We start from the raw sequence: 72,089 nt of genomic DNA, 5'->3' as shown, positions 1-72,089 counted from the left end.
TTGCTACCCCATTCTCCTTTACTAACCCATTATTACTACCTCACCATTACAACCCCATTTTACAACAATTTTTATGAAAAATCAACCTTGTTTTGTTTAGAATAAGCTTCAATAACAATGTTTTCACATCTTAAACATCATTACAAACATCTATTTTACGGATTTAAGGTATAAAATCAAAACCCCTTTTTATGCTCTTCTTTTGGTATTTTTTGGTTTTTCTTTGAATGCACACACTACACACACCAAGTATTAAACTTTTTACTTCCAAAACGTTTAGAATCATATACTACAACTTTTGTCAAAGTTTCGTGTAATGTCGTTAACAAAATCTTGAATTATAAGGATTTTTGTATACTTTTCATAAACTTTGTTCAAATGGGTTTTCGAGTTTAAGTCCGTTTTTCAAGTTTCTGACTTTAGGATTGTTTTCCCTTCATATTAGGGAGTCTAAAAAGTACAATCTGATGTTAAAAACACCTTTCAGATCGAAATAAACGATTAGGGTTTTCCAGAATGAATTTTGGGGAAGAACAACCCAGTTTACGACCCCGCCATTTGCGACCTCGTATTTCAAATGTAACCTCGTATTAATTTAAGAACAGCCCAGTTTACGACCCAGATTTACTAGCCTCTCAAATTTAGCCTCTCAAATCTACCCTATTAATTTCAGTTTTGTCTTTTAGTGAAATAAGACCCTAAATTTAATTTAAGACCTTAAGATCACTTTAAGGCCTCGAATTTCAATCGAGACCTCAGACTTCGATTACTACCCCGATTTAGTCAACTTTAGTCAACCTTGGTCAACTTATTCAATTTTGGTCAACTTAGTCAACTTTGGTCAACTTAGTCAAACTCGTAATTCGGTCAACGTTAGTCAAACTTGTAAATTTTGGTCAAATTCAAACCCGGGCGCTTTTGGACAACTTAATTAACACTTGGTGGCACGTTATGAGCACACTTTCCTATAATGAATACATACTTAATTGTGATAACTTGTAACAGATTGATTGCTTACCGATTTCTTGCTTTCTGATATCTTGCTTAGCTTAAACTTGTTGCTAGCTGTCAGGTGAGTCTTCGTAGCCCCTTTTTACTTACGATTTGGGGTGAAAGTAATACAAAATGTGTTTTCATTTATGTCGTACTTGTTTTAATTTCTATTCTATGGCTTTTAGACTACCGTATGATATTGGTACATTCTAGCCAGGTATATGACCGTAAGCGACTTTATATTGTTATTCACTTCAGCTAGGTCTATGACCGTAAGTGGCTTCATATTGAGATTCATTTAGCCAGGTCAAAAACCGTAAGAGGCTTCATACTTGTATTCATTCTAGCCATGTCGACTGTAAGGGCACGCTTATATCTACCTTCACACTATATGCATCATGAGTAGGTCTGAAGCCACATTCATACTACGTTAATTGAGTGTTCATATTTAACGGCATAAACTTACTTATTCAAATGATAGACATTTTCAAGTAAACGAATTGCGATTTCAAATGAAGTTTCAAGTATACAAACATGATTTCAAACCTACGAACTCACCAACCTTTGTGTTGACTTTTTTAAGTATTCCTTTCAGGTATTCAAGCTAATCGTGGCTAGGAATGGTAGCATGGGACTCGTAGCAGACTGCAGGCTTAGGATTTGGAGTTTTGCATGCTTTTCTTTTATGTGCTAGTTGGCATTAGGCCTAACCATTTCCCCTGCGTGGGAACTTATCTTACATTTTATTTGAGTGCTACGAAATTTATGTTTGTGAACTATGTTTTGCTCATTGCACTCATTTAGCTATTCCTATGTAACATCCATGTGCGTGTGTGCTTTATCTTGCACCCCGAGTTTTCCGCCCTAGTCGGGGTGTGACAGATTGGTATCAAAGCCAAGTTATAGTGAATTAGGTGGATTTACCTAGACTATAACTTAGGAACCGCACGTAGCATGCATGATAGGAATTATGTGTGCATTCAATCTTTGCGAATCTTATCTATATCTGCGATATTCATACTATTACATTCAATCATGCGCAGACCTTAGAACCATGCTACCTTGCCACGTGTATTCATGCTATTGGTATTCAAACTATGAGATGGGTTAAATTTAAGTTATAATAATAAGATAGCGAGATGATGTGTTGTTATCAAGGAAGTATGGCAATATATCATCACAGAAAAGCCTGATCAACTTTTCGAGTGTGGTATATGTGTCTATGGACTTGATAGCAACATGGATCGTGCCTAAGATGGTTAGAGTGTGGTAGGTAAACTGGTATGCTTAATGGGTGTTGGTTGGGTGGAGGGTTAGCCTTTGGTACACCTTGTATACATACCTTTGCCAATACCTAGAAAGCATATCAGAACTGAGTTCCGACCTTGCATTAGATGTACTGGGGGTGTGGAGGGTTAGCCGCTGGTACACCCTGTATACATACACCACTAGTACAACGGATGTAGGTGTTAGATTCGGACCGCACTTTAGCTGTCGAAAGTTAATTGGATTTAAAATGAGATTTAAGTTGAAATGGTTATGTTACCTATCTTGTAAGCTATCTTTCATGTATTTGATTCATTATGTGTATTATTCATGCTTGACAGTTAATTGAAAGTTTCTATAAAGTAACTTGAGTGTGCTAGAGAGTATGTAAGTGAGATAACCGGACAACATGAATCGCAATCGGACAATCGACCGTTTCTCCTTTCTAACGTCACTATCGTCTTTTCCTATATAGAAAAATGGTGCGAACAAGAACAAACCCAAATATCGAGGTTCAAGCTGATCAAGGTGGTCGTGGTAACCCTGGAGGTGGTCGAGGTAACCCAAGAGGCGGTCGTGGAGGCCAACAAGGAAGAGGTCGTGGTGGCCGTGGTGGTGGTATGGGTCATGTTGAAAATCCTGATTTGCCACTATCTTTGCTGAATAGTTGGCAGCTTTAATGCCAACCATTGTGGAACAAGTGACTTCTGCAATGGGTGTCGTCCCAAATCAGAATCAAGGAGGAGCACCTGAAGTTGTAGTTGAACCAAAGCAAGTGAATCAAGAACAAGAAGGCTTCGACCCCGAAGAAGAGTTTGTTGGGGATGACGTGTATGTGGGCCCTGGCCCAGGAGATTTCCTAGAAATGATGAGTATGCAGTGGGACGAAGAGGTTGTACTTACACTGAATTCAAGAAGTGTGGTCCACTAGATTTCAATGGAAAAGGAGGGGCAAGTGTATTTATGAAGTGGTTGGAGAAGTTAAAAGCAGTAATGGACATAAGAGAATGTCCATCACATCAGAAGGTGAGATATACTGGAGGTTCGTTCTCCGATGATGCATTGTCTTGGTGGAACACTTTGCTAGGATCCCGTGGGAGAATTGCTACTTTGGAGACACCATGGGATCAGTTTAAGGAGATGATGAAGAACCGTTTTTGCCCACTGAATGAGATGCATAAGATTGAACAAAAGTTTTGGCACCATACAATGGTGGGTTCTGGACATGCAAAGTATACTAGCAAGTTTCAAGAGTTAACTAGATTGGTACCTCACTTGGTGAGTTCTGAGTCGAAGTTGATTGAGAGATACATTTATGGTCTCATTCCTCAGATTCGTAACACTATGATAGGCATTCCTCCTTACTCAATTGAAGAAGCTATTCAAAGGACCAGTGCTATGACTGATGACTTGGTTAGAGCTGGAACACTGACTAAGTATAGAGAAAATAAGAGAGACTTGGGTGAAGCAAGTAAGAAGAGGACTTCAGGGCCGAAAAGAGGATCAGGGCTGGCAAGGTGTTTGCAGCAGTTGAGCCAGGGCAGAGGGCGTATATAGGGCAGCTTCCTCTTTGTGCTACATGTAACTATCACTATTATGCAAACGTACTGTTAGTGCATGATTCTCGGTGAAAGGAGCATTCTAGATATGTGTTGTATATTTGTGTATAATTTCAAGTCATGTAATTATCTTGTAATTATCGTTTGTCTTAATATTATTACCCTGGCATATTTTGTGTAAGCCAATTGGGCTCCAACTTATGTTTATATGATTGTTTACTATTTGTACTTTGCAGGTTTTAGACATTACATGTAAAGAGTCATTAAGTTAATATTTTTACTACGTATTTACAGCAGTTGAGATATTAACTTAATGTACTTCCAAAGGGAAGTTAAGACATTTGTGTTGCTACTTATTTACAGCAGTTTGAACATTAGTCTTATATACACACTTTCAATAGGTAATATTGTTGACACTGTTTCTGCATATTCACAGCAGTTGAAGTGTGTCAAAGGCTAATGCTAGTTCTGTGTATCTTTACAGCAGTTAAAGCATTAGTTGAGTTAATGTAAGTTTTGCGTCTTGACAACAGTAAAGACATTAACTCAGAGTACAATGTTGGTTCTGCGTCTTGACAGCAGTAAAGACATTTACTCACCATATCCTACGTGTTATTTGAGGGTTCTTAGGAACAAGCAAAAAGTCTTGCTTGGTCAAAGTAAGAACACTAAAATATTCATTTGAGAGTTTCTAAGAAACAAGCCAAAATATGCGTGTTCTCAAGAACTCTCAAATGGTTTGAGAATTTCTATGGAAACAAGCAAAAGTATGATGTGCCCACAAAAACACGCAAATAGGCCAAAACCCTAATGGGCTTGGGCTCAGAAACACGCATGGGCCTGCGTGTTTAAGAACACGCAAAGTGCCATTTGCGTGTTCCTAAGTCCTTGCCTATAACTAGAGGGTGTGTGTATGCGTGTTCCAACAAGAGTGTAGAGAGAGAAACGAGCAAATCCTAGAGAGAGAAAACTAAGAACACGCACGGTTGATCTCGTGGGTAATACTCGTCTCCTGCACGAACCGCAAACACACATCCGGCCCCCAAACGGCTCGTAGATTGCAAGTTGCCACGTGTTTGGTAAGGTGCATCCGGAGAGCCGTTCCCGGAGTGTTTATCATCATGTAAAAGATATATATATATAGTGATATATATATCATCTAAAGGTAGATATATAAACCGTGGGTTATCTTGAGGAATTTCTGCACCTCGACATATCCTTAAGTCGATCTCTGGTTTGATAGTAGTGCAAGATCAGAGGGACTGACAACTGGTATCCAGAGTCACAGGATTTTGAAAATTAACAACGGTTTTGTGGTATCCCTTTATTTACGTGAGTTAGGTGAAAATTAATCTTTGGGCACGATTTTGAAAGAAAGGTTCAAACTTGTTGCCAAATATTGATTAATCTCTATGCTAGTAACATTTCCTCATAATCTCGTGTTTCCTTGAGCAATATCGGGCTCGGGAGCTAAGAAATTATGGGAAAGTGGTGTTTGCGTGTTCTTGATAAGTGTACTATGCGTGTTCTTGAACACTAGTACCTTCGTGTGCGTTTCGTTATTACCAAGGTTTTTGTGTGTTCTTGTAATTTGCTTGTTCTTGAAATTTTGAGAGTTCTTGAGATTTTGTGTGTTTCTTGAACGGTGCGCGTTTCTCCTAGTTTGCGTGTTCTCAGATTTTGCGCGTTCCTGGACCATTTGCGTATTCCTACATTCTTGCATGTTTCATTTGCGTGTTCTTGTTTTGTGTGTTTATAAGTTGAACCACATACACAATGGCTACAAATTATCTTAACCAATTAATACTAATTGACCATGAGACTGGTAAGGGTAATTCACCACCCAAGCTAATGATCATAGACCAATACTTTTCTTGGATCGGTCGATTTGAATCCTTTATGCAATTCACCGATATTAGGATGTGGACTTGTATGACTAAAGGATATAAAGCCCCAACATATGAGGACAGTGGTGTTACCAAAGTATATGCTTATCAAGATATGACTGAATCCGATAAGAAACTATATGAGGCTGAGAAAAAGGCACTTTCATGTTGAAAAATGTCATTGCCACAAGATATATTACATTTGTTTAACGGATTTAATACTTCTAAAGAACTTTGGTTAGCACTAAAAACTAATTGTGAAGGGGATGAAACACTTAAAAAGAATAGAAAAGACCTTCTAAAAACTAAATGTATTTAATGGGTTAAGAAGTGAAAACTTAGATCAACTAATCACACGATATTATCATCTGCTAGCTGAGTTGCAAGCATTTGAGATTACGTATTCAGAGGAAGAGAACGTCGAGAAATTTTTGATCTCTTTGCCAGAAAAGTGGAATCACTATATTACCACTTTGCAAGAGAAAGCAGATTTCGACAGCATGTCTTTAACTCAAATAGTTACTAAGTTCAGGGGACAAGAAATGAAACAAAAGAGGAGGGAAGCAAGATATAATAATGCTCAGATTCCTGAGCTTTATTACGGTAGGCCTTCAATCAATGTAAGTACAAGTTCTCCTGATGAAAGCACCAAGGCTTTCATGAGTGAAGATGTCGACTTACAAAAGATCTCTGTTGATTCTAAGGGGAACATATGCCTTGTTTCAAGTCAGAACGATAGTTTAGGCAATCGTGGATATTCTACTTCCAGTGCTCGTTCCACCATGCCTATAAGTGTCAAAAATGTGGAAAGTCAATTATCAGTTCTTATGTCATTTGTGACATCATATGAACAGTTTATCCAAGGAAAGGTTCAAGACCCTAGTCTTATAGATGAAGACTATGAGCAAATTGATCCTTTGGACTTAGAAGAGATGGATCTGCAATGGCAAATGGCTATGCTCACTCTTCGGGCTAAACGGATCTTATCAAAGACAGGGCATAAGGTCGTGGGTTCCAAGCTTGGCTTTGATAAGTCAAAGATAAAGTGTTACAACTGTGAAGGCTTTGGACACTTCGCTAGGGAATGCCAGTGTTAGGTCCAGGTTTACTGGACTCGCTCTAGACGTGATTACTGGAGCCCTATGAAGATTTGTCCAGAAATTATGTGAAGACCAGCGAACAACTTACTTGTACAGGAATCTGAATTCCACCAGATTTGTTCACTGGACTTCACTCCAGTCAAGATCTTTCCACTAAAGAACATTCTCACTGAAGTCGAAGACTGAAGTCTGAAGAAAGAAGTCTGACAAATGGCGGAGCTCACTGGAAGACTTATCAGATCTCCTGACTGGAGTCCTTGTCAGTGTTCTAGACCTTACAAGTCTGAACACTGATTACGAGGAATTGACTTTATGCCTTTACATGCCTTTACCCGAACAATCCATTTGTCCTTTGTTAAAAGCCTTACACGCATGTAAAGGTGGTTGGTTAATTAGAAGACAAGTCACTATCATGTGACTTTATTCTTGTACTTTAATCAATGCATTTAAGGAATTAAAGTAATTTCCTTAAATGCATGTAACCATATTTGTATGGCAAAAAGAATATTATATTTATTCTTTTTGCCTATAAATACCAAGTCACTTCCCTCGTCCAAATTACACTTTTGCAATTTGATGCTTTTGCTCAAATACTCTCGATCTAAACAGTTATAATTCACAACTTTAAGTATTTCGATCAAGGAGTTTATTTAACAAATTTAGATCACTTGTAATTCATAGGTTGTTTAGATACTTACTTTGTAATATCTTGTTCCGCAACAACCTTTTATTTTATTTAACATCAATAAATAAAATACACTTGAAAATTACATTGTGTCTCACCATTCACTTTACTTGCTTATCTTTATATTGCTTAAGTACGTATTACTTTTTATATATTCTTGCATTTATATTTATTGTAATACTAGTCCAATCTAGTGCTTACCTGACGTTTCAAACTAGTCCTATCTAGTGATTACTTGACTTGTTGTATTCTACACTTGTGGGTTAAACCATCGAGTGAGGGACTTCACAATTGGTATAAGAGCAGAAGGCTAACATACTTGCCTAGATCTGCATTTTCTCGATTGCCAACCCAGAAAATACACAAGGAAACCCTTTAAATACTGGACCTCCTCCCATTAATGAAACTGAACAGACTAATGACCATGTTAACAATAATCTCCCACCACCACCTCATATTCCCGCTTCTCCACACGTGCATGTGCACTACTCGAACACTCCTGTTCCCAAATTCAGTGGGAATGGTGATGAATTTGGCACGTGGAAAGCCAGGATGATTTTACATGTCACTGGTATTGAGAAGAATATGACAAAAATTTTAAATGAAGGACCCTATATTCCTAGAAGTCCTCTCAATCCACTTCTTGATCCAACTTGAGCAAGATCTGGTAGGGAAAAGAGAGAGGAACATTGGTCTGAAGAGGAAAAGAGATTGGTCAATATTGACACAACTTTAAAAGTCATGATCCTCGGGGCCGTTCCAGAAGCTCTTATTCCCACATTAGTACTTTATCCCAGTGCCAAAAGCATATGGGATGAACTAGTGAACCAGTTTGAAGGTGGTGATGACACTATTGTTACCAGGAAAGTGTCTTTAAATAAGAAGTACGAGTCATTTTTTGCTCTGCCCAATGAATCATTGACTGGTACTTACACCAGAATTATCAGTATTATAAACCAGTTGAGAGGGCTTGGGGTAGAAAAAGACAAGGACATACTTCTTGAAAAATTTTGTGATATTCTTCCATCTAAATGGTCTCATATGATCGTGGTCTTGAGACAAGGTAAAACCTTGCACTCCCATACTCTGTCAACATTGTATGGAGCCTTCAGATTCACTGAAGAGAATCAAGCCCGGAGAATTGAGGCAGAAAAAGATGTTATTAATCATGCTTCCAGTAGTTCCCCTGTGGTTAGTCATACTGAACCACCCTGTGCGGCATTAATATCTTCTGAGAATGTATTTTCTATGAAGAAGATGATGTCTGAATTAATGGATTCTGGAGCCACGAATAATATCTCTCCAGATTGTGATGAAACTGAAAGTGATGATCTGATGGCTATGATGGCTAAAACGTTTAACCGTTTCAAAGCCAGAGCTAACAGACCCACTGGATACAATGCACCCAGTTCTTCCACTGACAAGACCAATCTGACATGCTTTAAGTGTGGCAGAAAAGGTCATTTCATGAAAGAGTGCAAATCCAATTAGTTTGTCTCTTAATCTGGTCTATCAACTTCTTATAACAAGCCTGATGATAGCTACAAATCAAAATACAAAAAGCTAATAATAAATGCATGGTTGCTGAAGAAGAATGGGTTCCCTCTGATGACTCATCAATTGATGATGAAGAGGAAAGAGATTGTTGTTATATGGCTCTGGCTGATGAAGAGCATCTGGTGAAAGAAGATGTCACATCTGGAAGATGGGTGGACATTGTCATTAAAAAGGTTATTGACTATGACAAGGAAACTGATCCTAAGTTAAAATTGGACATTGCTGAAGCTTTAAACTCTGATTTGTTGGAAACTGTTCATTCAGATATGTCAAACACTTTTGAAACAGATTTTTCTGAAATGGCAAATTTACAATCAAAGTTAAAAGAATTGCAAGATACTGAACTCGCTTTTAAAGCACAAGTTTTAGTTACTGAACAACTGGTTCAAGAAAAAGAAGAACTGGAAAATATTTTAACAAAAGAAAAACATGTTATCCAGTCATGGCTTGTGATCAAGAAACCATATGCTGCTGCACGTAACCAGTACCCCTCCCAAAAACGTGCATATTTGGGGGGTGATGTCAATGCTGTTGCATTAATACCTGTTGTTGACCGATTGCCTGAAGTGTTAAAACCTAGCACTATTTATGATGAACCAACAACACCCAAAACTTGTATTATTCCTCCTGTTCAATTGTCTGAGGTTAAGACTGGAGCTCCCCTGATGAATGCTCCAGTCAAGAAGGTTAAGCAAAATAAACCTTTGCCTCAATCATCTTCTAACGAACCCCAGGTTCAGAAAAAGAAGAATGTTGTTCCTCCACCTAAGCCAAAAGTACAGTCATCTGGAAAGGCTATGGTGTCATCTGAAGAAACTATTTTGTTAAGGCTGGAGAGTCAATTTAAACTACTAGCTCATCAAGTTCAAAGTTGCAATGCAAGAATCAACAATTTTGAGGGTACTTCATCTGGCCCTAAACAAAATACAAAACCTTTTTCCAAGAAAGAAAAATCGAGCACACCTGTTGATAAGAAAAAGAAAAAGGTTTCAAAACTGTAAGTTCCAGTGGTGTTTACTGAGAAACCCACTATTTTTGAAAGTGAAATCAACCAGATACCAGCTGGGATCCATCCTTGTGGATCCAGAGAATCCATCAGTCGATGGGTTCGCAAACCTTTAAACTAATAATCTGGTGGATGTGCAGGTGGATCGAAAGAAATATATTTGGTATCTTGACAGCGCCGCTGGCAGGACAATGACCGGATGTAAGACCCTGCTAGAGGAGTTCGTAGTTTCAGACGGACCCTCTATTACTTTTGGAAATGATGGTTCTGGAAAGACTGAGGGATATGGTGTTCTGAATAATGGTCAAGTCAAATTCAGACGGGTGGCTTATGTAAATGGTTTGAAATATAACCTCATATGTGTGAGCCAGTTGTGTGATGATGGTTACCAGGTGTTATTTAACATCTCTCAAGGCATCGTATTTAATAAGGATTGGAAGGTAGTACTGATTGCTCCCGGAAAAGGAAATGTGTACGTGATGGATATGGAAAGCTCTCCTTCAAAGAAGTGTTTCTATACCAAGGATGATGAAGACACAAACTAGCTATGGCATAAAAGGTTATCCCATTTAAATTTCAAAAAAATTAACAAGTTGTCCAGAAAACAACTTGCAGATGGGATACCTTCTGTCTCCTTCAAAAAGGAAAGGCCATGTCCAGGATGTGAGATGAGTAAGCAGAAACGCACCAGTTTCAAGACAAAACAGAATTTTAGCATATCTGAACCTCTTTATATGCTTCATATGGACCTTTTTGGTCCAGTGAATGTTCAGACTTATGCTGGTAAGAAATATACCCTGGTAGTTGTTGATGAATACACCAGATATTATTGGGTAATATTTCTTAGATCAAAGAATGAAACTGCTGCTGAAGTCATCGCTTTTATGAAGCAAGTTGAACTCAAATATAAGCGAAAGGTGTGTCAGTTAAGAAGTGATAATGGAACAGAATTCTAGAATGCAACTCTGGAGAAATTCTGCACTGACACTGGCATCTCCCAGAATTTCTCATCAACACACACTCTAGAGTAGAATGGAGTTGTAGAAAGAAAGAACAGAACGCTGATAGAAGCTGCCAGGAGTATGCTTGCTGAATCTGGTCTTCCTAAAATGTATTGGGCTGAAGCAATCGCAACTGCTTGCCACACACAGAATCGCTCAGTATATATGAAGAGACACAAGAAGACATCCTATGAAATATTAAGAAATAGAAAACCAAATATTGGTTGTTTTCACGTTTTTGGATGTCCTGTATACATCCTGAAGGACTCCAGTCAGTTAGGCAAATTTGATGCCAAAGCTGATGAAGGATATTTCTTAGGATATTCAGCCATTCGCAAAGCCTTCAGAGTCTGCAACAAAAGACTGGAAAAGGTCCAGTAGTCAATTCATGTCACATTTGATGAGTCAAATGAAGCAATCAATAAAAAGACAATCCTTAATTCTCCACTAGAAAATCCAATTATCTTTGGTAAATATGATCCTATCAACTACAATAAAGATTCATTTGAAGATGTTTCCAGTCATACTGACTTGGAACCAGTGCAAATCGAAAAACCTCCCAATAATACTTCATTTTATCCTTCAATAAGTTTCAAACTACCCTCTGTACTTATTATTGGATCAGATGTTCGTACTACACCACCAGTATCAGATCAAATTGATTTTGAGCCAATAATTCAAGAAATGCCTTTAAATGAAGAATTTCATGTTGCAAATCGTGATCTTACAGATTCTGATGAAGATGCTGAAGTTGTCTAGCAAGATCTCATTCCGGAAAATCAATTGAATTCTTGCACTGATATTGTTGTCAGAAACAATCCTGGTCAATACTCTAAGTGGACAAAAGCTCACACAATCAACCAGATTATCGGTGACTCCAGTAGAGGGGTTCAGACCAGAAGTGCCTCTAGTGAACAATGTTTATATGTCAGCTTCTTATCACTGATTGAATCGAAGAAGATTGACGAGGCAATGGGAGATCCAAGCTGGGTGATTGTTATGCAAGAAGAGCTTCACCAGTTCGAATGAAACAAAGTTTGGAATCTGGTTCCTCCTCCAGTTGGCAAGAAAGAACCAATTGGAACCAGATGGGTCTTCAGAAATAAGGTTGATGAAGATGGTCATGTGATCAGAAATAAGGCCAGATTGGTAGCACAAGGGTATGTCTAGACAGACCTTGACTTTGAAGAATCAGAATGTTTTTAGCCTTTGCTGCTCATCATAAGTTCAAGGTCTACCAGATGGACATAAAGAGTGCATTTTTGAATGGAGAATTAGAAGAAGAAGTTTATGTCAAGCAACCTCCAGGCTTCATTGATGAAAAGCATCCACATTGGGTATATCGTCTGGATAAGGCACTGTATATGGCCTCAGACAAGCCCCTCAAGCCTGGTATGATACTCTGACCAAACACTTATTAGAAAACGGTTTCAAAAGAGGAGCAATTGACAATACCTTATTTATTATTCGTGAAAGAGGTAATCTTCTGTTGGTACAAGTGTATGTTGATGATATTATTTTTGGTTCTACTGATGAATCTTTGTGCAAGAAATTTTTGAAAATCATGTCTTCAAAATTTGAAATGAGTTTGATGGGTGAATTAACATTTTTTCTTGGACTCCAGATTAAACAAACTAGTGATGGTATTTTTATTAATCAAGAAAAATATGTTAGAGATATTTTAAGAAAATTTGATATGAGTTCTTCACCTTCAAAATCAACTCCAATTTCTGCACCTTTAACAATAGATTCAGACCCTGATGGGAAGCCAGTGAACACCACTGCCTATAGAGGCATGATTGGCTCACTAATGTATTTAACTGCCAGTAGACCAGATATAATGTTTGCAACATGTCTTTGTGCCAGATATCAGTCTAACCCAAAAGAATCTCATCTGGCGGTTGTAAAGCGCATTCTGAGGTACCTTAAGGGTACTCCCAGTTTGGGTCTTTGGTATCCCAAAGGCTCAGGCTTAGATCTAATGGGTTATTCAGATTCAGATCATGCAGGTTGTAAGATAGACAGGAAATCCACTACTGGTGGATGTCATTTCCTTGGTGGCAAACTGGTGAGCTGGACCAGTAAGAAGCAAACTTCAGTCTCTTTATCCACTGCTGAAGCATAATATGTAGCTATAGCTAGTTGTTGTGCTCAGATACTCTGGATGAAGCACCAGTTGCTTGATTATGGTATTAAGTATTCAAAGACCCCTATCTTTTGTGATAATACCAGTGCCATTGCTATCTCAAACAATCCAGTCATGCACTCCAAGACGAAACCTTTGGATGAGAAAACTTTTCAAAATCTTGTCAGTGAATTAGGAATGTTGAACTCTTAATCTGGAACCTTGTTATGAACGCCTTTGTGACACTGGCAGGGTTCTTTGATTCCAGATTTATAAATTTATACCAGTAAAGCTATCAAACGCCTTTGTGATACTATCTTTACACTGATAGATTTATGGATCACCATTCCAGGGGGAAAGACTCAGACCATATTTTTTTATATATATATTTAAGCTTCAAGGGGAATTTATTAATTTATTTTCTCACTGGACAAAAAATTTTCTGGAAAATGTTGCTAGTACCTTGTAAATGTGTGTAACAATTGTGGTTCCTGACCTTTTGACCATATGTACAATTTAACTAACTATCGAGTTGGCCAATATAGTTCAAGTGCAATTTGGAGTTCATGTAAGTGCAATGTGTCCAATTAGATCAATTTATCGTTTAATTTAGGACTTATGTGCTAGTCGATATCATCGTTGGTGCAAATCGAACCTAAACCTTGAGATGACATTTATATCTATGTAACATTCGTGAATTTTGACCTATTTGACTATGTTTGACTTTTATTGACTATGTGCTTAATTGTAACGCTCGTGGTGTTAGACCCATTTACTTTCGTTAATTATGTATGTGACATCTGCCTTTTCCTTTTTGGATTCTTCATTCGTGTGTATAACTCGTGTTTCTGATTCTCGGGGTAATAGTCTAAAAGACAGAATGAGACTAATTCATAGAGTAAGAGTCTAAAAGACAGAATGAGACTAATTCGTAGAATAATAGTCTAAAAGATAGAATAAGACTAATTCGTAGAGTAATAGTCTAAATAGACAGAGTGAGACTAATTCGTAGAGTAATTGTCTAAATAGGCAGAGTGAGACTAATTCTTGGAGTAATAGTCTAAGTGCTGGAACCCCACACCCCCTTATCTTAGACTTATTTCCCTTCCACCCATCTCATTCTATCTTCCCTTTCTCTCTCTACTTCTCTCCCATGAACACACACAAACACATATCTCCCTATCTCTAGATTTCTATCATATTTATGGAAATTTAAGCAAGATTAAAACTAGAATAATAATCATCAAGATCTTCTAAACAACATATCAAAGATTTGAAGGTCAAAGTACAAGAAATTCTTCCATCTAGCTAAAATTCGGGTTTGACTCTTTGAAGATAATTTTGGTAAGTAAAACTCATCTCAAATCCACCATTTTATGTTTATAATCATGTTTCTAGTCAAATCCAAGTGTTCTTGAGTGAAATTGTAGGTCAAAAGTGAAATGGGTCGAAATTAGGGTTTCAAAGTGGGTAAACCAGGTCAAATCCCAATCTAAACTAAAAATGGATGTTCTAAATCGATTTTTGCAGTAGATGTACCTAATTTTCGTTCGTATATACTTCCAAATGAGTTCCAAGCCTTCAAAAAGGCAATTTGGCCGATTTAGGGTTTTTGCAAAAGTCAAAGTGGGTCAAAAACGGGTTTTGATGATTTTGTGAGTCATGGGTTAAACTTTTGAAGTGGGTTATGTTCATTGATGTTATTCATGTCTAATAAAGCATAAAATTCAGTTTTGAAGCATTACAAACCGGTTTCAAGTGTCTAATTAGGGTTTGGATGTTCTTGGTCAATTTTGACTTTTTAGTCAAACCATTCTTACCCATATTGCTGCCCGTTTTCTTCCTCTATGTCTTTAACTCGTTTAATCCATGTCATATTCAATTCCTAACATCCATCAAATCTCATATCCGTCCAACAAACATCATTTTGATTCTCATGATCGAACGAATCCCGAAGAATGAAATTATGAACGTGTATTGATATGCATATATGTATGACTATAGGTTGTGAACGTGTGACGAATATTGTACGCTTGTGATCATTCTTAACTTGAGTCTTGCCGATCAAGGTAAGTTCGTAGCTCCCTACTCGTTTGAGATTCGGGCTGAAAAGTTTACAACCTTTGTGTGTTAACTTGTTTGTTTGTGCAATTATGTGTTTGCCTTGATTGATGACATAGTTCAATTGTGCATACGTTTGCTTTCCTTGATGATGACATGACTTGATTGTGCATATGTTTGAGTGTCTTAAGTGATGACATTGTTTGATTGATGGATTTGTTGACGTGTAAATACGTGGTTGTTATATGATTATTGTATGTGCATGTTTGGTTGATTATTAGGTTAGTTGTGTATATATGGAAGACGGTAATACCTTCGAAAGGTTGGAGATGTGGTGGGAAGGCTGCAGGTGACCCTATATATAAGCATCAAAGGCCTTTCAAAAGTAATATCGTACGAAGTATATACACATGGTGTTTGTTTCTGGGTGGACATTAATGGTCATGGTGCAATTGAGTACAATGAGGTACATTACGTGCAATGGAGTACAATGAGGTACATTACGTGCAATTGAGTACAATGAGGTACATTACGTGCAATTGAGTACAATGAGGTACATTACGTGCAATTGAGTACAATGAGGTACATTACGTGCAATTGAGTACATTGAGGTACATTACGTGCAATTGAGTATAATGAAGTACATTACGTGCAATTGAGTACAATGAGGTACATTACGTGCAATTGAGTACAATGAGGTATATTACGTGCAATTGAGTACAATGAGGTACATTACGTGCAATTGAGTGCAATTGAGGGACATTGATAGACATGTTTGGCATTATAGAACTTGTTAGATACTTATTGATATCATTATTACTTGTTCTTGTTTACTATGTGTATTCTAAATACCTTGCATAGTTCATTATGTGAGTACATATGTCAGGGTCATTGATGGACATTGATTGATTATGGATTGTTTGAGTATGATTGATTTATTTATGATTAGGATAGTTGTACATACATGGAAGACGATGATACATTTAAAGAGTTGCAGATGTAGTGGGAAGGCTGCGGGTGACCCTGTATACAAACATCTAAGATTCCTTAAATGTAAAGTCGTATGAAATGTATGTGTATTGTGTTTGGTTGTGTTTGATGGACAAGATGTACTTGAGACAATAGGGTGGACAATTGAGGTGAAAGGTGTGCAAGTGCAATAAACAGGTACTTTATGTACTTAATGAGAATTGAATGACATGAGAACAATTTAGGAACATTGATGAACTTGTTTGACATTTTAGAACTTAATGGCTACTTGTTGATGTCCATATTTTGTGTTCTCGTGCATTACATGTGTTCTAGCTATGGTATAATTTGTGCAATGGATACGTGTGGGTCTAGGTTGCGCTACGAGCCAACCTAAATTGAATAATTGTGCCTTTTAAGGACTTATTGTAAGTGTGTTCCTTGTTCATTATCTTTGTTCATAATGCGAATGGATTTGGCTTTAGATCCTTGTCATTTGCTCCTACGAACTCACCAACCTAGTGTTGACTTTGTTTAATACACTTTTCAGGTATTTCCAGTGAATCCAAGATTTGTCGGTTGATTGATGTTTGTGCTAGAGTTTGGGGCTTGGAATTACATGGATCCATGATTCATTCGCCCGTATTTTGCATTATGCATTATGTACTTGTTTGTTGTTGTTGGATTTATCGAATCCCCTCTATTTCATATAGTTCATGTTCTACAATAATCCCATGCATACGCTATATCTTTTCAGTAGTATTTCGAGCCTAGCTCGGGGTGTTACAATGTGTCCCTCTCATTAATATTGGATAAATTGTTGTGCATGTTTAAAGTGACTTCAGTCGCTTTGTAAATGTGTCCCTCTCATTTGTTTATATTAGTCGATGTGCGTGTTTGAGGATTACCAGAATGGTCTAATCTGGGTACTTACTGGAGTGTCCCTCCAATGTACCATCAATGCATATTCTACTGGCCTAATCCACCAGTGAAACTGGAGTGTCCAGTTAACCTCCAGATGCATTAAAACGAGTCTTTGTGTGTCAAGTCATTATTTTTTTAATACTTGATGTTAGTGCATGCCAACCATACAAATTTTTCATCTGGACAGTTACTGTTCACTTTACGTGGCATGACTTTTTCAACTTAACATGATGGGTTTTGTTACCTTGGGAAGACAAAAAGTGCAAGTTGATAGTTTTTGTGGGCTGTCAACCGTCATACATTTATGTGTGATGGGAAACATTAAATGCGGATGTCAAAACCGATCAAAATTGTTTTGAAATTTTTCAAACTTACCGTTTTGAATTCCATTTTCTTTTTCCTCTATAAATACCCATAGTTACCTTCACTTTCAGTTTTATCTCGAAAATCATTTACTCCCAAATCTTCAAAATTCCTTCATTTATTTCTTTCTTCATTTATTCTCCAATCATCATCATCTCTCCTCTTAAATTTCCTTTATCAATCTTAAATTCCTTCAGTTTCACTTTCATTAATTTCAATGGCTCCCTAGTCCCAAACCATCTCCCAAAAATCTCTTAGCCTCAAACTATGCTCCTGCTGCCAATGTTAAAAAGGCAAATCACATCTCTCTTTCTGCCGATGCCATCAGAATAAATATGAACAATTGGATGGCCAAACTCTCAACAAATCATTCGGCAACTTCTATCATTAGAAGGTTAAATACCTTTTTCTTAAGCAGTCCTTTGTATGGTGCCCTTACTTTGAATCCGGGCAAAATGTACCATGACTATCTCTGTGAGTTTTGGTACGCTGCAGTGTATGTGGAATCAGACAAAGCCATTCACTACACTTTAAAACAAGGCACCAAGAAGTTGACCATCACCGTCGACTCTCTCAGGGAACATCTGAGAATGAATTATTTTGATGCAAATGAGTTGCCGGTTGAAATTCCATCTGGAATTAACACCAGAGAAGTGTGCAGATTGATGGGATACACTGAAATAGTAGATGAGGATGGTCAGCTGCTCAGGATGGGCATTGTATATATGAGCAGGCTGATAGATTTTTGGAGGTATTTCTTCACCCTACTAGTTGAGTGTTTGGGTGGCAGCTCTGGAGGACTTGATCAAATAAACCAGACGCAGCTCCAGATTGCCTACTGTTTATGGCACGGATATAGGGTGGATTTTGCCCAAATATTTTTTGATGACCTGGTAGATAGATTAAAGGTCAATAGCAGAAAAGCATTTATTCCTTTCATTCGATTTTTGTCTATTATTTTTAGACGGTCTCTGAAGAATGAGTATACTTCAACTTCAAACCATTTTTCAATGAGTGAATATTTATGAGACCTTAATCACTTAACCTCATCTGCTATTGAGGTTGAAATTCCTTCTGTTATGATTTATCAATTCCGTTTGCCAGAAAAAGCAGAAGAAGAGACTGATGCAACAATCCAAGCTAAAGGGCCCATTGCTGAAAGGGTGCAACCTATTTCCCAGATAGCCCATGATCCTCAGCAGAATATTGAAAATATTGTTGAAATTCCACCAAATCCCTCCAGAAGGCCAAGGAATAGAACTCTTCGTCTTATGAGAGACGGAGTTCTGGTGTCATCCCTTCCAGAATCCTCTCATCTGGATTCTGGAGAACTTGTTCAGGAAACTGCCCAAGCAACTACTTCCACAGTTCTCAAAGAAGGAAGTGGTGAAGAAGAAAGAGGGTCTGGATCACCTCTAGTTATATTAGTCTCAACTGTTGGAAGTGGGGACATTATGGCTGCTGATGGGTCCTTGATTGTTGAAGAGGTTGAGGTTGAGAGGGAGAATCTGGAGCAAGGGGCTCAGATTGATTTGAATATAGGGGTGGAGAATGTACAAGTAGAGGACCAGACAGGTGGAACCGGCCCAGATTGGGATATGGTTGATTCTCCACTGTGTGAAGGCAATGACTTTGATGTGAATATGAGTTTTCTGGGAGAAGAAGAAGTTGATCGCACCATCCATTCTATCTCCCAGTCAATTCTTACAGATATGCCTCCTCCACCCCCAGAAAATACACCAACACCTCTTCCATAACAAACATCAATTCCAACAACTTTTGAATCACCAACTGCACCAGATATTCAAACCTCTCAAACTTCTGAACCACTGGCAGTCACCCAATCAACTGAAAATATCACAAGGGTGTTGCTAGTATCGTCTATCACCAGAATCACCAATCCTTCCAGTGGTCTCTCCTCTTCTTCTTCAACCGAGATCCAAGGCCTTTTTGATAAGGTGGCGGACCTGGAGAGATCACTTCAGGCCTCTTCTCAAGTTATTTCTGACTTTAAATCTCTAGTTTCGAATAATCTTAAGTCAGAAATGAACATTTTTGCTGGAAATGAGAAGATGGTCTTTGATAAGCTAGATAAACTTGTTATGGCAACAAACAAAAATTCTAAATCTATACAAGTTACAGTCCAGGGAATGAAGGAAGATATGGTGACAGTTGTTCAGACTGCCATTAAAGCCGAAGTTGTTCAACCTCTGGCAAGTCTGACTGGTGAGGTTCAAAATTTGACCACCAGAATAAGCTCTCTGGAAAGCAGGCCAACCCTGGAGAAAAACTCTGTTGTCAGCACCCTCAGTGATGAAGTTGTTCGAAAATTTAGGGGGGATATGCTGAAAGAAATTACTGAAGAGGTGTCTGAAACTCTCCTTAGAAATCTTCGTGATGGGTTGTTGCCTGAGGTAATGAAGATGATTGAAACCCAGTTGCCTCGCCACTTTCCTCAGGATCTTGAAATTATTAAAAAGGAAGTGATGCAATTGAGGAAAATTGTGAACAATATTGCTCCAGTGTCTGGTCAAACCTTTGATTCTACTGACAGACATAAGCTGGACCAGGTGTGGAATCATCTTCAATCTGGAGATGCTTCCAAGGGGGAAGGTTTTGAAATAGAAAAGGTTGGTGATCTTCAGAAGAAGATTGAAGTCTAGAAGAAGGTGATTGGAAAAGATGTCCCTAGTACTGATGCCAGTGGACAAGTTGAAGAAGAGGCTGCTGGTACTAATGCCAGTGAGCCAGTGTTTGAAGAGTTCCCAGACATCCCAACCACAATGAAAAAGATCAAGAGAAAGCAAGTGGTGTCTGGTGAACCAACAGATGAAGAAGAAGAAGAATATGTTTCTGCTGATGAGGCCAAGGCAAAAAGACTGGAGCAAGAGTGCATCTTGATTGAAATTTTCAAGAAGAATCTGAAGGATGACTTGATTCCTCACCAATTCGATATGGCCAGGCATGGGACTCTGGATTCCTACAACGCTGGCAGTTTGGGCGTTCAAATTGAAGTATATAAAAAGATGAAGGATGATCCCAGACTTAAGAAATGTATGGATGCCTTGGATGATGTCTATATTCGATCCATGTATGCTCAAGATGAACAAGTCTATGATTCTGAAATTTATGGTGTGAGCATATTGGATCTCATTGCCCAGAGAAGAGAAGAGTTGAAAGATCTCCAGCAACAAGTAAGGAGTAATGCTACTGCTCTGGAGCATGAATATAGAAAGAAGATCAAGGGTTTGCCCAAGGCACCGGCCAGAAAATCCAAAGCTGCCAGAGATGCAGATCTTAGCACCTTCATTCCCTTGAACACTTCAGAAAGAATCAATAAAGAAAAATTTCAACAACCTGCTAAACAAAGAAAGGTGTCCAGGGAAGTGGATGAGATGGTAAAAAGGGCTCAAACAAAGGAAAAGTATGAACATTTGTCACAATTCAGAGCTGATGTCCGATCTATATTGGGTGCTGAGATCCATCTGGCAGAAAATCATGATAACTTCTCAAAGTTCCATGTCAAACTCTTTAGAGAAGGGAACTTTACTGATGAAAGAAAGGATACGTCAATCAGGGCATTTGGATGGTCAGAACTTAGAGAGATTGGCCTTTCCTACAGAGGTAAAGATGTTTCCCAGGATGTTAAGTATTTTATGAAGAGGATTGGCAAGGAATGGATGAAGGAGGAACTAATGGAGATGGAGTTGGGCTTAAGGACTACTCTTACTACTTCATCATCTCCAGGTTTCAAGAGGAAGGCCACAGAAGAGCCATCTGGGCATGCTAAAAAGAGAATGGCCTGAATCTGATATTGTACTTGTATTTTTTTTGTTGATAAAATTGTAACTTTCCTCCAGTTGATGTCTGTAAATATAAGTTGCAATTCTTATTTTTCACAAGCACTTATCCAGATAAAGTCTAGAAATTAAATTGTATAATCTAGGAACACTGATGATCTATAAAGTGGCTCTCCAGTAATTCAAATTAGACTTAGTCAAATTTTTCAAGGATTTTTCAAGCACAAACTTGTATAGATAAAAGCTTGAAAATCTTTGCATAATTTCTAAACAAATAGGGGAAATTTGTTAGGTCCAGATTTACTGGACTCGCTCCAGACGTGATTACTGGAGCCCTCTGAAGATTTGTCCAGAAAATATGTGAAGACCAGTGAACAACTTACTTGTACAGGAATCTGGATTCCACCAGATTTGTTCACTAGACTTCGCTCCAGTCAAGATCTTTCCACTATAGAACATTCTCACTGAAGTCGAAGACTGAAGTCTGAAGAAAGAAGTCTGACAAATAGCAGAGCTCACTGGAAGACTTATCAGATCTCCTGACTAGAGTCATTGTCAGTGTTCTAGACCTTACAAGTCTGAACACTGATTACGAGGAATTGACTTTATGCCTTTGCATGCCTTTACCCGGACAATCCATTTGTCCTTTGTTAAAAGCCTTACACGCATGTAAAGGTGGTTAGTTCATTAGAAGACAAGTCACTATCATGTGACTTTATTCGTGTACTTTAATCAATGCATTTAAGGAATTAAAGTAATTTCCTTAAATGCTTGTAACCATATTTGTACGGCAAAAAGAATATTATATTTATTCTTTTTGCCTATAAATACCAAGTCACTTCCCTCGTCCAAATTACACTTTTGCAATTTGGTGCTTTTGCTAAAATACTCTCGATCTAAACAGTTATACTTCATAACTTTAAGTATATCGATCAAGGAGTTTCTGTAACAAATTTAGATCAGTTGTAATTCATTGGTTGTTTAGATACTTACTTTGTAATATCTTGTTCCGCAACAACCTTGTATTTTATTTAACATCAATAAATAAATACACTTGAAAATTACATTGTGTCTCACCATTCACTTTAATTGCTTATCTTTATATTACATTGTAATACTAGTCCAATCTAGTGCTTACCTGACGTTTCATACTAGTCCTATCTAATGATTACTTGACTTATTGTAGTCTACACTTGTGGGTTAAACCATCGAATGAGGGACTTCACAGCCAGAGACCGAAGAAGGATGAGAAGTCAATTGTGACTTGTCAAAACTTCAATCAAGGTAGATCAGTAACTCCTCCCGGTGCTCCACAACGAAGATTTTTTCAAGGACCAAGTTCGAATGCTAATAACACATCTCAACAACACAGTTACCAAGGTTCAAAGGTTGAAAGTCCAAACTCTAGTAACCAAAGTGGGTCAAGAGCTTTGGTGGTTCAACAACAGGAGGGATCATATGACTAGGGCTCAATTGTGGAAGAAGCCAACAATGCCTATCTTGCTGAGATTAGTTCTGATGTATCGTCAGATTCTGAATCAGATATTCAAGAAAGTGATGATACTCAAGGGTCTGAGATTCTTGAAAAATCATTAGTTGTGAGCAATCCAAACAAAGTCGAAGTTCAAAAGACATTATCGGGTCTGATGAATCTCATCACAGATCTAACTATTTCAAAGAGTCAAATGTTAGTAAAAGAAACTGATAACATATGGAACATTGATACAGGAAGTTCCATTCATGTGACTGGAGATAGTGGTATTTTGTCAGACTTTGTTAAGATTTCTGATGTTCAGGTGAACTTTTCCAGGATCTACAAAAGGTAATGCCACAGGTCATGGAAAAGTGAACATCACAAATCTTTGTCTTGACAAAGTGTTCCATGTTGAAAGTCTTAGTCAAAACACTGTGAGTGTTAGTCAAATACATGATGTGTGTCATAAATGGGACAAGGATCATAAAAATGTTTCACATCTGATTCCAGAACCTTCCAGGGTTGACAATTGTTCAACAAAAGGAAGAGTTATTCTAGAAGAAAATGAGACATTGTATTTAAGACACTCAAAGTCTACTCCATTGAAGCTTGTGAAAACTATGAAGGAAGTTTTGGAAAGATTTTCTTGTATAGAAGAGATGACAGAGTGTGGGCTTCCCATCACTGAAGAAAATCTCAAGAAATTCAAAATGAAACGAAGTAATAAGAGAATTTCCTGCTTCATATGTCGTGAGAAAGGTCACTCTGCAAGTAAATGTCCAAGCAAAGGGTCAAACATTAATGCATCTACAAGCAATGATGATCAATCCTCAAACAACCTATCCAGGCTAAATGAGAGAAATTTAAGAATTAGTTCTCAAAGATTGAAGGGAAAAGATATATTGAATGAACAACACAAGAGGTCAACTGGAAGTCTTGTTGGTTCTTCTCAAAAGATTCCTGTGCTTCCCTTATCTATTAAAAAATCAAAGGGGGTTGTTAAGAAATCGGTTTCTTCAAAATATGCTTCTTCAAGTAACAAATCTCCTGCTAAGCCTACAGAATATCATAGTACATATTATGATAGATTTGCTGGAAGAAGTAGAAACGATTTTAAATTAACTCCTCAAAGCTTTCATGTTGGAGAATCATCAAAGGTCTCTCAGGGAGAATCTGGACAAAGAAGGTCTGGGTTCTTGATGAAGAAAACTAACTCCCTTTATTCGTGCGAAGAACCCAGTCAAGGAAGATCATGTATAAATGGTTATCGATGACTGAGTTCTAGGCACACTTTTATTAGATAACATAGTGGGTTATCGTACTTATTTATTCTTTTGTCTCTATCGTTGTGACTCACAGTGCAAGTCTCATAAATGTTGATTTATAATTCTGTTATAAAGGAACAACTTTGAGAAAAATGGGTATAGATAAAGTCTCTACTTTACTTTATACTTGTTAATAAATCATTTGTGATAATTTGATTATTAAATCAATGATTAATGTTATCCAAATGATGAATATGCAATGTTGAGTTACATATGATGCTTACACTAAGGCCTTTGATCGATCGTGTTTTGAGTTTCTAGTCCATTTAAATGGAATGAGAAATTCTTGGTTGTTATCTATAGTTTAAGGGGAGTCGTTACTACAAGAGAAATGACGATTCAATATGGCATTTAAGTTTACTCATTTGCTATATCTGATCTCTTTAGTAGTAATTGTTCTTTCTAGAACTTTCTTGATTTAAAAAAATCAGAAAATGTACCACAAAAATACAATAATGGTTTAATGGGGAAGTTGTTACTGCAAGAGAAATGACTGTTCAATATGGCATTTAAGTTTACTCATTTGCTATATCCGATCTCTTTAGTAGTAATTGTTTCTTCTAGAACCTATCACATGTATCAGACTAAGTATGTTCATTCTAAGGTTGATTAGAGTACCTTCACCCATGAAGAATACTGTGATTGACTTTCAAATTACATGCTCAGTAGGGTATATTTCATATGCCAGACTAAGCATAACTATTTTAAGGTTGATTAGAGTAACTTTGATTCTAAAGTTATTGTGATTGATTTTCTAAGCTTTATGCTCCGTAAGGCATATCACAATGACAGTATTAAGCCTGACTGTTACAAGATTGTTTGGAGTGACTTTGAGTCAAAAGTCCCTGTGATTGATCTTGTAACTTTATGCTTCGTAAGGTTCTTGTTCAATAAGGAGGATCTACTGCATGAGAGAAAATGATAAGAGTTTTTTAGATTCCAAAGGGACTTGTTTGTGTTCTTGGTAAACACAAGTAAAAATATGATCTGTGACAAGGAAGAAGTGTAACATTAAAGGTATGAATTTGAGTGTGTTGTGTACACCTCAAATTAGGTCTTGTTTTGAAATTGCACGGAAAGTTAAGTTTAGATACTTTAGGTTAAACAGAATCATTTAATTGATGTATTTGACAGATATTTTGATTTGTAATTTTTTTTTTTAAGAATAATTGAATTGAATCTGCTTATTGTATGAAATGACTTCATAATTGTATAGATTCTAATCTTAAGTGTGAGAATCTATTGTATGTTATCTGTCAAATCTGTATAAGTATTTTCATAATTGAGTTATTTCTTTTTAAGACAAATGCATGTGTTGCATAGATCTCATGAGTCTGTTGATGTTGTTGCAGTTTTATTTATCTTATCCGGATGTGTGTTAACTGACAAGATGAAAGATCTCCAAAGTATATGAAAATTGAGTCTATCCAGTCCGGAATGGAGAAACCTCAAGCTTATAGTGGAAACAGAATATACTTACATATCAACAACTCAGTTAAATTCAAACGGAGACAAAAATGATGACGGGGAAATTATTTGAGGGTGATTAATTTTGTATCATCTATTTTTGTTGTATTTGAATTTATTTTACAACATTCTGTGTGTCCAATTGCTGTCAATGTCAACACTTAAAGATAGTGCATTAAATTTCATTAGTTATTGACAAAGTGGGTCATAATTTAATGTTTTTATTTCCTTGCAAGATGTTTTAAGTGGCGACAACTTTGAAGAATTTTCTTTATTGAGAAAAGTATGATATTGTTAATGTGAAAAAGTGGTTTATATTACTATTGTCATGCTTTCTAAAGAATTCTTTTTGTTAATTATATCGAGTTCAGTAAAATTCTATGTGAATTTTAAATGTGTTAATCAAGTTTGTGAATATTGACTTTTTGTAAATCAAGCTTCCTTGAATCTAAGAATGATAGGTCATGTCTAATACACAATGCACACCAAGTGGACTCATGTACGTTTTTAGCAAAATGGGCTATTAATACATATAATAGTCAAGTGGGATTAACTTTTTGTATTTTACACTAGATTGACTTGCGTGTTTGTGTCAAGTGGGCTTCTATACACATATTTCATCTAGTTGGACCAATATGCGTATTTGACCAAGTGGGCTTATATGCTTGTTTGGCATAATGGGCCGATATGCGTGTTTAGCCAAGTGGGTCGGATTTGCGTGTTAATGTGGATAGTAGGGTTTGCGTGTTTATATTGAGTATATATAGAAAAAGAACATGCATTGGGTCATTATCCTAAATTATATACGTGTTTCTTGAAAAATACTTTCCATCTGTGCGTTTCCCTAGACCGAGCACTATTCATCGTCTTCGATTCACAACACTTGATCTTTACGTGTTTTTGTGACTAATAACACTTTCATTAACACTTTTTGAACAAAGGTATATGATTAAGAAGATTTTTAAGTCCAAATTTCAAGATCAAAATTGTCAAGATTTAGTTTTTTTTTCATTCTCGGTTATAAAATCACTAAAAAGGACTAGATACTCGAAATGGATATGGAAATAGAACGTAAAAACGATTAAATCGGGTCAATGTGATGCTAATCATACCAGATTTAAAGGTTTTGAGTTCAAAACCAACTTAATTGTGTTTGAAGAAGATGAACAGCCATATGTGTGTCCTTGAGTCATATGCGTGTTCTTTGGAGCCCAGATCTTCAAATTTCAAAAGGATCCAGTTTTGCGTGTTCGTAATGACGACATCACAAGAACCACGCATTTGACCAGTCAACACCCTTTGCGAGTTCTTGTTGTCAAACACACCCATATGCGCGCTTGTCACCATTTGCGTGTTGTGGCACTATATGCGTGTTTCATGACATAAATTTTTTTTTTTAAATTAAATTTTTAAATTAAGTAAAATATGAAACACATCTCGCATTGACTAGTCAAACCTGACACCATATGTGTGCATTGTCATCATATGTGTATGTATAAGGAAATTGTCGATTCTAGGACTTTTAAAATTTTCATATCGGGAAAATTTTAAACTAGTCAAATTAGAAAGGACATGTATCTTATGTTGTCGGTCATTAAAACTTAATCAAGTTTTTAAAATGACTTTCAGAAAAGTGGTCTCACTTCTTATGAAAAAACTATTAAAAGTTTTAATTTCGACATGTTGTTTTGAGAAACCTTAAAAAAATTTTTTTTTGCGAAATATGCAAAGAAATGGTTTCTATTTCATGGGAAATAAAAAATAGGTCTATCATTCAACGTATTTATCATTATTTAAGGTGCATAATCATGTTCAGAGCCAATGAAACTAAGAGTTTCAGGGGCTTAGAAAGTGATTAAGGACTTTAAACCATGACAGTGTTTGTCAACAATTAAAATGGATAATACTTTCAGAGCCGATAAAATTAAGAGTTTCAGGGGCTTAGAAAATGTTTAAGAGTTTTAATTTTGACATTGTATGTCGATAGTTAAGGCGGATAAAATTCTCAGAGCCGATAGAACTAAGAGTTCTAGGGGCTTAGAAAATGTTTAAGAACCTTAAAGATTGACATTATTGGTCGATTATTAAAGTAAATAACATTTCTAGACCCAATGAAACAATGTGTATCAGGGGCTTAGGAAATGTTTAAAAGCTTTAAAGTTCGACTTGGTTTGTTGTTGTTAATGTTTTGTTGTTTATATGTTTATGCAGATGGCTGAAAGACAATTCCACAGCAATCATAACTACTTGATTAACATGGATGTCCACCAGGCGAATGCAGCAGAATTTGTTCCTATTCTGGAGTTTTTTCAACAATCCAGAATTCGAAGGGTTCTCACTGCCAACCCTGTGATCAGATTGACGTATCTTCGTCAATTCTGGGCTTATGCTAGATATATAGCTGGGAATAATGAGAGGATAGAAGCTACGGTGAACAATCAAGTCATCCACTTCACTCCTCAATATTTGATCCAGATACTTGGATTGGGTACTGAAGCTCAAAAGGGAGGAGCAAATGGTCCCACCGGATACCCATTAGCACTACGATATAGAGTTTACAGAAGAATGGGTTATGTTGGTGCTCAAAACCAGAACACCTTCATGAAGAACTTCATTCACGGAAGATGGAAGTTCTTCAGTCACGTGGTTTTGGCGGCTCTTAGCAATAGATAGACGGGGTATGATAAGCTAAATATCGAGACCCAGTCCCAAGTTGTCTCCCTTGTGCTAAACAAGCCATATAGCTTCTCTCGTTACTTCTTCAACGAGATAAGGCGGCAAATTGGTGCAGACGGAAATGAGCGTTTCTTGATGTATCCTCGATTTATTATGATATCATCAACGCCCGTCTGCCCAATCTTCCTCAGGTGGGTATTGTCGGGCATGTAACTACTATGCCAAATCGTATATTCTCTGATAGTTACAAGTATAGAGGTTCTCTCCCACCTCTAGCCCGACCGACTGATAGACGTCTCTTCGGTGCTGTCATCAATCCGGCATACATTGCTCCGGTTATTGATGGTTTTGCCCATGACGGTTCAGATGTTGAAGGAAATTTTGCTGCAGCTCCAAAGCAAGCTCCCCAACAACCACCTGCAGCACACCAAGAACAACAACAACAACAACAACAACCTCCTGTGCAACAACCCCCAGTTGATGCTGAAGCAGTAGATGACTTGTTCTTTCAAGTGGAACAGGGTCATGGTAATGCTGAAGTAGCTGCGGAGGTTGCACAACAAATGTTCGAACCAAATGATGTTCTAAATCAGGTTCAACATTTTGATGCTCAGGCCGATCTAGATGAAGATATTGAAGAGCTGTTCGAGGATCACGAGGCCGATGATACGGCAAGTAGTGATTCTTATGCCACTATGATCAGTATAGAGGACAGCTCTAGTGATGATGATGATGATGATGATGATGATGATGATGATGATGATGATGATGATGATGATGATGATGATGATGATGATGATGATGATGATGGTCAAGAGGACCCTCAAGAAAGAGCACGCAGGCTTAGACAAGAACAACTTGCTTCTCAATCTGAAAGGGAACTCAGGGCTAATGCAGACTTCCAGCCTGAGGAGGAGGAAGAAAAAAATAGTGGGCCTCTTCAGCCTAGGAGGAGAAAGAGGGCTGATGAAGGCACATCTGGCACTCAAAAGTCTCAGAGACTTGGTGCCACGATGGGTGCGGCAGTTGAAGAAGGATCGAGTCGTTTGTCTAAGCTTGTGCAGAAAGATTCTGAGGAGGTAACTGCTAGACCTAGGGGAGGAGGTAAGGGTTTGATGATGAGGCCACCGGTTGAGCAAGGAAGTACAAGAATCAGACTTTCAACTACAGGGTCTGCATTCACATCTTTCACCGGTGCCGCAACAACATCAGTGCCAGAAATTACAGTTACTCTTCCGGTTGTTGGAACTTCTGCAATCCAACAACCACATGCAGCTATCATCAGACCGGCTGCACCAAGACCAACTGCACCACCAACTATTCCTTCTCGACCATCAGTGATGTCTTCCCAACCAAGCAGCTCCAGAACCAACAGCGATGACATATCTGGGTTTGTAAAGTAAGTGGCTGATATGAGAGCTATGGTTGCTAGCTTGACAGAGAATCTGTCCAAGCAGGAAGAATCACATCGTCAGGAGCGTGAAGAGTTGAGGTCTAAAAATACACAGCTTCGAACAAGGTAGGAGGCTCTACAATCGATCCAATATGAGACAACCAAGCACCTGAAGTTGATCTTCGAAAGATTGGAAAATCACACTGAAGTTATAAAGAGCCAGACTGTAGGTTTGACAAGCTTCGATGACGACTATGACCAGCTGAATGAGATCATTAGAAATCTTAAGTCTCAGGGGGGAGATACAGCCAACCTGCAAGGATGATGCCCTTAGGAGGGAAAGAAGAGACGACGAAGGAGATGATCCAAGCAGACAAAGAGAGACCTCAAGATTTCCAATAGGCACGAGGAGTGTTATATCTCAGGGGAGCAAAGCCACCCTGGTGTTGCTGGTACCTCTCGAGCCCCCACAGCTGAAGAGAAAGAGAAAGCACCTGCCGATGCTAGTCCCACACTAACTAGAGATGTTGAAGTTGGTGCCCAGGAACGACCGATGGGAGATGTAGCAGTTGGTCACCAGAATGTTCCGATTCTTTCTAGAGATGATGTGATATCATCAGACTCTTCTGGAACCTTAAATCTGAAGAACGAGATTTTTCTGAAGTTCGGACACGATAACATGACATATCAAAATGTAATGGCCGACATGATCAAGCCAAATGATCCTGGATCGAGGGCAGATCAAAAAAAAGCTCAAAGACTTGCTGCAGGCAGAAGCACAGATTCACCGACAGAGTCCGACTCGGATTTTGAGAAGGAAGCTCAGGTCGAAAGGAGAAAGAAGAGCAAAAGAGCATGAAGAACGTCTGAAGTTCCTGAAGAGGGTTTTTTGGCCACACTTAGGATGACAAACGAAGACTTGAAGGCCATATCTAGATGCTGATGTCAAGGGGGAGACTGTTAATGCATGATTCTCGGTGACATGAGCATTCTAGATATGTGTTGTATATTTGTGTATAATTTCAAGTCATGTAATTATCTTGTAATTATCGTTTGCCTTAATATTACCCTGGCATATTTTGTGTAATCCAATTGGGCTGCAACTTACGTTTATATGATTGTTTATTATTTGTACTTTGCAGGTTTTAGACATTAAATGTAAAGAGTCATTAAGTTAATATTGTTTCTACGTATTTACAGCAGTTGAGATATTAACTTAATGTACTTCCAGAGGGAAGTTAAGACATTTGTGTTGCTCCGTATTTATAGCAGTTTGAACATTAGTCTTATATACACACTTCCAGTAGGTAATATTGTCGACATTGTTTCTGCGTATTCACAGCAGTTGAAGTGTGTCAAAGGCTAATGCTAGTTCAGCGTATCTTTACAGCAGTTAAAGCATTAGTTGTGTTAATGTCGGTTCAGCGTCTTGACAGCAGTAAAGACATTAACTCAGAGTATAATGTTGGTTCTGCGTCTTGACAGCAGTAAAGACATTTACTCACCATATCCTAAGTGTTATTTGAGGGTTCTTAGGAACAAGCAAAAAGTCTTGCTTGGTCAAAGTAAGAACACTCAAATATTCATTTGAGAGTTTCTAAGAAACAAGCAAAAATATACTTCTTCTCAAGAACTCTCAAATGCTTTGAGAGTTTCTGTGGAAACAAGCAAAAGTATGTTATGCCCACAGAAACAGGCCAAAACCCTAATGAGCTTGGGCTCAGAAACACGCATGGGCCTATGTGTTTAAGAACACGCAAAGTGCCATTTGCGTGTTCCTAAGTCCTTGCCTATATATAGAGGGTGTGTGTATGTGTGTTCCAACAAGGGTGTAGAGAGAGAAAAGAGAAAATCCTAGAGAGAGAAAACTAAGAACACGCACGGTTGATCTCGTAGGTAATACTCATCTCGTGCACGAACCGCAAACACACACCCGGCCCCCAAACGGCTCGTAGATTGCAAGTTACCACGTGTTTGTTAAGATGCGTCCGGAGAGCCATTCCCGGAGTGTTTATCATCACGTAAAAGATATATATATATAGAGTGATATATATATCATCTAAAGGTAGATATATAAACCGTGGGTTATCTCGAGGAATTTTTGCACCTTGACATATCCTTAAGTCGATCTCTGGTTTGATAGTAATGCAAGATCGGAGGGACTTACACGTACCATGTCGATCGTGTTACAACTGTTATAAGTTTGGGCACCTAGCCAAGGATTGTAGAAACCCCAGAGTCCAAGTAGCACCATAGAATGTGGTACCGATGAACACTAGAAATGCTTTCCCTCCGTTGAACGCCAGAAATGGTCTCCCTAGAGTTGTTAGAAGACCAGTTCTAGCCGCAGTCAATCAGAATCCACTACAAATTGCAGCACCTAATCCACCAAGAGTTAACCAAGCCGAGCAGGCCAGGGGCCGAGTCTTTGCCTTGAATGCTATGGAAGCCACTAATGATCCAAACGTTGTCACGGGTACCTTTCTTTTAAACAACCATATGGCTACTGTGTTATTCGATTCGGGTGCCGACTACAGTTTTATTTCTACTAACTTTGGGTTCTCTATAAATGTGAAACCTATTCGTACTCATGCATACTATGAAATTGAAGTAGCTAGTGGTGGAATCTCTAAATTAAATCAAATTGTGCCTAAATGTGTGTTAACACTTCATACTCATTCATTCTATATCGACTTAGTCCCATTTGATATGGGTAGTTTCGATGTAATCGTGGGGATGGATTGGTTATCCCTCGTAGATGCAACCATTGTGTGCCGCGCAAAAATCCTTAGAATCCCCTTAAGTGGGGGAGGCTTACTAGAAATCCAAGGTGAACGATCTGAGTCAAACAAACGAAATCTGATGAGTACGACAACTGTAGTAATCAAACTAGCAGATATTCTGATAGTCCGTGAATTTCCCGATGTATTTCCTGATGACATTCAGGGATTGCCTCCGTCTCGACAAGTTGAATTCCGAATCGATCTCTTACCTAATGTAACTCCTGTAGCAAAGGCACCGTACCATTTAGCTCCTTTTGAAATGCAAGAACTCGCGACACAGTTACAAGAGTTACAAGACAAGGGATTCATTCGGCCGAGTTCCTCGCCATGGGGTGCGCCGGTATTATTCGTTAAGAAGAAAGACGGATCCTTTCGCATGTGCATCGATTATCGCGAGCTAAACAAGTTAACTGTTAAGAATCGATATCCTTTACCGCGTATTGATGATTTATTCGATCAGTTGCAAGGCCCAAAGTACTTCTCTAAGATAGACCTTCGTTCGGGCTACCATCAGTTAAGAGTCCGCGAGGAAGACGTACCGAAAACAGCATTTAGCACGAGATATGGGAACTTCAAGTTTTTGGTGATGCCATTTGGATTAACAAATGCGCCTATCGTTTTCATGGACCTAATGAACCGTGTATGTAAACCCTATTTAGATCAGTCCATCATTGTTTTCATTTACGATATCCTTATCTACTCGAAGACTAAGAAAGAGCATGAAGTACATCTGAGACAAGCTTTAGAACTTCTGAGGGCTGAAAAGTTGTACGGAAAATTTTTGAAGTGTGAATTTTGGTTGGAAAAGGTGAAGTTCTTGGGTCATGTAGTTGACAAGGATGGAATAAAAGTCGACCCTAGCAAGATAGAAGCGGTGGAGAATTGGAGAAGGCCAGAGACACCGACAAAAATCTGACAATTCTTAGGGTTGGCAGGCTACTATCGACATTTCATCGAAAACTTCTCAAAGATAGCACAACCTCTTACATTGTTGACACACAAAGATAGGAGCTTCGATTGGGGTGAGAAACAAGAAGAAGCTTTTAGAATATTGAAGGAGAAGTTATGTAATGCACCGGTCTTAAGTCTCCTAGAAGGATCCGATGATTTTATCGTCTACTGTGACGCGTCGGGTCAGCGCTTGGGATGTGTATTGATGCAGCGAGGAAAGGATATCGCATATGCTTCTCGCCAACTGAAGATTCATGAGTGGAATTACACGACTCGCGATTTGGAGTTAGGAGCTATCGTTTTTGCGCTTAGATGTTGGAGATACTACCTGTACGGGACGAAGAGTGTGATATACACAGATCATAAGAGCCTACAACATATATTCACCCAGAAAGATCTTAATATGCGCCAGAGACGATGGCTAGAGTTGTTTAGCGATTACGATTGTGAGATTCAATAGCATCCAGGCAAGGCAAACGTAGTAGCAGATGCCTTGAGTAGGAAGGAAAGAGTTAGGCTAAGACGAATTAGGGCCATGAGCATTACTGTGCACAATAGTTTAAAGGGTAAAGTTATCGAAGCACAAGTATAAGCTATCAAGAAAGAAAACATTGACAAAGAAGGGTTACAAAGTATGGAAGCACAATTTGAGCAAAGAGATGATGGTGCACTTTATTTTGCTGACAGACTATGGGTACCAGTGTTTGGTGGATTAAGAAACCTGATAATGGACGAAGCGCACAAATCAAGATATTCTATTCATCCAGGAATAGATAAGATGTATCAAGACCTTCGAGATTTATTCTGGTGGCCAGGAATGAAGAATGATGCAGCCATTTATGTGAGCAAGTGCTTAACATGTCTGAAGGTCAAAGCAGAGCATAAGAAACCAGGAGGGCTACTGACGCAAGCAGAGCTTCCCAAATGGAAGTGGGAAAGCATTACCATGGACTTTGTCACGAAGTTACCAAAAACAAGTAGTGGAAAGGATGCAGTATGGGTGGTGGTAGATCAACTGACCAAGTCAGCCATTTTATACCCATACACGAAGATTATAAGATGGAACAGTATGCGCGTCTGTATCTTAAGAAGATTGTAGCTAAGCACGGCGTCCCTGTGTCGATCATTTGCGACAGAGATAGTCGATTTACATCAAGATTTTGGAAATCAATGCAACAAGCCATTGGAACACGAATAGATATGAGCACAGCTTATCATCCTCAAACAGACGGCCAGAGCGAGAGAACCATTCAGACCCTGGAAGACATGCTAAGAGCGTGTGTCATCGACTTTGGAGGTAGTTGGGACACTCACCTCCCACTAGTAGAGTTCTCTTATAACAATAGTTATCATTCGAGCATTGGATTCCCGCCTTTTGAGGCTTTGTATGGAAGAAAGTGTCGATCTCCACTTGCATGTCACCAAGTGGGAGACATGCAGTTGATAGGACCTGAAATCATTTTGGAAGCTACTGAAAGGATTGCACAAATCAAGGAGAAACTCATGAAAGCAAGAGACAGACAAAAGAAGTACGCTGACAACCGAAGGAAATCGCTAGAGTTTCAGGTTGGTGATCGAGTAATGCTTAAGGTGTCGCCTTCGAAGGGCGTGGTCAGATTCATAAAAAGAGGGAAACTAGCTCCAAGATATATTGGACCATTTGAGATTACAGAACGAGTTGGTGTTGTAGCTTACCGTTTGAAACTTCCACAAGAGCTTAGGAATGTACATGATGTATTCCACGTATTGAACCTTAAGAAGTGTTTAGCCGACGAAACAACATACGTTCCTTTAAACGAGATTCGAGTAGATAATGACTTAAGTTTCAAGGAAGAACCCGTCGAAATTATGGATCGGGAAGTCAAAAAGCTGAAAAGACATAAATATACTATCGTGAAAGTTCGTTGGAACTCCCGTAGAGGCCCAGAGTTTACCTGGGAGCGAGAAGATCAAATGAAGCTTAAGTATCCACACTTATTCGCTTAACTTGAAACCACAAACTAGTAAGTAAACTTGAGAACTTAGTGGTATGATACTTGACGCTTGCTATGTGATATGATGCTTGAAACTCAATGTGAAACATTCTACTTGATACTTAATGTGGATTACATACTTGAAACTTAACGTGCAACTTGATGTTTGGAAACTTGATGTGGATTCAAACTTGAAACATGATGCGAAATCTGAATTTCGGGACGAAATTCCTTTAAGTGGGGGAGACTGTAACACCCGTGAGTTGACCACGAAAACTTTTGAGTCAAAATAAAATTTTTAAACTTGAGAATGCGACCTCGCATTTAAAAAAAATGCCCTCGTAATTTTAATGTAGCATCGTATTTGTGTGGCCTCGTATTTCAAGTCTGGCATCGTATTCGTGGGTTAGCTTGGAACCTTCCTATCTAACCCTACATATTAATACTCTCATTCTCCCCAAACTCTCATTTTTCACCACCTTAGCCTCCTAGCAAAAACACACACAAACCCTTTGCTACCCCATTCTCCTTTACTAACCTATTATTACTACCTCACCATTACTACCCCATTTTACAACAAGTTTTATCAAAAATCAACCTTGTTTTGTTTAGAATAAGCTTCAATAACAGTGTTTTCACGTCCTAAACATCATTACAAACATCTATTTTACGGATTTAAGGTATAAAATCAAAACCCCTTTTTATGCTCTTCTTTTGTTATTTTTCGGTTTTTCTTTGAATCCACACACTACACACACCAAGTATTAAACTTTTTACGTCCAAAACGTTTAGAATCATATACTACAACTTTTGTCAAAGTTTCGTGTGATTTCGTTAACAAAATCTTGAGTTATAAGGATTTTTGTATACTTTTCATAAACTTTGTTCAAATGGGTTTTCGAGTTTAAGTCCGTTTTTTGAGTTTCCGACTTTAGGATTGTTTTCCCATCATATTAGGGAGTCTAAAAGTACAATTTGATATTAAAAACACCTTTCAGATCGAAATAAACGATTAGGGTTTCCCAGAATGAATTTTGGGGAAGAACAACCCAGTTTACGACCCCACCATTTGCGACCTCGTATTTCATTTGTGACCTCGTATTTTCATTTGAGACCTCGTATTTCAAATGTGACCTCGTATTTCATTTGTGACCCCGTATTTCCATTTACGACCTCGTATTTCAAATGTGACCTCGTATTTCATTTGCGACCTCGTATTTCATTTGTGACCTCGTATTTTCAAAATAATACCCAGATTTACTAGCCTCTCAAATCTAGGCTCTTAATTTCAGTTTTGTCTTTTAGTGAAATAAGACCCTAAATTCAATTTAAGACCTCAAGATCACTTTAAGACCTCGAATTTCAATCGAGACCTCGGACTTCGATTACTACCCCGATTTAGTCAACTTTAGTCAACCTTGGTCAACTTAGTCAATTTTGGTCAACGTAGTCTACTTTGGTCAACTTAGTCAAACTCGTAATTCGGTCAACGTTAGTCAAACTTGTAAATTTTGGTCAAAGTCAAACTCGGACGCTTTTGGACAACTTAGTTAACACTTGGTGGCACGTTATGAGCACACTTTCCTATAATGAATACATACTTAATTGTGATAACTTGTAACAGATTGATTGCTTGCTGATTTCTTGCTTTCTGATATCTTGCTTAGCTTAAACTTGTTGCTAGCTGTCAAGTGAGTCTTCGTAGCCCCTTTTTAATTAAGATTTGGGTTGAAAGAAATACAAAATGTGTTTTCATTTATTCCGTACTTGTTTTCATTTCTATTATATGGCTTTTAGACTACCGTATGATATTGGTACATTTTAGCCAAGTATATGACCGTAAGCGACTTCATATTGTTATTCACTTCAACCAGGTCTATGACCATAAGCGGCTTCATATTGAGATTCATTTAGCCAGGTCAAGAACCATAAGAGGCTTCATACTTGTATTCATTCTAGCCATGTCGACTTTAAGGGCACACTTATATCTGCATTCACACTATATGTATCATGAGTAGGTCTAAAGCCACATTCATACTACGTCAATTGAGTGTTCATATTTAACGGCATAAACATACTTATTCAAATGATAGACATTTTCAAGTAATTACTCAAGTAAACGAATTGCGATTTCAAATGAAGTTTCAAGTATACAAACATGATTTCAAACCTACGAACTCACCAACCTTTGTGTTGACTCTTTTAAGTATTCCTTTCAGGTATTCAAGCTAATCGTGGCTAGGAATGGTAGCATGGGACTCGTAGCAGACTGCAGGCTTAGGATTTGGAGTTTTGCATGCTTTTCTTTTATGTGCTAGTTGGCATTAGGCCTAACCGTTTCCCCTGCGTGGGAACTTATCTTACATTTTATTTTAGTGCTACGAAATTTATGTTTGTGAACTATGTTTTGCTCATTTGAACCATGTATTCGACTATTTATGCTTAATTTATGCACTCATTTAGCTATTCCTTTGTAACATCCATGTGCGCGCGTGACAGATTATCAAACGCACGAGCACAAGTACCAACAGAAATCGACTGTTTCATTTCTTTCGCCGAAGACAATTGTTTTCTCCATAATAGAAATATTCAACGAGGTCGCCTTCTCCTTTCACGAAATTTTGGCATCATTCACTCTTAGGCGATCCATTCTCACACATTGCATCAAACACTCTCAAAGAGAAAGAAACCAATTGACTTGAAAGATTTCAGCAGTATATTTTAACTTCATAACTACCCTACTTATTATTAACAAATTCATTGTTACCATATAATCTTCATGTTCTCACTATGCAAATTTCATCTTAACTTCTATTATCATGCCTCAAGTAGTCAAATGCTCATTCAAGAAAACTTGTCAATCAAAACCAAACACACATTCGCCATACTCCGTATGGTTTTTTATCACACAAATAAATAATCATCTTTATAATAGAATTTCCAATCTCTACGACTCTATGCCAGTATGTAACATGCATCCATTATTACATTTAACTTACCAATTTAAACATGTTACTACTCAATTACTTTTTATTATACTTTGTATGATCTTTCAACATATAATCTACACAAACATAATTAGACTATGAGTCTCCAACTCTACAACCTTATATTACCACACATTATGTGCCTTCATAACATTAATCAACCAATTAAATCACATCACTGCATAACTGATTCTCATCGTCATATCTCGTATGGCCTTTTAACACAATAATGATGCCACGGGTCTCACTACCCAATGGTCTTACCCCAAATAATAACGATGCCATAGGTCTCACTACCCAATGGTCATACACCAAATAATTATCACAACACATTAGCATACATTCCACGTTTGCCATGTATTTATCATACTTTTTTCTTTACAAGTGACTAACGACATATTAATTTTGCAAACTATTTCAAATTTTCACTTTTACCAACTCATAACCAATCATCCAAGCAAAACTTATGTTCTATCACATTCGCATATAAACAAGCAAAGTCACATTTTAAAATCACATTGTCAAACAAGGTCTCCAACCTATGGTTTCATACTAAAATACATTCATATTTAACGGACATAACTTGAGCTACTATAATATGTGATTATAATAATGATGCAGTCATTATTATGATTACTTATTATAACACCTTAAGTGAACTTCGCTAAATACTTCCATATATCACTAGAAACCAAACTATACATGTTATGTCCTAGAGGTGTAACAAGATACCAAAGTATAATGTACACAAGTAGTTGTAGAGAGGGGTGAATACAACTATTTCGTTTTTCCTTAACTTTCTTTTAAAAAATGTTTTAATTGATTCAATAAGTAGATTAACCAATATGAGTAATAAGAATCAATAAAACAGTAAAGCAGAAAATAAACATTCTTAGACACAGATTGCGTTTTTCAAATGTAATCCTTTATTAAGAAATAATCTATACAAATAATTACAAGGTTGTTGCGGAAACAAGATAACCTACAATATCTAAACAACCCTATGAAATGACAAACAACAATCAAATAAGTTCTCACTCAAGAGAAGCAGCCTAAGCTGACTTCTCACAAACCAAGCTGTGTATAAGTGCTGAGTGAACTTTTGTGAAGAATGATTCAAAGGAATGTCACACATATGCCTTCAAGGATTGTAGCTTTTATAGGCGAAAGCTTCAGTCCCCACACATATATATATTCGTATAAAATATATATATATATTTAAAGTACGAAAGAAAAAGATTAAATTTTTTTTTGATGGAACAGAACACAGATTAGGTTAAAATGAGATGAGAGAAAAATAAGAGAGTATGAAAAATACAATTTATTTGGGATTTAGGTTAAAATGAGTATATATATATTCGTATAAAATATATATATATAATACAATATGCTCGGTCCTATAATGAACAACTGGATTGTTGGAGATTGCTATGACACTTGTATTGTCACAAAAGATAGGAGTCTTTGAGGCAGTGACATCATAATCTTGTAGCTGAAGTTGCATCCACAAAATTTGTGAACAACTCTCAGCAGCAACAGACTCAGCTTCCGCTGTAGAGATGGAAACTGAATGTTGCTTCTTGCTAGACCAGCTTACAAGTCTATTGCCAAACAATTGACAAGCTCCAGATGTACTTTTTCTATCAATCTTGCAGCCTGCAAAGTTAGAATCTAAATATCCAATTAGATCAAATCCAGAGTCTTTGGGATACCAAAGACCTAGATTGGGACTACCTTTAAGGTATCTAAAGATTCTCTTCATAGCTTTAAGATGTGACTCTTTAGGATTAGCCTTATATCTTGCACATAAACATGTAGCAAACATAATATCTGGTCTACTGGCAGTCAAGTAATGTAGAGAGCCTATCATACCCCTATAAGCAGTGACATCAGTGGGTTTTCCGCTTTTATCTTCAGTAAGCTTATCACCAGTTCCCATAGGAGTTTTCATAGGTGAGCAATCACTAAAACCAAATTTGTTCAATAAATCTTTAACATATTTTCCTTGATTTATGAAAATACCATTTTTGGTTTGTTTAACTTGTAAACCAAGAAAATAGTTAAGTTCTCCCATCATGCTCATCTCATACTTTTTACACATTAATTCAGAAAACTTTTTGCAAAGTCTCTCACTGCTAGAACCAAAGATTATAACATCTACATATATTTGTACAAGTAAAATATCACCATTATATTTTCTCACAAACAAAGTCTTGTCAACATTACCTCTTTTGAACTTGTTTTCTAATAAAAATTTAGATAAAGTATCATACCATGCTCTTGGAGCTTGTTTGAGGCCATAGAGAACCTTATCAAGCTTAAACACATGATCCGGATACTTTGAGCTTTCAAAACATGGAGGTTGTTCAATATAGACTTCTTCTTCCAACTTCCCATTCAAAAAAGCACTTTTCACATCCATTTGATAAACCTTGAAGCCTTTGTGAGCAGAGTAAGCCAAAACCATTCTGATGGCCTCCAGTCTTGCCACTAGAGCAAAGGTTTCATTATAGTCAATCCCATCTTCTTGGTTGTATCCAAGAGCTACTAATCGTGCCTTGTTTCTGGTCACAACTCCTCTTTCATCCATCTTGTTTCTGTAGACCCATTTGGTTCCAATCACAGTTTTAGAATGATGAGGTCTTGGAACAAGTTCCCAAACCTTGTTTCTTTCAAACTGTGTTAATTCATCTTGCATTGCATTTACCTAAGATGGATCTGACAGAGCTTCAGCGACCTCAGTTGGTTCCAGTTTACTCACAAAATTGACAAACATGCAGAAATTGCATGTTACCTTCCTTCTTGTTTTTATACCAGATAAAGGATCACCAATGATTTGGTTGATTGGATGACTCCTTGTCCATTTAGTCACATGATGTGTATTGCTTGATTCTTGGACAATGGGCTGACTCAGATTAGATGGTTCAGCATGATCATCCTTGTGAGAAGGTTGATCAGCTTGAGATGGAACATTGTGATCTATGTCAGCTTAGGAGTCATTTGATGGAATTAGATTCACTTCTTGATTAGGAGTAGGATCAGATTATACATTTTCAAAAAAACTTAACTCTTCTTTTTCATTCAATTGCTCCCCCTGAGTTTGAGCATCATTGTTTTCAACTGGTGGATTAGAGGGAGGCTCATTCTCAGGAACATCCAGTTCTTCAAAATCAATATCTTTATCTTCAGGTGGAGAGCAAGCTGGCTTAGAGCAACCTTCATCAATACTTACATTTACAGAGTTTTCAATAGTATTTGTTCTCTTATTGTAAACCCTGTAAGCCTTCATCATTGTTACATATCCAAGTAGGATACCTTCATCTGCCTTTTCATCAAACTTTCCAAGATGGTCTTTCTGATTTAGAATGTAACAAGGACTTCCAAACATTCTAAGAAAACCAATTTCAGGTTTTCTCCCCCTGAGAAGTTCATATGAAGTCTTCTAGTGCCTTTTCACAATTAGAGATCTATTTTGGGTGAAGCAAGCTGTGTGAATAGCTTCAGCCCAAAAGTGAGCTTTGACATTGTTTTGTGCCATCATGGATCTGGCAGCTTCAATAAGAGTTTTGTTTCATATTTCTGCAATGCCATTCTATTGAGGAGTTCTTACTGCTGAGTATACTTGTGAAATACCTGTTTCACTGCAGAATGAGTTAAGTGTGACATTTTTAAATTCAGTTCCATTGTCACTTCTTAACTACCTAACAGGCCTTTTGTAGAGTATTTCAACTTGCTTAATGAAATGAATAATACTGTCAGCAGCATCACTTTTGTGCCTTAGAAAGAAAACCCAGGTATATCTTGAAAATTCATCAACAATGACCAAAGTATATCTCATCCCAGTGAATGAGAGGGTACTTATTGTCCAAACAGATCCATGTGAAGCAAATCTAAACAACTGTCAATGGTTGAGCATGACTTTAACTTGAAAGAGGCCTTGTGCTGCTTTCCTTTTTCACAAGAGCCACACAGCTTGTCCTTCTCATATTTGATCACTGGAAGACCCGACACCAACTCCTTCTTGTACAGCTTGTTGATGTCTTTCAAATTCATATGAGACAGCCTCTTATGCCACAACCAATTTAGCTCATCTTGAGTCTTTGACATGAAACAAACTTCTTTGGAGACAGTTGGATTTCTCATGTCAAAAGAGTACAAGGACTCATCTCTATTTGCAATTAACACCACATTGCTTTCTAAATCCAAAACTATTCCCTTATTAGAACGAAATCTTACTTCATAACCAGCATCACACAATTGACTCACACTTATCAGATGGTGCTTCAAACCATTTACATAAGAAACTCTTCTGAAAGTAAGGGGACCATTTGAAAGAATACCAAATCCTTCAGTTCTTCCTTGGGAATCATCTCCAAATGTAACACTGGGACCAGCGCTTGTCCTAAACCTACATAGCAGGGACTTACATTCGGTCATATGCTTGGAACACCCACTGTCCAAGTGTCAGGTATGTGCATCGTGATAGCCCTGCATTTGCAAAAAGATATTAGTTCATTTTGGGAACCCATCCAACGATGGGTTCACCAGAGCTGACCATAGGGTCTGACTCAGATTAGGAAGTAGAACTCATAATCTTATCACATTTAGAAACCCATTGTTGCTTAATTTGACCTTTACCAGATTTGAAATTCTTTTTAGCAACATTTAGAGTCTCTTGTTGAACAAAACCTTTGCCTACTCCAGATTTCTTGCATTCAACTTTTAATTTACTTTAATCAACCAAATTGGGATCAAACACTTGAGTAAGTAAATTAATCTCATTGGAAATCTCACCTTTTCTAGACTCCACATATTTTGAAATTATTTTGTCAGAGTCAGACTTGAGGTGGTTTGGATTAGACACAGATTTGATTGGTACAACATTTCCTTTAGAATCAGACTTCTCATTTTTCAACAACTTGTTTTTCTTCTTTGGAACACTATAATCTCTAACTTTCTCTTGTTCCTTTTAGACACACCATTGTTTGTTTTAGACTTAGAATTTGACACAGATTGAGTAATTGACAGTATTGATAAATCAAGAGTTTCCTCAGGATTTAATTCAATTACCCTATCAGATTCAGACACAGCTTCAGCAATGGTTTGACCAATTTTCTTAGGATCAATAAACCCAATACCAGACTTCTGAGCCAATATAATTGGTTTAGAGTTCTATCCTTTGGTTTGTATCTTGGGTGGTGAAGGAGGCTGATAACAAGGTTCCATGGCACAGACTTCACTGATAGCAATAGCTCTATCCTAGTCACCATCAAAAATAGCTTGAACTTGATGAGGAACTTGCACATTAACACATTTTGCAGCTCTTTTGGAACCAGTGCACCATGATTCAGTTATGTGCTTGATTTTCAAAAACTTTTCTTCTGAAGTTTTAGCTTCAGTGACCAAAATAGCATTTAATTGCTTTTGAGCTTTTACTTCAGATTCAAGTTTTTCAATGGTGAAATTCTTTGAGCTTACTTCTTGTTTTAAAATTGAAATTTCCTTTTTAAGTTCTTGATTAAAGTGTTTTTGCAAGAGAACCTCATCACCAAGTCTATTTAGCCTTGACAGTTTTTCATTGTCACACAGATTTGAAAAGATATTTACCTCAGGTGGAGCAGTCTGACTTGAATGCCTTGTGAGCTGACTCAGATTGCTGTTGAATCTTGACAAGATCCTCAACAAACTTTTCTTTAGCCATAAAGCACTTGGCATCCTTATACTTCTCATCATCAGAGGAAATGGCACTCTCAGCCCAATCTTTGGCTATCATACTCATCTCATCTTTTTCAACTTTCTTACTCAGCTCAGCCACTTGTGCTTTCAAGGCCTTGTATTTGGTCTTGAGCTTTGAGTATTTTTCATTTCTTCCACCTTTAAGTGGCACAGCTTGGGAAGACTCTTTGGATCTGCAATCACCAACCATGTGTCCAGGCTTACCACACTTGTAGCAAGTGACCTTGGACATGTCAAATGGCTTCTTGGTCTTATCAACTTGCCCACTTCTACCTTTTCCTTTGAATTTGTTGAACGATCTCCTTCTTATCCTTTCAGCTAACAAAGCCACTTCATTGGCTAAGTCCTCACCATCAGATTCATCACAATCAGACTCAGAACAAATAGAATTAGTGTTAGAAATCACAGGTACAGATTTATTGATGCATGGAATGATCTCATTAGAAATTGAACTAGAGTGTTCAGTCATAGATGCAACAAGTGCACTAGCAGGCTGACTATAAGAATCACCCATAGCAATTAGTTTCTCAGCTTCGGAACATTCTTGATTATGAAGTAAACCAAAAAGTCCAGGGAGATCAAGATCTTGATAAACAGAACTTAGTTTCACAGAAGAAATGTAATTATTCCATTTTGGTGGTAATGAGTCAAGAAATATACTTTTCAAAACTTCATTTTTCTTAGTGATTCCAACAACAGTTAAATCATTTACCAAAGCATTAAAGCAGGTATGAGTATCAGTTAAGGATTCATTTCTCAAAGAGAAAAATCTCTCATACCTCCTAGTGAGAGTAGTAATGGTAGATTCCATGGAGGTAGAGCAACCCTCAAACATGACAGTCAAAGTACTCCACATTTTCTTAGCAGTTGAACACATTTTAATTTAATGATAAATGTCTTTAGGCATAGCTTAGACAATGAAATTACGAGCTCTCACATCCAAGTTGGCTACTCTCCTATCCTCATCCTCCCAATCTGCCTTGTCCTTCACAATGGTTTTAACTGTGGCAGGAATGGTTGGAAGACCTTCCCTTACCACAGCTTCAACAACAACAGTAGTTGTAGGTATGTGAGGACCATCCGTGAGGATATCAAGCATTGTTATCAATGGATTCAAGGAACAAAGACATACGACATTTCCACCTACTAAAATCATCTTTATCAAACATAAGTGGTCGGGTAGAAGAACCATTATCTACAATGGATGACATAATGCTTTACACTTAACGAAAATAAGCAAGGATCAAGTCAAGTCAATTCTTAACCTGGCTCTGATACCACTTGTTATGTCCCAGAGGTGTAACAAGATACCAAAGTATAATGTACACAAGTAGTTGTAGAGGGGGTGAATACAACTATTTCGTTTTTCCTTAAGTTTCTTTTAAAAAATGGTTTTAATTGATTCAATAAGTAGATTAACCAATATGAGTAATAAGAATCAATAAACAGTAAAGCAGAAAATAAACATTCTTAGACACAAATTACGTTTTTCAAATATAATCCTTTATTAAGAAATAATCTATACAAAGAATTACAGGGTTGTTGCGGAAACAAGATAACCTACAATATCTAAACAACCCTATGAAATGACAAACAACAATCAAATAAGTTCTCGCTCAAGAGAAGCAACCCAAGCTGACTTCTCACAGACCAAGCTATGTATAAGAGCAGAGAGAACTTTTGTGGAGAATGATTCAAAGGAATGTCACACATATGCCTTCAAGGATTGTAGCTTTTAAAGGCGAAAGCTTCAGTCTCTCTTGGTGTCCAAATAAGCCACGTATTGTTCTTTTGTTGGACGATCAAAGGAATATTAAAACGTGCCTACCTCGTACCTGTGGTCCCCAAACCTATAGCACGTCATTTTGATCGTCCAATAAGAGTATGGACACGCATATGTAAATCTAACCACCAACAAAGATTCTAGGAACCTTCCTAGTCACGTCATACGTCCTTATCAACAAATCCAGGTTGTAATCTTCTCTAGATTATCAGACACAGATTGCTCATTTGTCAAGAGCAAATCTGTCTAGTTGTTTCCAAGCTGACTGCTAATCCCAAGCTGTCTTCCACCAACAACTTGATCTTCTACCTTCAATCCTCCTCTTTGACTTGGACTGAATGCTATGACCATTTGATGCAGCTTGAACAACACTTGCTTCCATAAGATATGACAATTACAAAGTATGAAGTGTAATCTGGGTCGCGAGCTGTGTCAGATTAGGCTTACCCAGATTACTATACAAGAACCAAAAGATTTACAAGTGTTTACATACACTTTTGATAATCCTTACTTTTCAAACTATGCATCTCAGACATTTGCCATTAAAAAGTGAGTTAAATAAAATAATATAAAAGTGTTAGTAAGGGGTAAATTTGAAATAGGTTTAGTAAGGGGTTTTCTGCCCATCGGGTATTTGAAATAGGCATTTCTACTTCGAGGGAGCTCTCTAGCGCGGACCCGGTTAAGACAACGTATGCTAGACCTCTCGCTGTCGAATCGCGACACGAAGTTTTCAGCGAAATTCACCTTTAAAAAAAACAAAGCTATGAGAAACATCGAATATTTTGGATAAACATGACAAAGAAATTGTGCATGAATAGCTAAAAGTTTATCCTCTGGATTATATTATATAAAAATCCTATTGAATCATACATGGTGCATAATAAAAAGATTTTCGATAAGGATACACTTCATACATAACATGATCGTCTATTAACATAATGATCATACATATTCTTCCTTACAATTGGTCTCTTAAATAGAACCAAATTTGTCCCACTTTAATTTTTTTTTTTGCGCGGTATATGTAGCAATACCATCACATCGCACCAAAATTGGACTTAAAGGATGACTGGGCATTTATATATTGAGTATTATCCCTCATTAATTATTAAATATCTATAGCCATCAACTAATGACATATATACAGTACTTATGTTGATTGTCAATTTGATGAGAAAGTATTTCTAGTCTTAGGGGGGGAGGGAAGAAAAAGAAAGACTGCTAACACAGGAAATAACTTAAGAATGCAAAAGTAGTCACATATGAAGTCCAAAATATTATAAATTACTAGATGCATTCACAGATACAAATAAAGTGACAAAGTTACATATACTAGCATTAAATACACCTACTCAAATTAAACGTGGAGACTAATCGATTACATAGATAAAAACCCACGTAAAGCAATGAGCAAAAATATAGTTGTGAAATTCTCAAAATTAATGAAACCTTTATAGAGGTAAATGTTCCAAGGACATACACGATACCAAAGGAAAACATAGTCCTTGATGAAAAGGTTCCAAAATGAAAATAAGATCTCAATAATTATATACATATTAGTGCATATGAAAATATATTTTCATATGCTATAACAACAAACGTAATAAATACATATATAAAACTCTTGATGAATGCATGCATAGAGATTATTGGCCCAAATTGGCAATAAGCCATGAATTCGCTCAAATGCGAAATATTTTTCGGACCTAAGGTCGTACACCCATACACGTCAAATCAGTAGGTTATAAATGAGTAATTGAATTAAAAAGAATGATATTATATAAGGCACGATTAGTTGTACAAAGTTTCTCTCAAATCCTGAGTAATGAGGAAACATACTTTCCCATAATATATGCAACAATAAATAGATTTTAATCGGTCTTACAATCTCTGAATGACATCATATGAAACTAATTGATGTTGTTTCTACATATTTATACGGGAATGTAGAAAATGACATTTATATTAAAAAAAAACTTTTTTTCCTTAATATTGGCTAAAGCATTAAATCTAACAGCAAAAGATATATTTGCTATAAAGCTTCAAAGATCATTATATGGTCTAAAATAATACATTCGAATATGGTACAATAAACTCATTGAATATTTCGTAAATGTGCCCTTAGACTTGAGATATATATGTGTGCCTTGAAAGTGTGTAGATGCATGTCTTGATTCAGTTCGAACATGTCTACTTATTGGCAGTAGTATGATTGTTTTGGGTATGAGTTAAAACATTCGATATCATATTTATGTGCAATCGGTACTCTCATGTATCCTGCAAACAACACAAGATCCGACATTTCTTTTTCAAAAATCAAGTTATTAAACGGTATAACAATTTCGCTGAAATCAACAATCAAAACCAGAAGCAATCTAGAAGACCCCAGCTATCAATTATGAAGACAACGCTACTGCCTGCGCAACTAATATTAAAGAAAGCTACAAAGTCCATCTCACCAAGATTCTTCTCAACATATGATCTCCAAAAGAAAAGAAAGATAAATATACAACATATCTAGTCAAGTAAGAACTTGGTTAACTATATTAGCTATAAGCAGTTTCAAGCAGTTGTCACAAAAGATCGGGCTTCGTGGATTGGAAGAAGTTTGTTCAACTCAGGGGGAGCATTATACTTGTTGCACTCTTTTTTCCTTAGATAAGTTTTATCCCACTGGTTTTCCTAGTAGGGTTTTAATGAGGCAACATAAGTGTGTAATTATATATATATATATGAAAGGACCCAACTCGATAACCGAAAATATAAGAATTTTTATTTTTATATATACCCCACTGCGCCGCAGTGGGGACCACTGCGCCGCAGTAGGTCGAGGACTCCCCACTGCGCCGTAGTGGAAATCCTCGGCCAAAACATGAACCTCCACCGCTGTGCCGCAGTGGGTTCGATACATCTCCCACTGCGCTGTAGTGGGAGGAACCAAAATTGTTTCCGTGGGTATCCACTATGCCGCAGTGGGCAAAGTCACCCCCAATGCGCCGTAGTGAGCCACCTGATAGCAATCCTTATACTCATTTTGACCTTGAACAACTTGTAACCTTCAAATTTCAAACCAACATCTGAAAGACACATTCTAGAGATTTATAACAACTTCATAGACACATTTTAAACATAATTACAACATCAAATTGTTTCAAAACCCTTGAATACCATTAACGGGTCATTTACCCATTTTGACGCTATTTTCGTCCAAAGTGCAACTTCACAATTTGTTAAGACATTACACCTGATCATTTACAAAATTTTAACAAAGTATGACCATCAAACCAAAATGTACCAAGAGCCAGCAAGAGAGGGATTTCTAGGCCTCTAAACCACAAGTTTCTCATTCCTCCAAGAATGACCTAATACCTTCAAATCTTGCAAAGTCACTTCAAGCTCTAGTCAACTCTTTCAAATCAACACACTATTTCCTTCTTCCGGAACAACCTATAAAAGGGTAAATAACTAAAATATAAGCAAAGGCTTAGTGAATACACTTGCATACATTTACGAATACGAAGAAGGGCAAAGTACAAGGACTTTTACATGTAACCTATGGCATCGTCATGTCACATTTACATATTCACCTTGCAAACTAACATCACATATATGGATCCATATAAGCTAAACAATCATATCTATCAGGATTCTTAGGCCTCGAAGGTTCTTAGGCCTCATATCATATCAACTATCGGGATTCTTAGGCCCTGGAGGTTCTTAGGCCTCATAATCACAATGCCCCACATGGGCTTATGCCACATCAATTACCACACATGGATTTACAAACTTCAATATCAAATGGTCAAAACCACCATGGACAAAAGGCTTCAACATGATGTGGTCAATTGATCCAACATAAACATAAAGGTATGCAAAAATACTCACCTCCTCCGCAACAAAAACAATGATGCTAAAACGATAAGGCTCAACAAGTTCAACCTATGATCATATCATAAAATGCATAATCTTACATTCACAACTTGACTAGCCCAACCTAGTCATACTCAATCACTAGCCTTTTCTAAACCCAAAACCCAACCCATTTGTCATTGAGTTACTTTCATCTTTATCAACATCATTAGGTAATTCATCCTACCATTTCATCCACATTTCAGTAGTTAGCAAAGTTCATCTTTTCTTACAAACTCAATTTATCACATTAAACTCATCTATTTCATAGTCAAATACATCACATAACTCAATGACAAGTAGGTTAACTAAGGAATTGGAGAAAATTAATCATAAGTCATTTTCTAGCAAAACCCCCAAATTGGTCCACTCCATGAACCCTAAATTTCACAAGGATAAAACTAAAGTAGAGGAAATCAATACCTCAGTAATGGAAGACAATAGATTAGGGTTTTCAATTCACAATTCCTTCCCCTTTTTCCTCTCAATTTTCGGCCACCACCACCAAGACCTACAAACCCTAACCTTTAAATTCTTGAATGAAGATTATTATGTTGGTGATGATTAATACTATTAATTCTTCCTTGAACTTGAGAGGATTTACCTTTGATTTTGAAAGAATGAGATGGGATGTATGAAAGGAAGGTGAAGAAGAAAGAAAATAGTAGTGGAAGAGTGATTCATGAACAAGGTGGAGGGCTGGAACTCTTTGGAGCTGCCACGACCCACTTCACTTTTTGTGGGTATTTTACGCGCTATCCGCTAAAGTTCCAACTAAATTAACCCCATATCTAAAAATGAAATACTAGGAAATTAATTTAATGTCAAAACTATGAAAAGGGTTAATTTCTTTTACCTTAAAGTCTTGGGGTGTTACAACTTCCCCCACTTGGAACGGATCACGGCCTCGTGATCCAAGCCATATGCAAAGATGGATAATAAACTAGCACATCATGCTCGGATTCCCATGTACAATCGGACATCATACCATGCTTCCACAATATCTTGTAAGTTCTCACCGTCTTATTTTGTACTCTTCTAAGCTCTTCCTCGACTATGGCAATCGGTTCTTCAATATAATTCAACTTATTATCGACCTCAATCTCATTCAATGGTACATAGGAAGACTCGTCGGCAAGGCATTTTCTAAGATGTGACACATGAAAAGTAGGGTAAATTCCCGATAACTCTTCCGGTAACTCCAAACGGTATGCAACCTTGCCAACCTTAGCCACAATCTTGAATGGGCCAATAAAACGAGGGCTTAACTTTCCACGCTTTCAAAATCGTAACACACCTTTCCATGGGGAGACTTTCAACAAGACATGATCACCAACATTGAATTCAATTGGCCTTCTTCGTTTATCCGCTTACGACTTTTGTCGGTCTTGAGCCGCTTTAAATCTTTCCTTGATCACATCTATCTTCTCAATGGTTTTCAGCACCATTTCCATGCCACCTATTTCTCTTTGACCTACTTCTTCCCCAACAAATTGGAGATCGACACTTCCTTCCATACAACATTTCATACGGTGGCATTTGAATACTAGAATGGTAGCTATTGTTGTATGAGAATTCTACCAAAGGCAAGTGAAGATCCTAAGTGCCTCCAAAGTCAATTATACATGCTCGAAGCATGTCTTCAAGCGTTTGAATGGTTCTCTCACTTTGACCATCCGTTTGTGGGTAATAGGCGGTGCTAAGCTTGAGCTTGGTTCCCATATCTTCATGAAATTTCCGCCAAAAGTGAAAAGTGAATCGAGTGTCTCTATCCGAAACAATGGAGATAGGAACTCCATGTCTAGCTACAACTTCTTTCACGTAGATCCTTGCCAACACTTCGGATGATGATGTTTCACGGATAGGAAGAAACAAGGCACTCTTGGTTAATCTATCAACTATCACCCATATTGTATCAAATTGATTTCTAAGCGTCTTGGGCAATTTAGTGATGAAATCCATGGTGATCTCCTCCCACTTCCATTTGGGGATTTCTAATGGTTGCAACATACCATAAGGCTTTTGATGCTTCGCCTTCACTTGTGCACAAGTCAAACATTTCTCGACATACTTCACTACATCACGTTTCATACCGGGCCACCAATATTCTTCTTTCAAATCATGATACATCTTTGTAGCACCGGGGTGGATGGAGTACTTTGATTTGTGAGCCTCATCAAGTAGAACTTGCTTCAACTCACAAGAAAATGGGACCCAAATCCTCCCAAAACGTAGGGTAAGGCCACGAGACTCCTTAGTAAAATATTGAGATTAACCTTGAATTCTTTCTCTCTTGGGATCTCGTTGCAAGGCCTTTTCTTGAGCTTCTTTAACTTGATCAAAGAAATCGTTGTTGATCATAACCCATAGGGGAGAAACAACTAAAGCATGATGAGAACTCTTTTGGCTCAAAGCGTCCGCCACAACATTAGCCTTCCCGGGATGATATAAGATCTCACAATCATAATCTTTCAAAAGATCTAACCATCTTCTTTGGCGATTATTGAGATCTCATTGTTCAAAGAAATATTTGAGGCTTTTATGATCGGAATAGATGGTAAACTTGACTCCAAAGAGATAATGGCGCCAAATTTTTAAAGCAAAGACCACCGCCGCTAACTCCAAATCATGAGTAGGGTACCGTTTCTCATGCTCTTTCAATTGCCTTGAAGCATAGGCAATGACTTTACCCCATTGCATAAGAACACAACCAAGGCCATTAGATGATGCATCACAATACACCACCATATCTTCAAGACCATCGGGTAAAACAAGAACCGGCGCTTGACTTAGCCCTTCTCGAAGTTGTTGGAAAGCCATCTCTTGCTCGCTTTTCCATTCAAACTTGATGTTCTTTCGAGTCAACTTGGTCAACGGGGAAGCTATTTTAGAGAAGTCTTGAATGAAACGACGGTAATATCCCGCTAGACCAAGAAAACTCCTAATCTCCAACGGATTCTTGGGTTGTTCCCACTTCATCACCGCATCAATCTTGGCCGGATCCACCATAATTCCTTCACTATTAACCACATGACCAAGAAATTGCACTTCCCTTATCCAAAACTCACACTTGGAGAACTTAGGATAGAGTTTCTTCTTTCGTAAAGTTTCCAAAACCTCCCTTAAGTGAACTTCATGATCGGATGAGCTCTTTGAGTAAATGAGAATGTCATCAATGAAGACGATCACGGACTTATCGAGCATAGGGCGACAAACACGGTTCATCAGGTCCATGAAAACCGCGAGAGCATTAGTAAGGCCAAAAGGCATGACAAAGAATTCGAAATGACCGTAACGAGTCCGAAAGGCTCTTTTAGGAATATCTTCTTCACGTACTTTGAGTTGATGGTAACCCGAACGAAGATCAATTTTGGAAAAATACGAAGCTCCTTGAAGTTGATCGAATAAATCGTCGATTCTAGGCAAAGGATACTTGTTCTTTACGGTGACTTTGTTGAGCTCGCGGTAGTCGATGCACATTCGCATGCTTCCATCCTTCTTCATTATAAAAAGTACCGGTGCACCCCAAAGAGAGTTACTAGGTCGAATAAAACCCTTGTCAAGTAATTCTTGTAGTTGCTTCATCATCTCTTACATTTCCGTTGGAGCCAAACGATAAGGAGCTTTAGCAATGGGGTTGGCTCCCGGAATAAGATCAATTGAGAATTCATATTGCCGTTCGGGAGGAATGCCCGGCAAGTCTTCAAGAAAAACATCGGCGAATTCATTAACAATAGGGATGTCTTTGATAAATAGGGGTTGCTTCTCAACATCTACGATGTGAGAAAGATAAGCATGGCATCCATGAGATATGTAACGTTTTGCACAAGCAAAAGTACACACGAATATAGAACGCTCCTTCCTATCACCGTAAACCACCAAGTCTTCGCCCTTAGAAGTCTTCAAATATACCGCTTTTTCATCACATGCGATCTTGGCGTTACAAGAGCTCAACCAATCCATACCCAAGATTATGTCAAACTCTCCCATTGGAAAAGGAATTAGATTAGCTTGGAAGAGTTCCAAAGAAATTTTGATTTCACACCCTTTATACACATCCTTCACTAACTCCATCCTACCATTACCAACCTCAACTTGCAAAGTATTTTCTAGACATAACTTAGACACGGGAATAACATGAATTACTCTAGTTGCAACAAATGATCTATTCGCCCCTGAATCAAAGAGAATTCGCATAGGCACATTATATACAAGAAATGTACTTGTGACAACATCATCCGTGTCTCTTGCTTGCTCCACCGTGAGTTGAAAAGATCTTCCACGTAGGTTTCCATGAGCTTGGGCGTTCTTCCTCTCCGCCTCCCTCTATCTACTTCATGTCTCTCCTCCTCGGTCAACTTAGGGCATGAGCTTCTCATATGACCCTCCTCAAAGCATTTGAAGCATATAATGGGTTTTTGAGGTTTAGACCTACATTCCCGACTAGTGTGCCCCGGCTTCCCATAAGTATAACAGCCCTTATCCGCCGCCCTACATACCCCCGAATGATTTTTCTTGCATTGGCGACAAAAAGGAACATTTCTTCGATTTGAGTGGTTACTGGAACTACTCTCTTGTCTAGGCCGCTTGCTTGGGGAATTTACATCCTCATACCTTCTCTTCAAAACACCTTCATCAACCCTTGACATCTCAATTTCATGATCCCGAGCCACATCCGCCAACATGGAGAAAGACTCCATTTGACGCAAGTTAATCTTCTCCCGAAGGTTCTTCCTCAACTTCAAATAAAATTGCTCCTTGAGCAATTGGTCATTCTCAAGAAATTCCGGACAAAATTGAGCCTTGTCCAAGAATTGGGCTCGAAATTCGTTCAAGCTCATGTTGCCTTGACAATCATTGAGGAATTCACTCCTCAACTTAGTTACCTCGGCCTCCGACCGGAACTCCTTGAAGAACAATTCTTTAAATTCGGGCCATTCCACATTATCTAGCGCCCCTTTCTTGATAGCCAACAAACCATCCCACCATCTTTCCCCACTGTTTCTAAGCATGCCCACCGTAAATATAACTTTAAGATGTGAGGGGCATTGACTAGTACGGAAAGCCCCTTCTATCTATGATATCCACCTTGTACAAACAATGGGATCACGATCACCGTGGTACTCCGAAGGGTGGCACACTTCAAAGTCTCGAAAGGTGAACTTTTTCTTGTAACTTCTTTCTCCCGTTACTTCCACCTCCTTCTCCTCTTCATTCTTCTTGCCTTTATCCTTGGCATCACGTTTCTCAAATTCTCGTTGCACGTTAATTGCAACCTCTTCCCTGATCATTTGAGCTATATGATTATTCATAGCCCCTTCCATAGTCGCGTTCAACCTTTTGAGTAAAACGGGAGTTTACTTCTCTAAGGCTCTCCCAATTTGGTCCGAGATATCCATACTATCTTCGGCAAATATGGGCTCTTCTTCCTCATTTTGACTATGGTGCTCATCTTCGTCGTTGTGTTGATTAGCCATACTATAATAAGATTGAATAAACAGATTTAATTTCATAACCTATCTCTACACACTCAAACTAAAACCAAACCTATAATTTTATACTAAACCGTCTCAAGGTTTGATGTTGTCAGTTTATAAATTGTTAGTACTTCAACCACAATAAGGCCGGCTTCTTATTGTGCTATAAATACTAGCAAGTGGATAAACTAGCATCATCAAACGCATCTTTCGGTCCCATATAAAATTTTTGTCACCTAAGGTCGAGTCTCAACTAAGGTTTAAGTCTAGGCACTCTCTACACGAGGGAATACCTAAATCCCTTAAACCTTGGCTCTGATACCAACTTGAAAAGACCCAACTCGATAACCGAATTATAAGAACTTTTTTTTTATATACCCCACTGCGCCGCAGTGGGTCGAGGACTCCCCACTGCGCCGCAATGGAAATCCTCAGCCAGAACATGAACCTGCCCCACTGCGCCGCAGTGGGTTCGATAAATCTCCTACTGCGCCGCAGTGGGAGGAACCAAAATTGTTTCCGTGGGTATCCATTGTGCCGCAGTGGGCAAAGTCACCCCCACTGCGCCGCAGTGGGCCACCTGTCAGCAATCCTAATACTCATTTTGACCTTGAACAACTTGTAACCTTCAAATTTCAAACCAACATCTGAAAGACACATTCTAGAGATTTATAACAACTTCATAGACACATTTTAAACATAATTACAACATCAAATCATTTCAAAACCCTTGAATACCATTAACGGGTCATTACCCATTTTGACGCTATTTTCGTCCAAAGTGCAACTTCACAATTTCTTAAGACTTTACACCTGATCATTTACAAAATTTTAAGAAAGTATGACCATCAAACGAAAATGTACCAAGAGCCAGCAAGAGAGGGATTTCTAGGCCTCTAAACCAAAAGTTTGCCATTACTCCAAGAATGACCTAATACCTTCAAATCTTGCAAAGTCACTTCAAGCTCTAGTCAACTCTTTCAAATCAACACACTACTTCCTTCTTCCGGAACAACCTATAAAAGGGTAAACAACTAAAATATAAGCAAAGGCTTAGTGAATATACTTGCATACTTTTACGAATACGAAGGAGGGCACAGTACAAGGACTTTTACATGTAACCTATGGCATCGTCATGTCACATTTACATATTCACCTTGCAAACTAACATCATATATATGGATCCATATAAGGTAAACAATCATATCTATCGGGATTCTTAGGCCTCGGAGGTTCTTAGGCCTCATATCATATCAACTATCGGGATTCTTAGGCCCCGGAGGTTCTTAGGCCTCATAATCACAATGCCCCACATGGGCTTATGCCAAATCAATTACCACACATGGATTTACAAACTTCAATATCAAATGGTCAAAACCACCATGGACAAAAGGCCTCAACATGATGTGGTCAATTGATCCAACATAAACATAAAGGTATGCAAATATACTCACCTCCTCCGCAACAAAGACAATAATGCTAAAACGATAATGCTCAACAAGCTCAACCTATGATCGTATCATAAAATGCATAACCTTACATTCACAACTTGACTAGCCCAACCTAGTCATACTCAATCACTAGCCTTTTCTAAACCCAAAACCCAACCCATTTGTCATTGAGTTACTTTCATCTTTATCAACATCATTAGGTAGTTCATCCTACCATTTCATCCACATTTCAATAGTTAGCAAAGTTCATCTTTTCTTACAAACTCAATTTATGACATTAAACTCATCTATTTCATAGTCAAATACATCACATAACTCAATGACAAGTACGTTAACTAAGGAATTGGGGCAAATTAATCATAAGTCATTTTCTAGCAAAACCCCCAAATTGGTCCACTCCATGAACCCTAAATTTCACAAGAAGGATAGAACTAAAGTAGGGGAAATCAATACCTCAACAATGGAAGACAATAGATTAGGGTTTTCAATTCACAATTCTTTCCCCTTTTTCCTCTCAATTTTCGGCCACCACCACCAAGACCCACAAACCCTAACCTTTGAATTCTTGAATGAAGATTATTATTTTGGTGATGATTAATACTATAAATTCTTCCTTGAACTTGAGAGCATTTATCTTTAGTTTTGAAAGAATGAGATGGGATGCATGAAAGGAAGGTGAAGAAGAAAGAAAAGAGTAGTGGAAGAATGATTCATCAACAAGGTGGAGGGCTGGCACTCTTTGGAGCTGCCACGACCCACTTCACTTTTTGTAGGTATTTTACCCGCTATTCGCTAAAGTTCCAACTAAATTAACCCCATATCTAAAATGAAATACTAGGAAATTAATTTAATGTCAAAACTATGAAAAGGGGTTAATTTCTTTTACCTTAAAGTCTTGGGGTGTTACAATATTTGAGGGAGAGTTTTATATACAAATATATATAACGACTATTATCCTTAACTTATTTCCTAAGCTTTATGTATCTATATAAGGGTGAAACCCTTTTGTAAGGTACCCTATTGTTGCGTGGATCGTAATAAGACGTGATTCGTTATGTCAAGAGTGCGGAATCCTCTTGAGATAACTAGATTGCTATTGCCTTCCGTCGATTAATGAGCAATTAACCAACCCAAGGAGATGCACAAGGCTTGTGGTTCGTGTAGGAGATCACACGAAGGAACAATTAACCTTCATTCATAATTTCGTGAATATCTTCTAAGATTTACCAAATGATTAACCTAATTCCGTAGATTAGGTCTTGTATTTATACTAGTTGTGTATTGGATCGTGTGGGCTTCGGCCTTAATTAGATAATTAGGCCCGTAATTAACAATAACCAATCTACCTCGTGCTGACGTCAGGACTAGGGTAATCCCATGTGCTGATGACGTCAGCACGAGGGACGTGCCTTTGGTCCTTTCTTTTACTTTGTTTGGCTCGTACATAACATCCAATCATCGTTTAAGTGTTCTACGACACTTATAAACCTTGATTCTATGTTCTTGTACCTGCAAAACAATATATAACACACAAACACAATACAAAACACAAACAGATATAATATTGAAGTTCAAACGTAATCATTAAATATCAACACAAGTTCTTATTTAAAGATTACAATCATAGTTCCTAAATATAGACGATAATCAAATCTATGTTGCGATTGTCACAACGAATCTGCATCTACAGACTCCCCCTTGACGATTGCAACTAGATCTCTTTAAAGTCTTCGACCTTGAACTTCAAAGCTATCCATTAAACAAAAGTCTTGTGCTATTCGCATGAATTCTCTCTTCCAAACAATGTACGAGAATGTTGTGATAGCGCCTTTCTTCAACTCTCCAAAATTCCACTGCTGAACAAGGTGTGTTCAAAAGTCTTCTCTGATCACCTCTTGACAAGTTGACAACCTGCATTGGATCATACATGCGTAGCAACATTTGTTCCTGTGAATCATCAACAAACATCTGTGCTTCGCCTGACTTGATATCTATTTGCCAAAATGTCATCTCTGTTAGCATATCTTGATCCCAACTGATAGCGGGAACCTTCTTAACACATTTAATCCTTCGCTGTTTAAAACGAAATGTGCCATCTTGATTCTTAATCTTCTTCAAAGGTATTGGCTTAATGAACCTCTCTTCTGGCTTCAAACCTCTATCACTGAAATTTCTAATTCTTTCATCTCTGAATCTATTCCAGTAGAAATCTGCAAGTCCATTGCTCTGAAGATTAACGAACCATCGTCTTCCCAAATCTATCATATCAGAATCACTGAGAGAGTGGAAGTGTCTTTGACTCATCGACATGTACTGGCATCCCTCCTTTCTCTTGATAATAAACAATTTGATTCTCTGATCATAGAACCAACTTTGTATCATTGAGAAGTACTTGGGTGGATTCTTGTCTGAGATAAATTCCCAAAACATTGATGGTTTTAAATTTCCACCCACATGAAACCAGCACGAGTTACAACTACTAGAACCCTTCTATCAATAATGAACTCAGGATCTTGTTGCACCGGAGGTATATTGAATCTTCTAAGATTAATCTCTCGTGTAGCATCAATATTCCAGTATAACTCAAAAATATTGTCATGTCCTTCATCAATAACGTTTGCAGAGATACAGCAAATCTCAAACTTGTTGCATTCCTAGGTTCATCTGGACTGTCTCTGATTGGATTAAGATTGAGATATTCTACTTCAGCTATTGGTTCAACTTGAATGACTTCATCTTCATTAAAGACACGATCAAAGTCATAAGGTATATCAAGCAACCTTTTTCTATCAGCTTTTGAAGTAATGAACTCTCCTTCTAAAATATCTTCACCATTGATACTTTCTAAGTCATCTTCAGAATCAAGATTGTCCAATGCACCTATCCTTTGAAGCTTATCTGCAATTCAAATAATTCACATATACAAAGATAAATAACATAAATACATAAGTCAAGACATAATAGTATACATACATAAAAGAAATTAAAATAAATAATACTATATCATAAATATAATGCAACAGTTACATTAATATTTATCTTATAATCTTTATCTATTTTAACTTGCAACAATAATATTATATCATAAATATAATGTAAGAAATACATTCATATTTATCTTATAATCATTACAAAAACAAAAATCATTAGCACTAAGGTTCATAATCCAAATCTGAATCCGAATCTGACTCTGACTCTGAAGATGTATGAGTTAACCCTGACCGTTCTTTCATTTGATCCCTAAGTGATCCTGGATCATAATAATCATCATAATCCATAATCTCTGCTCTAGCTCTCATATGAGCTTGTGGATCATAATCCAATCTCTTTTCTAGTCTATGCACAATTAAAAGGTGCAAATCTGACTCTGTAGAGGCATTGGTAGTAGAATCAGTCTTAGTTGACTCACTATCCTGAGTAGATTTTCCTTTGCTAAGATTTTCTTTTTCTATATGATTTTGAGGATCATTCACTATTTTTTCTCGAATCTCCCTTTCTATTCTATCAGAATTAGAATCGGAGTTACCTGAATTGGAATCTTCCTCATCATCATCATTTGGATCATCAGGATCTACATCTGGAGCGGCCATCACAGCTTTACCTTTATCTTAAGTCCTAGAAATACTTGCACCAGCTGTACTAGCAATCTCCGACTCTCTTTGTGTTGGCGACTCCCCCTGAATGTTTGCAGTCTCTGTATCCATAGCATCATTAGCAGCATCTTGATCTTAACCTCTATTCTATGGCTCAACATCTGTTGGTTGTCCTTGGTTTGGACCTTGAGCTGGATCTTGATCTTCATGATCATCATCTCTGGTCTTCTTAGCAAGCTCATCATCCTCACAACCATCTTTATCTCCCCCTTGAGCCAAGAATTGGTCAAGTCTAGAACCAAGAGAATGACAAGTGTTGTTAGTAAGTCCATCTCTTCTTGATGCTTGGCAGCTTGGAGCTTTAGCTGACTCTCCAAAGTTGTGACCCTCATCTCTAACATCTTCTTCTCAGAAAACAAACGACTCAGCTGCACTTGAACAGGAGCAACTGGACATGACGTAGAAGCAACATCAGATGTAGAGGCATGAGGTGGCATCGTTGTTTTGGTCAAAAATTATCCAAGATAATCAACCTTGAAGACTTAGATCAATTATGTAATCAAACTTTCGTTTGTGAGGTTAAGGGCTTGTAAAATTGGTTTAGATTCAAAGATGCGTTTAAAATAAGTATGATAAATCAAGATTATGTCGACTTAAAGAAAAGAAGGTAGTCAAAAGATTTCGCAAATAACTATATAATCAAATATAAGATAGATTAAGCAAGATAAAGAAAGATAAACGTAAATAAATGCGAAAAATAAAGAGAAAGGAACAAAGAACACCGAGATTTGTTATCGAGGAAAAGCCCTTAATTCTTTATGGATTGCCAGCATAAAAACCCCGGGAGGAAGCAATCGTCCCTGCCTTGTTCTTTTATTAATGGTGTAAATTGGTTACAATGATAGAGCGACTTGATCGATCTTTCTAAGTAAAAAAAAGTGTGTTGGTTGTTTACAAGTATGAGCAGAGAAAATAAACAAGTAAATATGTGAGTGTGTGTAACGTTGTATATCCTATGATCGATCAGGTGCTCGTTTATATAGAGCAGCCTAGTAACTAATTTTCTGAAATTACAGGGATCTTCCTGATCTTCATCTGGTGAACGTTGGAGCATATCTTGACTGATATTGTAGCCATTTGAAGATATTCTCCTCATGCTGAATTTCTCTTGAAGTCCGATTACGATGCTGGACTAAGTCTTCTTTGCGTGTTGATCAAATAAGACATGTGTTGAATCTCTTTTGTACCGTTAGAGATATTTCCCTTGTGATAAATATCAAGTTACCTGCATAATATTCTCATAGAAACAATACTTGAAGTTTATCGTTAGAAATTCGTCAAGGCGTGTCAAGATCCTGAAGGTCCATGATCTTGAGGTCCCAAGATAATGAAACCTGAAATTTCACCCATAACAATTGTCCCCAAAGTTATTTTGATAAAAAATCAATTTTGTTTAAAATATCTTTGCTCAAAATAATTTTGAATCTTCCGGAGTACGCTTTGACCAAAGTCAAGGAGTTAATTTTTGAATTCACCCCGAGGATAAGGCGTGTGGAGATAAGATAACCAAGAGTCTTGACTTGATAGGTAACTACCCGACGATTCATTCATGTCCTTTTACCCTATTATATAAGCGAGTGCCCTCAGTTGTAACACCCCACCGTTGGCGGAAACATGAGGTGTCATGAAAAGTACAGTACGACATGGAATTACATAGATACTGCTAAATGAAATAGAATATAATAAATATATTCCCAAATACATGAGTTCAAAGTCATAACAGTGCTAAAATAGCTTATTAAAACCAAGTCCATAAAGAAATATTCCAAGGCATGTAGCCTTAAAGTCTGAAAATAAATAGAGGAACACTAATCTCCGAAGTCCAAGCCTAGCATAGCAGTCTTTATCCTTGATTAACCTGAGCACCTGAAAAGTATACTAAAACGCATCAACACAGAGGTTGGTGAGTTCGTAGGTTTTAATCAAAAGTCTAGTCAAAGAGATATGTCTTTTGTCGATTATTTTAAGTCTAAACCAGTAATAGTTCAATATATAACGAGCAGAGTTACGCCATAATAAGTCCAAAAGTCTCAATGTCTCAAAGTCTGGTCTTACGGTACCTGCCTTAGTCCAAAGTCTCAAGTCTCAACACACCCAATAAATACGTCCAAAGCACAACAAACAAACACATAATCACACACATACACAAGATCAAGCACGTCAAATGGCACAAGTAACTCTATACGCACAGGCTCAATATTGAACATAAAACAGAAATCGACAAAACTGTTTGAAAATAAGTATACTTTCCACCCCAAAACTTATAAAAGGAGGGGCTACGAAACTCACCTGAAAGCAGCACAAGCACAAATACCCTAGATGAACGAACAAGAACACGAACAGTCAAATACACTTGAAATGAGCTCACTGTCTGTCCAAAAGTCCTACATTGTCCACAAGTCATCCAGTAAGTACTTACTTAATTGTATAAGTCCATGTCCTATACTAGTGTCTTAGGAAATGCCATTATATCTCATCAAATGTCATATTATTATTAATAGTCTTTTTGTCCTCATAAGTTGTCCAAGGAAATAGTTCATTTAATAATGTCCCGTTTTATTGTTTATATCCGTTAAGTCTTCGTGTCAACGTCATTATAAAATATATTAAGTCCGGAAAGTCATATAGTTGGTACATCGTCTTTACAAAGTCTTTTTATTCTTTGTCTATATATATATAGTCGTTATAAAGTCTAAGAAGTCTGATAAGTCATTACTGTCGTTCAACGAATGTATAATTTATAAATGGTCTTTTCAACGTCTTTATAATACATTTATATGTATATATAAATACTTAAATTAGTCCTTAATATATTTATATATATCAATTTAATTATTATAAAAATTTAGGATTAATAACATTGATCAATTTGTTTAAAAAGTAATTTAACTTTATTTAAAACTTTAATTTGACTAATTCATCAACTTAAACATTTCTGGCCGGTTTGACTAACTTTGACCAGTGTTGACCGGCGTTGACCGGAACAAAAATCGAGGTTCCGGATAGATCTATGAACCATAACCGATTTCCAAGACCAAATCACTAATACAATCCAGTTTTTACAATAATCTAACCAAGAACAACCCAAAAATCACATCTTACCCACGGTTTTTAAACAAATCCGGATTCAAGTTTCCGGATCTAAAAGATTTCGGACCATAGCTCTTAGATTTAGAAGATTTCGGATCTATATATATACATACATATATACCTCCGATTTGTTTAACATAATGTAAGATTTTCGGATCCAAGAAATTTTCGGATATATATATATCTATGACCTTAAACAACCGAAAATTTATATATATATTTTCTCATAGAAAAACGATTTACACAATCTAAGAAAAGATTTTCGGATTCATATGTATATATTTACATATAATCCGAAATATATATATATATATTTATTTTGCCAAAACTCGAGTATACATAGATATATATATATAACATATAACCGAAAACAAAGAAAAGATTTCGGATTTAAGAGGAGGAAGGAAGAGGTTTAAAGCCGAAAATGTATATATATATACATAAAAATATCGTGTATATATATACATATATGACTAAAACGGGTTTCATACAACCGAATATATATATATACATACACGGAAATCTTAATTTTTGAATGAAGAATACGCAAATAAATCAATGATTCGTGCCATACTTACCACGATCTAAACAAAATAGAAGGAGAAGATGATAGATGGTGGTTCGGTGGTGGTCTTGTGGTGGTTTGCGGCCGGATTTGAGAGAAAGAGGGGAAGGGGGGCGGCCGGAGATAGGAGAGAAAGAGAGAGAGTGTGTAAAGTGAGAATGAGGGGGAGACCTAGGGTTAGGGTTTTTGTTAGTTCCCCCTTGACCCTTGACCGAGTTTGACCAACATTTGACCTTCTAAAATCTCGTTTAACTCGACAATTCAAGAAGACTCATGACCCGTAAATTTATTTTGCGTTATATTGAAACGTAACTTTTTAAAAGCTTTCTAACGGATATAAACATGTCTATTTTTACTTAATAAATCTTTAATTGATTTAATTTTAAGTATTTTACTAAGTTTGGCATTTCCACAAGACAACTAGTATTCCTCCTGTTCTCGTGTCCACGTTCAATTATTCTAAAGTCTAAGTGCTCACAAAGCCCGAAATAAACACAAATCCATTTATTCCATGATAAAATCTTAAAGTCTAACGACGTACATAAATGGCACAACTAAAAGTGACCGGAAAAGTAATTCAGGAAGTACGGTCAGATGACGGTTGTCACAGCATTACCCCGTTAAAAGAATTTCGTCCCGAAATTTAACTCGAACTAGTCCCATTAAACAATTGGGGGTATTTTGTCTTGAAATGATCTTCCCGTTCCCAAGTATACTCAGGCCCTCGCTTTGAATTCCATCGAACTTTGATAAGTGTATACTTGGTTTTCTTTAGTTTCCGCACCTTGCGGTCCACAATCTCTAAAGGCTCTTCAACAAAATTCAACTTATCGTCAATACGGATTTCGTCCATAGGCACATGACGATCTTCTTCAGCTAGGCATTTTCGAAGATGGGACACATGAAATACGTCATGAACTCCCTTAAGCTCTTCTGAAAGTCTCAATCGATAAGCTACTTCGCCAACTCTTTCTAGTATCTCAAAAGGTCCAATAAATCTAGGTCCAAGTTTTCCACTCTTGACAAATCTAACCACTCCCTTCCAAGGGGAAACCTTAAGGAGTACACGGTCTCCAACATTGAACTCTAAAGGTCTACGTCTGACGTCCGCATACTTCTTTTGTCGTTCACGTGCTAATCTAAGTCGCTCTTTAATCTGAATTATTTTCTCGACAGTCTCTTCAATAAGCTCAGGCCCAACCAATTGGCTATCGCCAAAGTCAGACCACGCGACAGGTGATCTACATTTCCGTCCATACAATGCCTTGAAAGGAGCCATATCAATACTCGCGTGATAACTATTGTTGTAAGAGAATTCTATCAAATGTAGATGATCATCCCAATTACCACCAAAATCTAAGACACAGTCTCTCAACATGTCTTCTAATGTCTGAATCGTACGTTCACTCTGACCATCGGTTTGAGGATGGTACGCCGTACTCATGTCTATCCTAGTCCCAAAGGCCTTCTGAAACCCTCGCCAAAACTGAGAATTAAAGCGAGTATCTCTGTCTGAGATAATCGAAACTGGTAACCCATGTTTCGATACGACTTCCTTTACATATTTCCTCACCAATTTCTCCGTGGGATCTTTTTCACGAATGGCTAAGAAATGAGCAGACTTTGTCAATCTGTCGACGATCACCCATATCATATCATGACCCTCCTTCGTCCTAGGTAGTTTGGTAATGAAATCCATAGTTATGTTCTCCCACTTCCATTCAGGAATTTCTGGTTGTCTGAGTAATCCCGCAGGCTTTTGATGTTCCGCTTTCACCTGTAGACATGTCAAGCATCGACTTACAAACTCAGCAACATCTTTCTTCATGCCAGGCCACCAATATAATTCACGCAGATCATAGTACATCTTGTCGGTGCCCGGATGTACCGAATACCTTGTATTATGAGCTTCGTTCAATATTAACGTTCGTAAATCACCAGTTGAAGGAACCCATAGTCTGTCCACGAAATACAAACCATCATCGTCTCTTCTATCCAAATGTTGTTCCATTCCTCGTAGTTCCTTCTTAAGATGATCTTTATCGCCAACAACCACCAATTGTGCTTCTATGATCTGATCTCTAACATTCCTTTGCACTGTGATACTCATAACACGTACTCGTCTAGGCTTAACCTTTTCCTTACGACTTAAGGCATCGGCCACTACATTGGCTTTCCCCGGGTGATAACGAATGTTACAGTCATAATCGCTGAGTAACTCGAGCCATCTTCGTTGTCTCATATTCAAATCTTGTTGATTGAAAATATGTTGTAAACTCTTGTGATCCGTGTAGATTACACACTTGGTTCCATATAAATAATGCCTCCAACACTTTAATGCAAAAACCACTGCTCCTAATTCCAAGTCATGGGTTGTGTAATTCTTCTCATGGACCTTCAATTGTCGTGAGGCGTAAGCAATCACTTTGCCTTTTTGCATGAGCACACAACCTAATCCTTGACCTGATGCATCGCAATACACTACAAAGTCATCAGTTCCTTCAAGCAGACTCAAAATCGGCGCATTACATAGCTTATCTTTCAAGATTTGAAACGCTGCTTCTTGTTTTTCACCCCAGACATACGGCCTATCCTTCTGAGTTAATTGCGTAAGCGGCAACGCAATCCTAGAGAAATTCTCGATGAACTTTCTATAGTAGCCAGCCAGTCCAAGAAAATGTCTGACTTCAGTCAGTGTTTCTGGTGTCCTCCAGTTCTTGACTGAATCAATCTTGCTAGGATCCACGTGTATTCCATCCTTGCTCACGACATGTCCCAGAAAATGTATCTCATCAAGCCAAAACTCACATTTAGAAAATTTTCCATACCGTTTTTCTTTTCTCAGTAATTCCAGTACTTTTCTTAGATGTTCAACATGTTCTTCCTTTGTCTTTGAGTAGATTAGGATGTCGTCGATGAACACAATTACAAACTTATCCAAATACGGTCGACACACTCTATTCATCAAATCCATGAATACTGCTAGAGCGTTGGTCAATCCAAAAGGCATCACTGTAAACTCAAAATGTCCATATCTTGTCCTAAAAGCAGTCATTGGTATATCGTCCTCGTGTACACGCAGTTGATGATACCCTGAACGTAAGTCAATTTTTGAGAAACACTTTGCACCTTGAAGTTGATCGAACAGAGCATCAATTCTAGGAAGAGGATAACGATTCTTTATTGTTAACTTATTCAACTCACGGTAGTCGATACACATGCGAAAAGAGCCATCCTTCTTTTTAACGAATAAGACAGGTGCTCCCCACGGTGACTGACTAGGTCTAATGAATCCCTTGTCCTGAAGTTCTTTTAATTGTGTGGCCAATTCCTGTAATTCAGTTGTTGCTAATCTATAGGGAGATTTTGCTACAGGAGCTGCATTAGGAACGAGACTAATGCGAAAAGCAAGTTGTCGAGACGGAGGTAAGCCAGGTAATTCATCAGGGAAGACATCGTGATAGTCTCGAATGACGGGGACATCAATCAAGCTAACCTCTTTAGCAGACGCACTCATGACACGACCCTCAAAAGAATCAGACATCTCGCCCTGAACTTCTAGTATCTCGCCATTTGGTAAGGGAATTCTAACAATTTTTGCGCTACATAGAATCGTCGCATTGACCAAAGACATCCAGTCCATACCAACAATGACGTCAAAACTTCCCATTTCAAAAGGTAGTAAGTCAATAAAGAAAGCATAATTATTAAGAACTAGTGTGCACGAACGGATGACCTGGTCTAATCTGACTAACCCACCATTAGCCATTTCTACGTCAAAACATAAATACATAGGGCTCGGCTTAGCACTCAATAAAGGAACGAAACTAGTCGCGACAAAACTATAATCAGCTCCAGAATCAAAGAGAACAGTAGCATAATGACCATTTAGAAGAAAAGTACCTGCAACAACGTTCGGGTCGTTGCGAGCCTCGGCAGCATTTAGAACAAAAGCACGACCTCTAGCTGCTGGAGCCTGATTGCCCCTATTCTGATTGGGTCCGGTAATCTGTAGCTGGTTAGGATGAACTGCCACTTGAACCTGTTGCCCAACCCACTGAGGACATGTGTTTCGATAGTGATCAGTGGCTCCACATTCATAACATCCTCCACGAACTCCGGTTGGTCTCCTTTGATTTAATGGTACAACATTCAATGGTGCCCTATTCAATGGTGCCACCTGAGTCCTTGGTTCTCGACAGTAATTTGCCAAATGCCCAGTCTTATTGCAAATGTAGCATGTTAAGCAATTCTGATTTGCTGCATGGTGAAGATTGCACTTGGTACACTTAGGATGAGGACCCACATAATCCTTTTTGCCAACATCAGTCACTACAAATACCCTGCCTCTGTTTTGTCTCTTCCCATCAGATCGCCAAACTTTCTTATTATTACTCGTCTCACTGATTTCCTTCCTTTTTGTCCCAACAGCAGTAATAGTTCCACACTGAACCAACTCCTCTGTCATAGCCTCAGACCTCAATATAGCCTCCTCTAGGGTAAGTGGGTGAACAGCAGCCATAGTCGACCTAACTTGAGGAATTAACCCACGAAGATACTTCTCTATACCTTTGTTCTCAGGTTCAACCAAATGTGGAACGAGCCTTGAGAGTTCATTAAAACGGGTAGTGTATCCAGCATGATCAGCACCGACCATTTTATGTTCTAAAAACACTCGTTCTAGTTTCACCAGTTCGGTTGCTGTGCAGAACTTTTTCATCATCAACTCTCTGAAGTTATACCATGACATCGCCTCTGCCGCTAATCTGCCTCTGATTCTGCACTGAGTGTTCCACCAAGACAAAGCATCTTTAGTGAAAGATCTTGCCACATACTTGACCCTCTGTTCGGGAGTACATTCACTAATACCAATCACAGCTTCCATCTTCTCTAACCATTGAATAAACTTGACTGCTCCACCTCTACCATCATACTCTTGCACACCACAATCCTTAAAGTTTTTGTAAGTGCAAGTCCTGACACCACTTCTAAGTCCCCTTGGCACATTCCCAAGTCGAAATCCTTGATCAACGTCTTCATAATATTCACCATCCTGATCATCCTCAGCGTCTTCATACGGAGCATCATCATCATACTGAGCATCCTCATTCTCTGCATTTTGTGTATTCTGAGCATTTTGTGCATTCTGAGCATTTTGTGCGAGTATAGTATTAACCACTTGGGTGATCATGGCAACCATGGCTGGATCTGGTTGCATTCCAGTTTGCTCATTAGTAGTTTCATTTTCAGCTTCTCCACGACCGCGTCCACGACCACTACCTCGGCCGCCACCGCGGCCTGCACCACGACCAACTCCATGGCCAGTACCTCGACCTCCAGTTTGTTCATTACCACGACCTGCACCGCGGCCAACACCTTGAACTACTTCAGGCCCAGTGCCACGACCAATACCACGGCCTCGTCCAGTTCCTTGGCCAGCACCACGACCTTGGCCAGAGTCTTCATTTTCACCACGGCCTCTTCCACGACCGCCGCTAGTTCCAGCACTAGATCTTGTTCTTGCCATTGTCCTATAACCACGCATCGTTAGTCGGGGAAGAATACACTCGACGATGTCAATATCACAAAATACTCTCAATAAGCTCTCTCGTCTTATGGTCTAAGGAGTGCTATCTAGAACCTAAACTATTCATGCAATTTATGTTAATGCAATACATATATATATATATATATATATTAATAATATATAACCCTAAATCGTAGTTACAATGTGGTCCAAATCTAACACCTACATTCGTTGCACTAGTGGCGTATGTGTACAGGGTGTACCAGCGGCTAACCCTCCACACCCCTAGTACATCTAATGCAAGGTCGGATCACGGTACTGGTATGCTCTCTAGATATTGGTCGGGTATGTATAGAGGGTGTACCAACGGCTAACCCTGAAGACTTAGATCAATTATGTAACCAAACTTGAAGACTTAGATCAATTAGTACATCAGATGTAGAGGCATGAGGTGGCATCGTTGTTTTGGTCAAAAATTATCCAAGATAATCAACCTTGAAGACTTAGATCAATTATGTAACCAAACTTTCGTTCGTGAGGTTAAGGGCTTGTAAAATTGGTTTAGATTCAAAGATGCGTTTAAAATAAGTATGATAAATCAAGATTATGTCGACTTAAAGAAAAGAAGGTAGTCAAAAGATTTCGCAAATAACTATATAATCAAATATAAGATAGATTAAGCAAGATAAAGAAAGATAAACGTAAATAAATGCGAAAAATAAAGAGAAAGGAACAAAGAACACCGAGATTTGTTATCGAGGAAAAGCCCTTAATTCTTTATGGATTGCCGGCATAAAAACCCCGGGAGGAAGCAATCGTCCCTGCCTTGTTCTTTTATTAATGGTGTAAATTGGTTACAATGATAGAGCGACTTGATCGATCTTTCTAAGTAAAGAAAAGTGTGTTGGTTGTTTACAAGTATGAGCAGAGAAAATAAACAAGTAAACATGTGAGTGTGTGTAACGTTGTATACCCTATGATCGATCAGGTGCTCGTTTATATAGAGCAGCCTAGTAACTAATTTTCTGAAATTACAGGGATCTTCCTGGTCTTCATCTGGTGAACGTTGGAGCATATCTTGACTGATATTGTAGCCATTTGAAGATATTCTCCTCATGCTGAATTTCTCTTGAAGTCCGATTACGATGCTGGACTAAGTCTTCTTTGCGTGTTGATCAAATAAGACATGTGTTGAATCTCTTTTGTACCGTTAGAGATATTTCCCTTGTGATAAATATCAAGTTACCTGCATAATATTCTCATAGAAACAATACTTGAAGTTTATCGTTAGAAATTCGTCAAGGCGTGTCAAGATCCTGAAGGTCCATGATCTTGAGGTCCCAAGATAATGAAACCTGAAATTTCACCCATAACAATTGTCCCCAAAGTTATTTTGATAAAAAATCAATTTTGTTTAAAATATCTTTGCTCAAAATAATTTTGAATCTTCCGGAGTACACTTTGACCAAAGTCAAGGAGTTAATTTTTGAATTCACCCCGAGGATAAGGCATGTGGAGATAAGATAACCAAGAGTCTTGACTTGATAGGTAACTACCCGACGATTCATTCATGTCCTTTTACCCTATTATATAAGCGAGTGCCCTCAAGTGTAACACCCCACCGTTGGCGGAAACATGAGGTGTCATGAAAAGTACAGTACGACATGGAATTACATAGATACTGCTAAATGAAATAGAATATAATAAATATTCCCAAATACATGAGTTCAAAGTCATAACAGTGCTAAAATAGCTTATTACAACCAAGTCCATAAAGAAATATTCCAAGGCATGTAGCCTTAAAGTCTGAAAATAAATAGAGGAACACTAATCTCCGAAGTCCAAGCCTAGCATAGCAGTCTTTATCCTTGATTAACCTGAGCACCTGAAAAGTATACTAAAACGCATCAACACAGAGGTTGGTGAGTTCGTAGGTTTTGATCAAAAGTCTAGTCAAAGAGATATGTCTTTTGTCGATTATTTTAAGTCTAAACCAGTAATAGTTCAATATATAACGAGCAGAGTTACGCCATAATAAGTCCAAAAGTCTCAATGTCTCAAAGTCTGGTCTTACGGTACCTGCCTTAGTCCAAAGTCTCAAGTCTCAACACACCCAATAAGTACGTCCAAAGCACAACAAACAAACACATAATCACACACATACACAAGATCAAGCACGTCAAATGGCACAAGTAACTGTATACGCACAGGCTCAATATTGAACATAAAACAGAAATCGACAAAACTGTTTGAAAATAAGTATACTTTCCACCCCAAAACTTATAAAAGGAGGGGCTACGAAACTCACCTGAAAGCAGCACAAGCACAAATACCCTAGATGAACGAACAAGAACACGAACAGTCAAATACACTTGAAATGAGCTCACTATCTGTCCAAAAGTCCTACATTGTCCACAAGTCATCCAGTAAGTACTTACTTAATTGTATAAGTCCATGTCCTATACTAGTGTCTTAGGAAATGCCATTATATCTCATCAAATGTCATACTATTATTAATAGTCTTTTTGTCCTCATAAGTTGTCCAAGGAAATAGTTCATTTAATAATGTCC

The 72,089-nt window shown here is 37.8% G+C and overlaps 2 protein-coding genes across 2 annotated transcripts; both read right to left on the bottom strand.

The window, feature by feature from the left end:
• Window positions 1-41,367: 41,367 nt before the first annotated feature.
• Window positions 41,368-44,937, bottom strand: LOC122610360. Its single transcript, XM_043783354.1, has 7 exons — window positions 43,952-44,937; window positions 43,623-43,887; window positions 43,395-43,469; window positions 43,119-43,290; window positions 42,752-42,812; window positions 42,196-42,633; window positions 41,368-41,743 (listed from the first exon to the last, which is right to left on the bottom strand). Exons 1-7 carry the CDS (start codon window positions 44,935-44,937, stop codon window positions 41,368-41,370), a joined length of 2,373 nt encoding a protein of 790 aa, XP_043639289.1.
• Window positions 44,938-53,346: 8,409 nt separating this feature from the next.
• Window positions 53,347-55,079, bottom strand: LOC122610359. Its single transcript, XM_043783352.1, has 3 exons — window positions 54,948-55,079; window positions 54,191-54,830; window positions 53,347-53,930 (listed from the first exon to the last, which is right to left on the bottom strand). The coding sequence occupies exons 1-3, from the start codon at window positions 55,077-55,079 to the stop codon at window positions 53,347-53,349; spliced, it is 1,356 nt and encodes a 451-aa protein (XP_043639287.1).
• Between the last annotated feature and the right edge of the window lie 17,010 nt (window positions 55,080-72,089).

The sequence above is a fragment of the Erigeron canadensis genome, chromosome 8, assembly GCF_010389155.1.
Source record: "Erigeron canadensis isolate Cc75 chromosome 8, C_canadensis_v1, whole genome shotgun sequence".
In the NCBI taxonomy this organism is placed as follows: Eukaryota; Viridiplantae; Streptophyta; class Magnoliopsida; order Asterales; family Asteraceae; genus Erigeron; species Erigeron canadensis.
The sequence above is the reverse complement of the archived record's forward strand: the minus strand, read 5'-3'. Positions and strand labels throughout refer to the sequence as shown.

Excerpts from the sequence above, each read along its gene's own strand:
- LOC122610360 (XM_043783354.1), bottom strand. The coding sequence starts at position 44,937 with ATGTGTTCAACTGCTAAGAAAATGTGGAGTACTTTGACTGTCATGTTT. Across the intron at positions 43,470-43,622 it reads CAAAATGTGTTAATGTGCAA|AAGTCTGGTATTGGGTTTAT; the intron begins GTTCCTCATCAA and ends ATATTGGCTCAG. Across the intron at positions 41,744-42,195 it reads GATTTGCTTCACATGGATCT|GGGGAGAAAACCTGAAATTG; the intron begins GTTTGGACAATA and ends TGAACTTCTCAG.
- LOC122610359 (XM_043783352.1), bottom strand. The coding sequence starts at position 55,079 with ATGGAAGGGGCTATGAATAATCATATAGCTCAAATGATCAGGGAAGAG. Across the intron at positions 54,831-54,947 it reads AAGAGGAGAAGGAGGTGGAA|ATAGAAGGGGCTTTCCGTAC; the intron begins GTAACGGGAGAA and ends TGGATATCATAG. Across the intron at positions 53,931-54,190 it reads GGGGCACACTAGTCGGGAAT|GGGCGAATAGATCATTTGTT; the intron begins GTAGGTCTAAAC and ends TCTTTGATTCAG.